The sequence below is a fragment of the Stomoxys calcitrans genome, chromosome 2 (genome assembly GCF_963082655.1).
Source record: "Stomoxys calcitrans chromosome 2, idStoCalc2.1, whole genome shotgun sequence".
In the NCBI taxonomy this organism is placed as follows: domain Eukaryota; kingdom Metazoa; phylum Arthropoda; class Insecta; order Diptera; family Muscidae; genus Stomoxys; species Stomoxys calcitrans.
The window spans coordinates 93,409,384-93,481,472 of NC_081553.1; the positions used below are offsets into that span (position 1 = coordinate 93,409,384).

General features: G+C 38.9%; 3 protein-coding genes across 3 annotated transcripts in view; all 3 read left to right on the top strand.

The window, feature by feature from the left end:
- The window catches only part of LOC106085353 (odorant receptor 13a-like), a 6,479-nt gene extending 4,063 nt beyond the window's left edge, over nt 1-2,416 (top strand). The window contains exons 3-6 of the mRNA XM_059362282.1: nt 1,301-1,400; nt 1,703-1,810; nt 1,878-2,138; nt 2,214-2,416. Of these exons, the coding sequence (XP_059218265.1) occupies nt 1,301-1,400; nt 1,703-1,810; nt 1,878-2,138; nt 2,214-2,276 (532 nt within the window). The 3' untranslated portion in view covers nt 2,277-2,416. The remainder of the gene's footprint in view (nt 1-1,300; nt 1,401-1,702; nt 1,811-1,877; nt 2,139-2,213) is intronic.
- Nucleotides 2,417-13,702: 11,286 nt separating this feature from the next.
- LOC131994708 (odorant receptor 13a-like) lies at nt 13,703-25,003 on the top strand. Its single transcript, XM_059361536.1, has 6 exons — nt 13,703-13,845; nt 13,915-14,397; nt 19,984-20,083; nt 22,567-22,674; nt 22,763-23,023; nt 24,930-25,003. Exons 1-6 carry the CDS (start codon nt 13,703-13,705, stop codon nt 24,984-24,986), a joined length of 1,152 nt encoding a protein of 383 aa, XP_059217519.1. The 3' UTR covers nt 24,987-25,003.
- A 35,192-nt stretch (nt 25,004-60,195) lies between these two features.
- Nucleotides 60,196-60,963, top strand: LOC131994969 (uncharacterized). Its single transcript, XM_059362283.1, has 2 exons — nt 60,196-60,642; nt 60,698-60,963. Exons 1-2 carry the CDS (start codon nt 60,415-60,417, stop codon nt 60,899-60,901), a joined length of 432 nt encoding a protein of 143 aa, XP_059218266.1. The 5' UTR covers nt 60,196-60,414; the 3' UTR covers nt 60,902-60,963.
- The last annotated feature ends 11,126 nt before the right edge of the window (nt 60,964-72,089 follow it).

Consider the following 72,089-nt stretch of genomic DNA (forward strand, 5'->3'; position numbering starts at 1 on the left):
ATGTACCCAGCATTAAGAACTGATAACCACCGCTTTAAATTTTGTCCGATGTTCACACCAGGATTCGAACGCAGGCGTTCAGCGTCGTAGACGGACATAGGCTATAATGGCACGAATTCGATATTCACATTTAGGGCGAAGTGTCCCCACCCTAAAAAGATGTTAGAGAGTTAAAGAAGGCGCAGCGGAGCGGTCCCGGTTCAGCTAGTATCATATAATATTCAACTTTACTCTCATCACTATTTATACCCTCCACCATAGGATGGGGGGTATACTAAATTCGTCATTCCGTTTGTAACACCTCGAAGTATGCATCTTAGACCCCATAAAGTATATGTATTCTTGATAGTCATGACATTTTAAGTCGATCTAGCCATGTCCGTCCGTCCGTCAGTCTGTCGAAAGCACGCTAACTTTCGAAGGAGTAAAGCTAGTCGCTTGAAATTTCGCACAAATACTTCTTATTAGTGTAGGTCGGATGGGATTGTAAAGGGACCATATAGGTCCAAATGGCCTAAATCGGCCCATGTTTTGATATAGCTGCCATATAAACCGACCTTGGGTATTGACTTCAGAGCATCTAGAGAGCAATTCTTATCCGATTTGGCTGAAATTTTGCATGAAGTGTTCTGGTGTGACTCCCAACATCCCATGCCATGTATAGTCTAAATCAGTCCATAATCTAATATAGCCGCCATATAAACCGATTTCCCGATTAGACTTATTGAGCCTCCAGAGGGCGTAATTCCTATCGGATTTGGATGAAATTTTGCATGGTTGCAATAGTTGAAATCAGTTGATAACCTTATAAAGCTGCCATATAAATCGATCTTGGGTTTTGACTTCTTGGGCTTCTAGAGGGCGCAATTCTTATCCGATTTGACCGAAATTTTGCATGGTGCGGTTTATTTTGATTTCCAACAACTGTGTCAACTGTGTGCGGTCTAAATTGGTCCATATTCTGATAGAGCCGCCATATAAACCGATCCTCGATTAGACCTCTTGGACTTCTAGAGGGCGTAATTCTTATGCAATATGGTTGAAATTGCATATGTCGTTTTGGTATGACTTCTAACATCTGTTCCAATTATAGTCTAAACGGTATATAACCTGATATGTCTGCCATATAAACCGACTTCCCAGTGTGAATTTTTGAGCCTCTAGATGGCGCAATTATTACTCGATTTGCCTGAATTTTGGAGATGGTGTTGTTCTATAACTAGTGGGAGGTATATAAGATTCCGCCCGGCCGAACTTAGCACGATTTTACTTGTTCTTTATTTATTCTTTTATTTTACAGATATTGTGTGGATTTGGAAAATCTCTATGCATTTCCGTTGATGGCTAATATGTTGGTATCCTCGTTGATTATCAGTTTTGGTGGTTTTCAGCTGATTATAGTAAGTGCAAAAATTAGTTGTCGATTTTATATATTCATTAAATAGCAATATGAAATATGTTTATAAAACAAGTTTTTGAGAATCAGAGATTATCGGTGTTTGATTCCCTTGTTTGAATAGAGAACTGATGCATTAACACAAAGTTTTGCTGGTGTAAAACCTAGTTCTCTTGTTATTGTACTACATGTTGGAATTCTGTGTCGAAACAGGCTGCATCACATGAAGGCGATGTTTGCCTCGCTTCGATCCTTTGCTATGATTATAATAAAATGATAACTAAATTCTTTTTGCACTTTTTTCAGTCCGGACAAAATTCAATAGTTAACTTTGTACGCTTTCTTCTATATCTCGTATCGGTATCTATACAACTCTATGCAGTTTGTTATTTGGGTACATCGCTTATAAGTCTGGTATTATCTAACATATGTATATAGAGTCAACTTAAAGCATTTATAAGCCTCTTTTTCTCTTCAAAAGTCTACCAAAACAGCCCATTACTTGTCCATGTGCAATTGGGAGGGTGGATTTATATCGAGGAACTCTCCTTTGATTGACGAATCTGATGTGATGGAAGCGCATTGTCTTAACCAAAAACAACCCTTATGGAAACACATAGACTATCCATCATCGGATGTAAATTTTCGTCGCAAGCTTAGTTTTATGATTTTGCGCAGCAATCGTCCTGCAAAATTGACTGCTATGAAATTTGCCGAAATCTCATTGGAGACATTTAATCAGGTAATTTTTCAAATAATAATCTGAAATTTCAATAATTTATTTTACAAAGTGTATTTATCATAATTTTAATGGCAGATCTTATCCACATCGGTTTCATTCTTTGCTGTTTTGAAAACCTTCATGGACAGAATTGCCTAAGCTGTGGTCATAAAGAGCAATAAACTAATGCAAATGAAATGAAATGATATTTACTCAGATATTAACATTTTAAGGCTTATTATCGATGTTTTTTAAATTATTCTCCACATAAATGTGAATAAACTACCAACCAATTATAACTTTGATCTGCAGCATGATCACATTTACTATAGACCAGGTGCTAATGTTGTTAATGGCAGCTTCTATGTCCAGGAATGCGGACAAGGTGAAGTGCGTATGTTCTAAGGATCTCACGATAGTTCTCACCATCCGTGTAAGGCCAAACCAAACCAGCGACTTTAATTGAAGCAATGACAAGGTTATCGGTCCGAGGCCCTTGCGTTGCTCCATTTCAAAGCCTTGGTTATGAAGTCAGATTTTACCTGTCACCAGCTCAAACCTATGAAGTTGATGGATAGGAACATTCTTCGCTGTGAGTATCGCAGCTACAATGAGTGCTGCATTATTCAGATGGGAGGAACATCCGTAAATTCAGCGACAGTCAGGAACTAGTTCTTAAGGGTGATTTTTTATGCGCTATAGGAACGTGTTTCAGAAAAACAAGTAAAAGCGTGCTAAGTTCGGCCGGGCCGAATCTTATATACCATCTACAATGGATCGCATTTGTCGAGTTCTATGCGCGATATCTCTTTTTAGGTAAACAAAAAATATTGAATAAGAACTGTTATGCAATTGGAGCTATATCAAGTTATAGTCCGATTCGGACCTTAATGCTGAACAATATACAAGTCATTGTGTAATGTATTTTAGTCAAATTCAGACGAGAATTGCGCCTTTTAGAGGCTCAAGAAGTCAAGACCCAAGATCGGTTTATGTGGCAGCTACATGATACATGGACTGATTTGAACCATACTAAGCGCAGATGTTGGAAGTGATACAAAAACACCACGTGCAAAATTTTAGTCAAATTGGACGAGAATTGCGCTTTCTAGAGGCTTAAAAAGTCAAGATCGGTTTATATGGCAACTATATCAAAACATAGACTGATTTGACCCATTTACAATCCCAACCGACCTGCTTTAATAAAAAGTATTTATGCAAAATTTCAATTTCATTTACAGACGGACGGACATAGTTTGATCGACGTAAAATGACATGACGATCAAGAATATATATACTTTATGGGTTTCAGACACATATTTCGAAGTGTTACAAACAGAATGACGAAATTAGTATACCCCCTTCCTATGGTGGAGGGCACAAAAACACATAAAATTCAGAAAAATATATGAAATCTTTTTTTCAATCGCTAGTAAGGTCCATATAATTTAATGCTTAAAGATTATTTCATGCGAATAGTGACCGCGACTGCGCCTCCAATGCGTCTTCTCCATCCGCTTAGTTGGCATACTTTTTCAACATTTCGACCGGTATCTCACGAATAAGTGTTTCAATGCGTCAATTAAAGCGGGCTTGCCGGTATAGACATGAGCTTTAGAATTAAAAAAGTCTAAAGACCGATCCCAAACGTGAAATAAAATGTTCACCGAACTAGCCTCACAATAAATCCAATGTTACGCGCGCTGTGTGCCATGTTGCATTTTGGGCAAAACAAGTTGGATATCATCTCACGATAGCGCTCACCATGCACATTCACTATGCTATGCATAAAAGTCATGCAAAAACTTTATCCAAAGAGATGCCTCACTGTTCGGACCTTTTGCTTCGTGAGAAGGTTGTTCCTTTTCCTTAGTAGCATATTCATGTGCAAATTTGCATTTTTTTCCTCAAGATGGATCATCTCCCTCGTTAGCTCATTGAGCCCATACATGGAGCACTTACTACACGCGTTTGTGATTCTATGATAGTCAATCAGCTTAATTATTATAGATTAGCGAATGTTTTACGTACCACTAACTACTTCTAAATTTCCCATGAACATTCCATTAGGGAACAGGGGATACTTCGCTCATAACAACGAGTACATTCCGATTTAAATTTAAGCTCAATGGTAAGGGGCCTCGGAGTCCGAACGGCGTGCAGCATAGCGACAGCATTTGGTAGAGAAGTTTTAAGATGGCAAAATACCTTACAAATTTAGCCAGCATTAGTAATTGGATAACCACCGCTGAAAATTTTGTTGATGTTTACGCCGGGATTTGAACTCACGCTTTCGGTAACATAGGCGGACATGCTAACCATTCTTAGTTTACAAGTGTTGGTTGCCCAAAAAGTAATTGCGGATTTTTTAAAAGAAAGTAAATGCATTTTTAATAAAACTTAGAATGAACATTAATCAAATATATAATTGCCATTTTGTTCGATAACTTTTTGCAATCTTCCTGGCAAATTTAGGATTCCACGCTCATAGAACTTCTGGCCTTTATCTGCAAAAAACTGAACCAAGTGCGATTTTATAGCCTCATCATTGCCGAAAGTTTTACCATTTAAGGAGTTCTGCAAAGATCGAAATAAATGGTAGTCTGATGGTTCAAGGTCAGGGCTATATGGTGGATGCATCAAAAGTTCCCAGCCAAGCTCACTCAGTTTTTGGCGAGTGACCAAAGATGTGTGCGGTCTAGCGTTGTCCTGGTGGAATATGACACCTTTACGATTGACCAATTCTGGTCGCTTCTCCTTGATGGCTGTATTCAATTTGTCCAATTGTTGACATTAAACATCCGAATTAATCGTTTGGTTCCTTGGAAGCAGCTCAAAATATACCACACCCTTCCAATCCCACCAAACAGACAGCATAACCTTCTTTTGGTGGATATCAGTCTTTGAAGTGGTTTGAGCTGGTTCACCATGCTTGGACCATGATCGTTTTCGACTAACGTTGTTGTAAACAATCCATTTTTCATCTTCAGTTATGATTCGTTTTAAAAACGGATCGAATTCATTGCGTTTAAGGTGCATATCACAAGCGTTGATTCGGTTTGTTAAATGAATTTCTTTTAATATATGTGGTACCCAAATATCAAGCTTTTTCACCAGTCCAAGACTTTTTATGTGATAATGAACGGTTGATTTTAGTATATTTAACTTCTCTCCTATCTCACGCTCAGTTACATGACGATCCAATTCGATTAATGCTTTGATTTGGTCATCATGAAACTTCATTTGGCCGACCTGAACGTGGCTCATCTTTAAGTGAAAAATCTCCAGAACGGAATTTGCGAAACCAATTTTGACACCGTCTTCCTTTTAAGGCTTTATCACCATACACATCTCGTAACTTTTTAGCAACCTGTTCCGCGTTTTTTCCTTTACGGAAATAATAAAGTAAAATATGACGAAAATGCTCCTTTGTGGGCTCCATATTAAAATTGACGCCAAACAAACAAATGTAAACAAAATTTCGCGCACTTTTTTTCTAAATCAAGCTAAAAGTAACAGCTGATAACTGACAGAAGAAAGAATGCAATTACAGAGTCACAAGCCGTAGAAAAAATTTGTCAACGCCGACAATATGAAAAATCCGCAATGGTCCGATGCGGACCATAATGGAATGAGTGTTGATGACCATAGTGGAAATCATTGTGTAAAATTTCAGCCAAATCGAATAAGAATTGCACCCTTTGGGACTCAAGAAGTAAAATAGCTAGATATCAGCCAAATCGGATAATAATTGCGCCCCCTAGAGGCTCAAGAAATCAAGATCCCAGATCGGTTTATATGGCAGCTAAATCCAAATCAGGACCGATCGGAGCCAAATTGAACTTAAATCGACAGATCGGTCAATATGGGGACCATATTAAGATATAGTCCGATATAGCATAGCATAAATACCATCTTCGAACTTAATCTGCCTACGGACAAGGAAAGAATATGTGCAAAGTTTCAGCTTAATATCTTTATTTTTTAAGACTGTGGCGTGATTTCAACAGACAGACGGATGGACATGGCCAGATAGGGTTAGATTTTTTATCAAGAATATATATTCTTTATAGGGACGGAAATGGATATTTGGATGTGTTGCGAGATATAAAAAAATAGGCATTGAGTTCATCCGGGCCAAACTTTGGATACCCACCACCTCGGATATACATATAACTCACCTTTCGTCATAATCCGATAAAAAAATGCATTATTAATGCCCCCATAGCATCTACATTGAAATATGATCCGGTTTGGAACAAATTCGGCACGGACATTGAGTGATCTAATAAATATAAGTCGCTGTTCAATTTTGGTTCAATATTGGTCTTTTTGGCAGTTATATTGAAACATAGACCGATCTGACCCATATAGGACACGGATGTCGAAAAGCCTAGCATAAGTCACTGTGCCAAATTTAAGCGAAATCGGATAATAAATTCGCCTTTTATGGGGCCAAGCCCTTAAATCGAGAGATCGGCCTATATGGCAGCCATATCCAAGCCCTGACCGATCTGAGCCATCTTCAAGAAGTATATCGAGGGGCAACTCACTTAATTTCAGAGAAATCTGACAAATAATGGCACCAAGACCTTAAATCGAGAGATCTGACTATATGGTAGCTATATTCAAATCTGGGCCGATATGGGCCAATTTGAAAAAATATGTAGAAGGGCCTAACGTTACTCACTGTCTTAAATTTCTGCAAAATCGGATATTAAATGTGGCTTTTGATTCGGCAGATCGGTCTATATGGGGCTATACCAAGATATAGAGAAGCTGTGCTAGGTTTTAGTTCAATACCTTTATTTTTAAGACTGTAGCATTAGGTCAACAGACAGACGGACGAACACGGCTAGATCATTATAAATTTTTACGACGATCAAGAATATACACAACTTATAGGGTCGGATATGGATATGTCGATGTGTTGCAAACGGAATGGCAAAATGAAAATTCCCACATCCTTCGGTGGTGAGTAAAAAAATAACGATATTAAAGCAAGTTATTTCAATAAAGACTAATCAATGATAATACTTTTTGTGACAAAAAAAAAAAAAAAAACTAAAAACAAGTAAAAGTGTGTTAAGTTTGGCCCGCCGTATCATGGGAACCCACCACCGTGGATTCTGATAAATATTTGAGCTATATCTAGTTATAGACCGAATTGGACCGTGCTTGGCACAGTTGTTGAGAGTCATAACAGAACACTATGTGCAAAATTTCAGAAAAATCGGATAAAAATCGCGGCTTGTAAGGGCTCAAGAAGTCAAATCGGAAGATCGGTTTATACGGGAGCTGTGTCAGGTTATAGACCAATTAAGACCGCACTAAGCACAGTTGTTGGAAGTCATAACTGAACACTACATGGCAAATTTCAACCAAATCGGACAAAAATTGTGGGATCCATGAGCTCAAGAAGCCAAATCGGGAGATCGGTTTATATGGGAGCTATAACCAAATTTGAACCGATATGGCCCCTCGACCTACATCAATATAAAGTATCTGTACAAAATTTCATCGTGATTTCGACAGACGGACGGTCGGTCATGGGTAGTTCGAATTAGTATGTCGAGACGATCAAGAATATATATACTTTATGGGGTCCTAGATTAGTATTTTGAAGTGTTACAAACGGAATGGCTAGAGTAGTATTCCCCCATCTTATGGTGGTGGGTATAAAAAAAAACTTTTTTTTCACATATTTTGATTTTCAAACTGAATAACTTTTAACTGAAGTAGCAGATGTATCAGATTTTATGCGGCAAAGTCGTTGTAAGTTTTGTCACAAATCCAAGTCGTCTTTTTAGTAGGTTATTTTGAGCACTATCCAGTAAAAAAAACTTGGAAATCAGACAACAATCGAATATAAGGCAGCCCCAACAAATTTTTGAAAATACCGAGGTTTTTTTTTTTTTTTTTTTTTTTTTTTTTTTTTTTTTTTTTTTTATTTTCATTACAACTGAGTTACACTCATCTAGTAATTTTAAGATAGCGTATAGATAAATAATACAAACTAGAGAATTTAGCCTAGTTCGAATTCATTTTGTGGAAATAGTTCAGTAACTACATCCTAGTTCTTGGGATTTAGGGCCTCTTAAGGGACTAGATCCATTGGTATAGTTCTTTGAAGTCTTCTGGTGGTTGGATAGTTTCGAACAATATTATTTAAGTCAGAGTTAACGTGACTATGTAGCTTGTTCGCATGTTTCAGGGCGTGAATGGATATTTCCTCTGATATTGTCCTCACTCTCAAGTCTCTGTGCAGATCGGTGTTTCGTATGTACCAAGGTGCATTAGCAATGGTACGAAGGATTAAATTTTGGGTTTTTTGAATCTTTTCTACTTCATTCTTGGCAGCGCAACCCCAAAGTTGTATTCCGTAGGTCCATATTGGTTTAATCATTTGATTATACAAAAGAAGTTTGTTTTGAATCGATATTCTATTGTCCACTAGCATCCAGTACAGCTCTGAGAATTTTATTTTTATTTCCTTATTTTTTTTCTTCACGTGCTCTTTCCATTTAATTTTAGTGTCTAGGGTCATTCCCAAATATTTTGCTGTGTTTGCGAATGGTATTACTTTACCATTTAGATATAATGGTAAATAACGAAGCTCTTTGTTTGTGAAAAGTATGTGGATTGACTTGTTTTCATTTAGATTCATCCTCCATTTGTTTATCCAAAGTAAAATGTCCGACAGAGCTGCTTGAAGTTTATTCGTAGCTTCAATTTCACTATTGGCAGTCGTAAGAATTGCAGTGTCATCGGCAAATGTTGCAATTGTTGCATCAGGCGGGTTTGGTATATCTCTGGTGTAAAGAAGGTATAAAACAGGGCCTAGGACACTCCCCTGAGGTACTCCAGCCTTTATTGGTTTCAGTTTTGAATAATTATTTTCTATTTTTACTCGAAAGTGTCTGTTGGTTAAGTATGATTCCAAGATTTCATAAAATTCCTTTGGGAGATCGTTATGAAGTTTGGTTAAGAGCCCTTGGTGCCAAACTTTGTCAAATGCTTGTCCCACGTCTAAAAACACGGCAGAGCAGACGAGTTTGTTTTCAATGGCTCTTTCGGCTATATCAACTATTCGGTGAACTTGTTGTATAGTTGAATGATTATTTCGGAATCCAAACTGATGGTCAGGTATGAGAAGCCTACTTGTTAATAAGGGACGCAATCTTTTTAATAGCAACTTTTCAAATATCTTTGACATAACCGGTAGTAGCGATATCGGACGGTATGATGTTATTTCATGATCAGGTTTTCCAGGTTTCTTGATTACGATAACTTCTGCAACTTTCCATTCTAATGGAACATGTCGCAGACGAAAACATGCATTTATTATAAATAAAAGCTTTTTAACAGCTATATGTGGAAGCTTTTTAAGTATTTTGGTTGTTATTAAGTCATAACCTGGAGATTTCTTAGCGCTCAGATCTTTGGCGATGAGATTTTCTAGCTCTTTAATTGTAGCTGGTTTAATGACTTGGTTGTCACATTTTTCTAATTTATAAGTTTCTTCATTGTCAGACCTACATTCAAGTGGTTTAAATATGTTGCTAAAATAATTTGCAAACAAATCTACTTTTTCTTCGGCTTTTTTTACCCATGATCCATCTACATTTTTAAGTGGTGGAATGGTTGGGGAAGCTTGATTTAATTGCCGCGTGGCCTTCCATAGATTGTAGTTGGTTTCTTTGGTTGCTGTTAGGTTTCCTAAGTATCTAGACATAGCCTTATTTTTTGACTCCTGTGTGATGCGTTTGAGTTCATTAACAAGCCTGTTCAATGTTCTTTTATTTTCGATTGTTCTTTCTCTTTGCCATTTCTTCCTAGCTTTTCTTTTCTTCGATAAAAGGTCTCTAATTTCCTTCGGATATGTGCCAGTAGTGTTGGTATGACTTGTAGTAGGAGTACTTTCCCATGCAGACGTTTGTATTGCGTTGATGAAGCTTGTCAACTCTTCATCAATTTGATCTTTGGTTCTAAGGGGAATCTTTAGTTCAATTTTCTCAGACAATATATATTTGAAAAATTGCCAGTTAGTACGATTATTCGAGAGAAAACTTGGAGTTTCTTTTTCGATAAAATTATCACTGACGGTCATTATCACTGCAGAATGATCCGATGATGATAATGCAGCTGTGTTCTCAATGTAAATAAAGTTTTTAGGTATATTTTTAGTAACAAAAAAATCAATTAAATCTGGAATACGTTGCTCATTCGATGGCCAATACGTAGGCTCGTTTCCTGAATATATCTCACATTTTAGAGCTCTGCATGCTTTGTGAAGTTGGTGTCCTTTGGGTGTAGTTAATCTAGAACCCCAGAGTTTGTTTTTAGCATTGAAATCTCCTCCTAATATAAAGTGATTTTGAAAACCTTTTAAAACTTCAATGTAGTGTTCGCTTTTAATGTTATGCCTTGGAGGTGAATAGATAGCACATATTTTAAAGGTCTTATTATTTTTTAAGCTCACTGATACACATGCAATTTGAAACATTTCATTCTCTATTTTCTCTTCTTCTTGGTGTTCAATATTATTTTTGATTATTATTGAGGCTCCTCCTCTCGGTCTTTGGGAAGGATGAACTGCATTATAAATCATGTACCCTTTGACACTGACATGTGTATGTCTAGTCAGATGGCTTTCTGAGATTAATAATATATCAATTTTGTGGTCGTTGAGAAAATATTCTATTTCATTGATGCGGCTCACTAAGCCATTACAGTTCCATGTTGTTATTCGCAGAGTAGCCATTATTGTGGGACTATATTTTGCGCGTTTATTATGATAGCGTTTATTTTATCTATTAATTTTTCATTTAATACCGCTTGATCATCCAAACGGCGATTAATTTTTTGCATATTTTTTAGGATTTCGTTTAAGATCAATGAATTATCTGTTGCATTTTGTGCGTTGTTTGGGCTCAAAGCCTCTGCAAAAGTTTTTGGTTGCATGTTTTGCCGGTTCATTCCTTGAAATGGTTGTTGGACACGTGCTTGTTGGAGTCTTTGGAAGGTTTGGTTTTGATATTGAGGTTGTAGCAATTGGTGGTCTCTTGTACGTGTTCCCAGTGGTTCTTCGTTATCCTGAATTTTTCTTGTTCCCTCTTTCATGAGTCTAGTTTTATTTCTCATTTTTTGCAGTTCCTTTGCCACTTCGCAACCTCTATAGCTGGCTGGGTGGTTACCTTTACAGTTAATACATTTTGGAACTATTGTTTTAGGCTTTTCACAGTTTTCTGTGTCGTGTTTACCAGCACATTTAACACATCTCGCCTCCTTTTGGCAATATCGTTTAGTATGATTGAATCCCTGGCACCTTTTGCACTGCGGAATTAATCTCGTTTGTGCACGTACCGCTTCTACTTTAACTCTTAAGTTGAGAATGCTAGTAATTTTAAAGATATTTTCCATGTTATCATCTCTGTGGAAAGTGACTCGAAATATAGGCAGTTTTCTGTATGTATAAGAGTTGCTTTCTTCTTTTCTCTCTTTCTTTAAAATGTTAACTGCATCAAGGGGATTGAAGCCTTTGTTTTGAAGATCTTCTATGATGTCTTCTTTAGTGCATGTATGGTGGAGGCCTCTTATAATTACTTTGTTTGGCCTCTCTGTTTTATTTTCATATGTGTACCATTCGAATTTCATTGAATTTAATGTTGCTGATAAGTTTCTGTACCCTGTTGAGTCAGAAGTGTTAATTTTCCACACATTATTGTTCAAAGAAGTAATAGTAACATTTTGGACATTTGCAGATTTTAGAATGTTTTTTATTCCTTCATAGCTAGTTACTCCTACAACATTAATTGGAGGAGGTTTATCAACCCATCCTTGTTTCACTGCGTTTTGTTTATTTATATTGTTGTTTTCACTATTAGTTTTAGGTGGGTTGTATTGTTTATTACCTTGGTCTTGGTTGACTTTGTTAGCAGTTGATCTGTTCTTTTTTGACCTCTGGACGATCCAATTAGTTTCCCTTTCTAGTTCCTCTTCATCTGTTACATATTGATGAGCATTTACATTCACGTTTTGTTCCTCTTCGGAGTTTTGATCATAGTTTACGATGTTTTCATCAACCATGGAAGCGCTATCACTATATCTTTCATGTTGAAAATCGTTATTGGAATGCAATTGTTCTTTAAGGGCAATGTTTTCGTGCTTCAAATGTTGTAGTTCAGCAAGAATGTTATCAATAGAATGCTGCATTTCATGAATTTGCTGCTTTAACATAGTGTTTTCATTCTGAATAATCTGTATTCTATTACCTCGTAAAGGCGTTCCTCCGCCAGGAGGCGGGTTATTAAAACTCATTTTAAATTTTAAATTCAGTGACCGTTAATAACAGGGTGACTATATGTATATTTTCTTTAAAGTCATGAACACCACCACAGTTGTTTGAACTAAGTCTGGCAACACCATTTGACTGTCAGACTGAGAAACAAGATCAGCTGCTGTTGTTTTATTTCTTATCACAAGGGACAGATATAGTTTGTTTTTTAATCGTAATTTTGAGTTTTTTCACTAGTGGTGAGTTTCTTTTGCATCCAAGTGTGTTTTTCTTTTGCAAAATGTTTTGCCGTTTGTGTGCACACCCGACAATTCCCGAGAAGAGATAATAATCGATGCACTACCCAGGAGTGTAAGGAATTTTTTGCACTACTTTTAATGGTGATGGTATGTTATGTTTATATTGTATTTTGTATACGAACGGAGCGCTTTGATAACACGACCACAACAGGTGATAACTTAAATAAACTCCGAAGGTGACCAACTTTAGGGGCTTGCCAAAAGTCGCCCGGACAACCTAAGGCCTTGAAATGCAGATGATTTCGCTAACATCTCAGCTCTTACCATTCCAAATTTCGAAAAGATATCTCTACATGTTCTCACACGGCATATTTTTGACTATTTTTTTTTAATTTTCCCTCACTATGGGTTTTTTGCGCCCAGTCCCATGGTCTAAAGTATCGCTCGACCAAATTCTGCAAAAAATAGTTTCTGTTTCAGTAGCACTGCTACTTGTGCAAGTTAATGAACATTTCCTTCTCTCTCGAATACTAGAATTTATTTTGAATGCTACATTTCCAATATCACATACTTTAATAGTTAGGTATGAACATTTTTTAAAAATGGTTCTCCTTCATGGGTTCCTTGATTTTGCCCCTTTTATGACATAAATATATGCAGTTGTCTCCAACGTATACTTTAGCCAAGTCATTAATTATTGAGAGCTTAATAAACTTCATGAATAATTAAATGAAAACACAAACTATGAACAATGTTGTAGACATAGTTCTGCATTCAGTTGAATCCATTCTTCGGTTAATTGCTTTACAAATCAAAGTGCGATAATGAAATTTTTTTACAAACCAAAATGCCCATATGATGGACAATATGCAATTCCTTCATATTTTCACATTATTTTAAAAATCAATGGCTATTGGCCAACCGAGAATGATGAAGCCAGTCTCTTATTGCGAGTTATGAATAAATTGTACACCATGTGGAGTTGGTTCGGCATTTGCGGAGTTGTGTATTTACTATTGCCTGGAATGGCATATACCATTCTGAATAATATGGCATTAGTTGATAGAGTGCAGAATGTCTGCGTTTCTCTAACGACTTCGATGATTTTACTTCGGATGTGTCATATGTGTTATTCGTTGCAGCGTATAAGAAAGCTTTTGCTTCTGTTTGGAGAAAAGATTTGGATCAGACAGTAAGACAAAGAGAGAGATATGGTGTTATGATAATTTTTCTAATTTTTTTATTTTTACACTCTTATTAGACAATCATATCCCTTCATATATCAACAATGTATTACACGAATGAAACCTGCTCTGTACATGGGTCTTTGTCTTTTCTCGATGGCTCTGGCGTATTTATTCATACCGATCGGGTTCTTTATTTCTACGGGTCAAACTTTGGAGTCTCCTGATAAGCGTTTTGCCTACCTTGTGTCGTTACCGTATGATGCACAAAAGCCCTTAAATTATATTCTCACAAGTATCGGAATCTTCGTTTTTGCATTAATGGCTGCTACCCAATCCTATGCCAGAGATGCAATGCTATCATTTTTTGTTAGTTTTCTATGTGGACAGTATGAGGTCTTACATGGACGTATTGATCGCCTAATACCAGAATGTCATGCAAAATGGTTAAGAGAACGTGTTGACAGAAATGCAACAATTGGAAGAAATCTAAAACAATTACAGGATTTGTATGAAGAACGTTTACAGCAGCTTATTATTCATCACAATCATCTTATCAGGTAGATATAAACGAGAATAATTAAAACAAGTAAAAGCGTGCTAAATTCGGCTGGGCCGAATTTTATATAACCTCCACCATGGATCAAATTTCTCGAGTTCTTTTCCCGGTATCTCTGTTGTGCTGTTTCAGGTTATAGACCGATTCACACCATATTTGATACGTAGGTTGAAGGTCATGGAAGAAACCATTGTACAACATTTCAGCCAAATCAGATAACAATTGCGCCCTCTAGAGGCTCAAGAAGTCAAGATCCCAGATCGGTATATGACAGCAATGTCAGGTTATGGACCGATTTGAATCATACTTAGTACAGTTGTTGGAACTCATAACAAAACACATCATGCGAAATTTCAGACAAATCGGATAGGTATTGCGCCCTCTAGAGGCTCAAGAAGTAAAATAGGGAGATCGGTTTATATAAGACATGAATCAGGCTATAGACCGCTTCCGACCGCATTCTACACGTACGTTGGAGGTTATGGGAGAAGCCGTTGTTCAAAATTTCAGCCAAATTGGATAAAAAATACGCCTTCTAGAGGCTCCAGAAGTCAAGATCCCAGATCGGTTTATATGATAGCTATATCAGGGGTTATTAACCTATTTAAACCATACTTACCACAGTCGTTGGAAGTCAAAACAAAACACGTCATGCAAAATTTCAACCAAATCGGATAAGAATTGCTCCCTCTAGAAGCTCAAGGAGTCAAGAGCCAAGATCAGTTTATATGGCAGACATATCAAAACATAGACCGATATGGTCCCTTTACAATCCCATCCGACCTACACTAATAAGAAGTTTTTGTGCCAAATTTCAAGAGGCTAGCTTTACTTTTCGAAAGTTAGCGTGCTTTTGACAGACAGACGGACGGACGAACGGATGGACGGACAGACGAACGGACGGACATGGCTAGATCGACTTAAAGTGTCGTGTCGATCAAGAATATATATACATTATGGGGTCTTAGAAGAATATTTCGAGGAGTTACAATCAGAATGACCAAATTTCTATAACCTCATTCTATGGTGGAGGGTATAATAAGAGCAAGAAAATGCGTGTTTATCTTGGCTAGGCCTTATCATATAAACCCTCCATATTGTATTGCGTCTGTCAAGTTTTTGGGTTTGATTCTTTTTATATGCAGAAACTAAAAGAGGATATTGGGAGGTCATTAAAAGAAATCCTCTCGGTTTCGTGTTATTGATCCAAATGTCAAATCATTGAGCAAACTTTCAGCGCCCTCTAGATGTTCAAGCAGTATAATAATGAGATCATATTTTATAGGAGCTACAACAGGTTTAAGAACGGTTCGGACCATACTTTGGGTATCTGTTATATATCATAGAAACATGGACCGATTTGGCCCATTTCCAACCGACCTAACTAATAAAAAGTATTTGCGCAAAATTTAAAGCGGCTAGCTTTACTCCTTCAAAAGTTAGCGTGATTTCGACAGACAGACGGACGGACATGACTAGATCGACTTAAAATGACATGACGATCAAGAATATATAAACTTTATGGGGTCTCAGATGCATATTTCGAGGAGTTACAAACAGAATGACGAAATTAGTATACCCCCATCCTATGGTAGAGAGTATAGCAAGTAAAAGCGTGATAAGTTCGGCCGGCCGAATTTTGGAAACCTACCACCATGGATTCTGCTAAAATATAGGAGCTATATCCAGTTATAGACCGAATTGGACCGTACTTATCGCAGTTGTTGAGAGTCATAACAGAACACTATATGCAACATTTTAGCAAAATCGGATAAAAATCGCGGCTTGTAAGGGATCAAGAAGTCAAATCGAGAGATCGGTTTATATGGGAGCTATATCATGTTTTTGGCCGATTTGAACCGTACTTGGCAAAATTGTTGGGAGTCACAACAGAACATCATGTACGAAATTGAAGCCAAATCAAATGAAAATTGTGACCTCCATGGGCTCAAGAAGTCAAACCGGGAGATCGGTTTATTTGGGAGCTATATTCAAATCTGAACCGATATGGCCCATTTGCAATCCCCAATGACCTACATCAATACAGTACCTATGCAAATTTAGCTTTACCCTTTCGAGCGCTACCGTGATTTTGGCAGACATGGCTTGTTCGCATCACAATTTCGAGACGATCAAGAATATATACACTTTATGGAGTCCTAGATCAATATTTCGAGGTGTTACAAATGGAATGACTAGATTAGTATACCCCCAAATCAGATAAGAATTGCGGCCTCAGATGCTCAAGAAGTATAATCAGGAAATCGGTTAATATGGGAGCAATATGGGGTTTTTAGAGCGTACTTTGGACTAGAGGCATACACTTACAGAATGTTAGTGCTATGCTGAGGTGGGTCGGTCCCAGACTCTGTCCTAATTGTGCATGCCTCCCAAAGACCTTTCATTCGATACCCATGTTGTTACGTTGGACATTTATGCCCGTTGTGGGGGTTTTTGGGGAGGCCCAGTAGACACCTTGGATCAAATTTTTATAAAAGATGTTTACTCAGCTTCCAAATATCTTTCGTTTCATATCCATATTGTCGCAATCGGAAAACATATCCTTTTGGCGGGTTTTAGGGGAGGCACCTCAGACAACTAGGAATAAATTTTTATATCAGCAATGGACTCTATCTTTTAGTAACTTTCATTTGATATTCATATTTTCCAAATCGGTAAATTTGTTCTGCTGGCGGGTTTTGGGGTGGGAGGGCTCTCAGATACCAAAAAAAATTTTTGTGTCAGATTTGTATTCTACTTTTAAATAACTTTCATTTGATATTCATATTGCTCAAAGCGGTTAAAGTGTCCTGTTGGGTGGCGTTTTTGGGGGTGGGGGCCCCGGACGCTAAGAGTAACATTTTAAAGCCAAGTTCGCATTCTACTCTTAAATACCTTTCATTTGATACCCATATTGCCCAAAGCGATGAAAGTGTCCTCTTGGATCTTGTTTTGAGGTTTGGGGACTTTCCGAAACTTAAGATTGAAATTTGTATACCAAATTCTTACTCTACTCTTAAATACCTTTCACTTGATATGCATATTGTCCCAATCGGTACACATGTCCGCTCGGGTGGGTTTTGGGATGGGGCGTCCCCCCAGGTTATTTGACCCCAACATTTTGTTACCAATTTCGTGTTTTTGTCGTGTGGCATACAAAATTTCGCTTAAATCGGTGCAAGCATCTCCGAGATCTGGCGTTTTTGAAAATTGAGGTATGGGGGAGGGTCCGCCACCCCTTCGGATATCAAAAAATTTAGTACCCTATTTTCACTTGGGGCCCAAACTCTACCATCTGTGAAAATTGCATGGAAATAGGTTCAGCCTTTTTAGAGTCTATACGGAACAGACACACAAACTAACAAACAAACAAAGCGCAACAATTTCATTTTTATATTATAGAAGAATATTGGAGGCCACAGTAGAGCAGAGGTTAACATATCCGCCTATGGCGCTGAACGCCTGTGTTAGAATCCTGACGAAAACATCAGGAAAATTTTTCAGCGGTGGCTACCCCTCCTAATTCTGGCGGCATTTGTGAGGTCCTTTGCCTGTAAAAACTTCTCACTTAAGAGGGGTCGCAATGTGGCACCCCGTTCGAACTCGGCTATAAAAAGAAGGTCCCTTATCCTTGAGCTTAAATTTAAATTAGACTCATTGATACGTGAGAAGTTTGGCCCTGTGCCTAAATGGAATGTTCATGGGGAAATTTGCATTTATACTTTACAGGGCCGCATATCATTATTTTGACGTGTTACAAATGGGATGACGAAGTTATTATGGTGGAGGGTATATTTACCCACCGAAAATATTTAAATTTAATTGATTCTTTTGTTTGTGAATAAAATAACTAAAAAAATTTATCTACAGCGGTCAAAAAAAGTATTCATCATTCAATGTTTTTTTTTTAATAAGTCTACAAAAGACAATTGGAATAAAAACATATTAAACTAATGATGCAGTAGTGCTTGTGTGATATATATGTACACAATTTCATTGTTTTTAAAGAAAAAAATAGTATTTATTGGAACAAAAAGGGCCATTTTACAGCTGAACACAAAAAATTAAACAAAAAAAGTATTCATCATTGCAAAAAAACAAAAAAATAAATAACATAATTTAAAAAAATTAATACTTTGTTATTCGACCACCGCGTCTTATAACTTCTTTTAAACGGTTTGACATCGATTGGACTAATTTAGCGGTTATATTTTGGTCTATATTAGTCCATTCCTCCATTATCACCTGTTGCATTTGACTCTTGCTCGAAAAATTGCGCGTTCTCAATTTGCGTTCGAGATGTTCCCAAAGATGTTCAATTGGGTTCAAGTCGGGACTTTGAGGAGGAGTTTTAATGACTTTGGGGCAGTTATACAGCATCCACATCTTGGTATTTAAAGCAGAATGTTTGGGGTCATTATCTTGATAATATTGAAAGTTATTACCAAGCCCAAGTTTTACAGCACTATCTTTTAAATTCCTCTTTAAAATGTCAATGTAATACTTATGATCCATTACTCCATTAATAATTTCAAGATTTCCCGCTCCTGAAGCCGCCATACACCCCCAAACCATTAAACCACCTCCACCATGTTTTACAGTAGCAACTGTGTTTCGTTCTTCAAGCTCTGTATTTGGTTTTCTGTACACTATGACCTTTCCATCGCATCCAAAATGATTCGGGCTGTTTTACATACATTTTTGCGAAGTTTAGCCTTTTCACTCGGTTTATTTTATTTATAAAGGGCTTCTTACGTGCAGTTCTTCCTCTGTAACTATGCCTTTTGAGTGTATTTCGAATTGTTTGTGTAGTAACTTCCTTCCCTAAATATTCCATAGTGTTTTTACGAAGAATGGTCGCATTTGTCTTCGGAGTTTTCTGAACTTGCCGCAGTAGCCAACGCACATCTCCAACTGAAAGTGCTTTTGGTCGACCAAGCTTGGTTTATTGTCAACAGTTTTCGTTTCTGTCCACTTTCTGATGATGGATTGTATAGTAGATCGTGGTCTATTTAATATTTCACTGATAGTTTTTTGAGTTAAACCATTCCTGTGGTGTTTTATTATCAAAACTTTTACCTCATCAGAAACCTCGTTTTGCTTGCGACCCATTTTGACAAAAACTATATTTTCAATGAAATTAAATATTTGCTGTCAAGGCCAAAGCCTCCTTTACTAAATAAAACAGAAAAGGGGGATTCCCAAATAATATTTGAATTTGACTTTGATGATAGCACATCAATGATGAATACTTTTTTTGTTCTGTTTTTGGTGTTATTATATAAAATTGCATTTTTTGCGCTAATTAAATTTATTTTTTGAATTTATTTTAAAACATATTACGAAAAATAAACTATTGCATAAAACTGCATTATTTGTTTACTTTAAATTTTCTTCAATTACCCAAAATAAGTGAATTTATTATCAATTTTGCTAATGATGAATACTTTTTTTGACCGCTGTACATGATAATTCTGTTAAAATTATTTGTTTAAAGAGTTCAGTTTTTGGACTATTTTTTTATCCACTTCTTAAGCCGTTCGAAGCAACTATAACTAATTTGAATTAATTTTACCATTTTTTTTAGGTTTGGCGAAGAATTGAATTCGTTCTTTTCTTTCCCTTTATTCGTCAATTTGTCAACAGCCACATTGCAAATTGGATTTGGAGTATTTCAATTTTTAATAGTGAGTAGATATAGAATTTATTATCCCTTCTCTGACAATGATTCCAATGTTGAACATTCCAAATAAAATTATACAAAAATAAGACAAAACAGAATCAGGATACATTTCCATAATTCCTTTGAATTTCAAAATACGGCTTATATTTTTATACCCACCACCAAAGGATGGGCGTATATTTATTTTGTCATTCCGCTTGCAACACATCGAAATATCCATTTCCGACCTTACAAATATATATTCTTGATCGTCGTAAAAATCTAAGACGATCTAGCAAATGTCCGTCCGTCCGTCTGTCTGTTGAAATCACGCTACAGTCTTAAAAAATTGAAATATTGAGCTGAAACTTGCACAGATACTTTTTTTTGTCCATATGCAGGTTGAGATCGAAGATGGGCTGTATCGGACTATATCTTGATATAGCCCCCACATAGACGGATCCGCCGATTTAGAGTCTTAGGCCCATAAAAGCCACATTTATTATCTCGTTTTGCTGAAATTTTGGGACTGTGAGTTGTGTTGGGCCCTTCGACATCCTTCTTCAATTTGGCCCAGAACGGTCCAGATTTGGATATACAATATTTGCCATATAGACCGATCTCTCGATTTAAGGTCTTGGGCCCATAAAAGGCGCATATATTGCCCGTTTTCGCCGAAATTGGGATCAGTGAGTTGTGTTAGAGCTTTCGACATCCAATTTGGCTCAGATCAGTCTTGATTTGGAAATGGCTGCCATATAGACCGATCTCTCGATTTAAGGTCTTGGGCCCATAAAAGGCGCATTTATTGTCCGATTTTGCCAAAATTTGGGACATCGAGTTTTGTTAGACCCTTCGACATTCTTTTTCAATTTGGCCCAGATCGGTTCAGATTTGGGTATATCTCCCATATAGACCGATCTCTCGATTTAAGGTTTTGGTCCAATAAAAAGCGCATCTGTTGTCCGATTTCGCCGTAATTTGTGACGGTGAGTTGTGTCAGGCCCCTCGACATCTTTCTGCAATATGGACCAGATCGGTCCAGATTTGGATATAGCTGCCATATAGACTGATATCTTGATTTAAGGTCTTTGGCTTATAAACTTCGGATAGTGAGTTGTGTTAGGCTTCTCGACATCGGTCCAGATTTGAATATAGCTGCCATATAGACCGTTCTCTCGATTTAGGGTTTTGGGCCCATAAAAAGGGCATTTATTTTTCGATTTCGCCAAAATTTGGGACGGTGAGTTGTGTTAGGCCCCTCGAAATCTTTTCCCAATTTGGCCTAGATCGGTCCAGATTTGAATATAGCTGCCATATAGACCGATCTCTCGATTTAAGGTTTCGGACCCATAAAAGGTGCATTTATTGTCCGATTACTCCGAAATTTGGGACGGTGAATTGTGTAACGCTTCCGAGATCTTTCTGCAATATGGCCCAGATCGGTCCAGATTTGAATATAGCTGCCATATAGACCGATCTCTCAATTTAAGTTTTTGGGCCCATAAAAGTCGTATTTATTGTCCGATTTCGCCGAAATTTTGTGACAGTGAGTTAAGTTAAGCCCCTCGACATATTTCTACAATTTGACTTAGATCGATCGAGATTTGCATATAACTGGCATATAGATCGATCTCTTGATTTAAGGTTTTGGGCCCATAAAAGGTGCATTTATTGTCCGATTACGCCGAAGTTTGGAACAGTGAGTTGTGTTAGGCCCATCGACATTCCTGTCCATTTTGGATCGGTTCAAATTTGGATACAGCTGCCATATACACCGATCTCTCGATTTAAAGTCTTGGCCCCATAAAAACCACATTTATAATCCGATTTCGCTGAAATTTGGCACAGTGACCTATGTTAAACTTTTCGACATCCGTGTCATATATGGTTCAGATCGGTATATATGTGGATGTGGCTACCAAAAAGACCAATATTTTATTCTACAAAATTGAACAATGACTTTTACTTATTAGACCACTGGTGTCCGTGTCGAATTTGGTCCAAATCGGACCATATTTCGATATAGCTGCTATGGGGGCATACATAATTAATTTTTCACCAGATTATTACGAAAGGTGGTTTACATATATTCCCAAGGTGGTGGGTATCCAAAGTTCGGGCTGGCTGAACTTAACGCCTTTTTACTTGTTAAGTACAATAATGATGGATTTGAAAATATTCCCAATAACTATGGGATAGTGAGAAGAGTGTGAGTCTATGTTTTAACCACCACTAAGGAAAGAGCTTGCTTAGTAAATTCACATAGAATGGATTCAGATACATACCACAAAATATTGCATATGTAATATGTTATTATGCATGGTATTTAAAGCGAAATCTTCATTCCCGCTTGGTGTTGAATGGAATGGATGAAAAAAATCTTAGAAAAACGTTTTGTATGTAATACATGGGAAAATATTTCTTCTCCACCCAAGTGACATTTTATTATTTCCTAATACTTTATTTCAATAATTCTCTTTTGCCGCTACTTTCATCCTCGCATAGAGTGGGAAAGACTCATATGGCGATTTTGCACGGTTCCTTTTGTATGTGCTAGCAGTTACAGGACAACTATTTGTTATCTGCAACCTTGGCAATACTTTAATATTTCGGGTAAGTGAAACATGGAATTAAAATTTCGAATTTATAAAAAAAACTAATCTGTAATATGTCCTATATGGACTTTAATTTATTTTTTCAGTCTCAAGAAACTGCTGAACATTTGTTTAATTGCAATTGGGAAGGTGGGCGTATATCTAGATATGCAATGATTTTCAAGCAATCCGATAACGAAGAATTTAATGCCCTTAACGAAGCATTTCCCATGTGGCCGTATATTCGATATAATCCATCCGGAAAAAGGTTTCAGCAAAAACTAAATTTTATGATAATGCGTTGCCAACGCCCAGTGCGTTTGTCGGCAATGAATTATGCAACGTTATCATTGGAAACTTTTGGCAGAGTAAGTGGAATGACAAGATCATATTTTTAGAAATATTCTATACCCAGAAAAACAAGAACTGAAATAGACGGCACAACAATATAAAATTATTTTAATACTCGACTGACATACATAGAATATTTTGTACATATAGAGAAACATGTTACACATTGCAAAAAACGTTGTCAGGACAAAAATATCTGTACTTAAAAAAAACTCACCGTTCGTTGGTATTATTATTAGTCATAATTGGGTATGCTTTGAGATGTCACTTGAAATCTGAAAATATTTGTACACATTTTAAAATAGGTTTTTCTATCAAGAGAGGAAAAAACTTTTTTTTCTAAAAATATTTTATAAATAACAAGTAAGAGTGTGCTAAGTTCGGCCGGGCCGAATCTTATATACCCTCCACCATGGATCGCATTTGTCGAGTTCTATGCGCGATATCTCTTTTTAGGCAAACAAAGAATATTGAACAAGAACTGTAACCATAAATGAATGCTGAACTTTGTAGAATTCATTGTGTAATATTTCAGTTCATTCGGATAAGAATTGCGCTTTGTAGGGGCTCAAGAAGCAAAATCGGGTGATCGGTTTATATGGGAGCTGTATCAAGCTATTGATCGATTCAGACCATATTAGTCACGAATGTTGAAGGCCATGAGAGAAGCCGTTATACAAAATTTCTGCCAAATCGGATGAGAATTGCGCCCTCCAGAGGCTGAAGAAGTCAAGATCCCAGATCGGTTTATATGGCAGCTATATCAGGCTATGTACAGATTTGCACCATAGTTACCACAGTTATTTGAAGTCATAACAAAACACCTCATGCAAAATTTCAATCAAATCGGATTAGAATTGCGCCCTCTAGAGGCTCAAGAAGTCAAGACCCAAGATCGGTTTATATGGCAGCTACATCAGGTTATGTACCGATTTGCACCATACTTTGCACACTTGTTGGAAGTCATAACAGAACACCTCATGCAAAATTTCAGACAAATGGGATGTGAATTGCGCGATCTATGGGCTCAAGAAGTCATGATCCAAGATCGGTTGATATGACACCTATACCAGATTATGAACCGATTTAAATCATACTTAAGACAGTTGTTGGAAGAGATACCAAAACAACTCATGCAAAATTTCAGTTAAATCGGATGAGAATTGCGCCCTCTAAAGGCTCAAGAAGTCAAGACCCAAGATCGGTTTATATGGCAGCTGTCTCAAAAATAGACCGAGTTGAGCCATACTTAGCAAAGTTGTTGGAAGTCATAATAAAACATCTCATGCAAAATTTCAGTCAAATCGGACGAGAATTGCGCCCTCTAGAGGCTCAAGAAGTCAAGACCCAAGATCGGTTTATATGACAGCTATATCAAAACATGGACCGATTTGGCAAATTTACAATCCCAACTGACCTGCACTAATAAAAAGTATTTGTGCAAAATTTCAAGCGGCTAGCTTTACTCCTTCGAAAGTTAGCGTGCTATCGACAGACAGACGGACGGACAGACGGACGGAGGGACAGACGGACGGAGGGATAGACGGACGGACATGGCTAGATCAACTTAAAATGACATGACGATGAAGAATCAAGAATATATATAGTATACCCCCATGCTATGGTGGAGGGTATAAAAATAAGCAATTTAGTACGTTTCCGTTTTTAAGTTTCTGTAAACACTTCTGACGAACTTTTTTCTGGGTATATATTTGTAAACAGAATAATAGCCAATTCCATTAATTCTTTGTCACTCATGCGGGCAGTTTTTGTTTGCTTGGCATCCAAAGATCAAATGACTTAATAATGGTAAAATAGATGTTTGAATTTAACTAGGCTATCAAGTGACACATACTTCATGGAGTTGGCTTTGAAACATATGGATGTTTGTTTGGATTAATATTATTTAACATTTTATTTCAGATCTTATCATCATCGTTATCGTATTTTGCTTTGCTTAAATCTTTCCTGGATAAATAAAATTAATTTGATCTAAATCATTGGCGTTTTTATGATTGTTCTCCAAAAATATATGCAAATAAAATTTGAAAGAGTCGCCTTTCAATGGAAGAATAATCGGTATTACTCTTTTAGAATTTTAAGAATTATTTGGGAGCTATTACAGACTTCATCAGTTTATGTCGAACATACAAGCACTCTACAAGTTTGGGATACTACCAGTATACTAATATGAAACTCAAGAATTGAAATTTGCTGAAGCGGATTCGGTTCTATGGTGTGAAAGATGCCTACTAGTTCCTACCCATAAACCATCTAGATTGCTATCAAAAGCCCAACATCTTGCGAATGTTCACTTTTGCTAATTCAGACAAGTCCTGAAAGAAACGAGAGCCTTAAGTGTAACTCTTTTGCTTGCCAGAAGTTCTTCAGTCTTCTTTTATTCGTCGCCTCACAGCTTCTGCAGTATTCGTTACTGGATAATTTCAGTCTACAGCAAGTTTTTTTTTACAGTGACATGTTATGACGAACATATTGACTGACCCCTTGTATTAACGCAACATGTAATAAAGGGTTTTCAAATAGGGACTTGACAAATTGTGAACTAACACTATTAAACTAATCATCGAACTGTCACTGTCAATTTAAACTCAAACATTTTTTATCATAGCATTTTTCATTTTTCATCATAACGTATGGAAATCATAAAAATTTACTATCTAAATTCGAAATCGATGAATGCTACTTTTTTCGCTTAATGGGTTCGTCAATAAGCAAAATATACGTTTTTAATCAGATGAAAATCCATTTGTGCTTCACGAATCAACACTTAATCCACAAAACATAACTGTTTGGTGCGGTATGCATGTTGGTGGCGTCACTGGGCCATATCCATAGTCGACGATGCTACCGCACAATGCATACTGATTATTTTTTCCCTGAATTGGAACATATGGACATGGACGACATGTGATTTCAACAGACCGTCGCTACAAGCCATAATGCGTACGTTATAATCGATACAAAAAAAGTAAAAGTGTGCTAAGATCCATCCTTCACCACGGATCGCATATTTCAAGTTCTTTGCCCGATATATCTTTATCAGAAAACAAACGATAATGGATAAGAATTGCCATCTTATTGGAGCTATTCCGATAGGGGCCATACTTGGATTGGCTGTTGGAGACCAAAGTAGAAGTCATTGTGCAAAATTCCAGCCAAATCGGATAATAGTGCCATCTCTATAGGCTCAAGAAATATCATTGGAAAATCGGTTTTTATGGGAGCTATATCAGGTTATGAACCAATTTAGACCTTACTTAGCACAGTTGGTGGAAGTCATAACAAAACACTTTATTCAAAATTTCAGCCAGATCGGGTACCAATTGCGTCCTCTTACGGCTTAAGAAGCCATGCTCCCAGATCGGTTTATATGAGAGCTATATCAGGAAATGAACTGAATTGAACCATACATGGAGCAGTCCTAGGAAGTTAAAACAAAACGCTTCATGCAAAATTTCAAACAATTCGGATAATCATTGCGCCCTCTAGCGGCTCAAGAAGTCAAGATCCGAGATCGGTTTATAGGGAAGCCTCATCAGGTAATAAGCCGATTAAGACCATAAATGGAACAGCTGTTGGGAATTAAAACAAAACACTTCATGCAAAATTTCAACCAAATCGGATAATTATTGCGCCCTCTAGCGGCTCAAGAAATCAAGATCGGAGATCGGTTTATAAAGGAGCTATATCAAAACATGAAACAATTTGGCACAGCTACTGGAAGCTATACCAAAACACTGCATGCAAAAATTCAGCCAAATCGGATAATAATTACGCCCTCTAGTGGCTAGAGAAGTCAAGATTCGAGATCGGTTTACATGGGAGCTTTATCAGATTTTGAACCGATTAAGCTAGAATTTGGCACAGTTTTTGGAAGTCAAACGAAACACTTCACGCAAAATTTCAGCCAAATCCAATAATAATTCCGACCTCTTGAAACTCAAGATCCAGGATCAAGTTATGAACCGATTGCAGTCATACTTGGTTTGGCCGTTGCAAACCAAAATGGAAGTCATTGTGTAAAATTTCAGCCAAATCGGAAAATAATTGCTCTAGCGGCTAAAGAAGTATAAACGGTAGATCGGTTTATTAAGGAGCCGATTTAGATCATAAATGGAACAGCTGTTGGTTGAAACAAAACATTTCATGCAAAATTTCAGCCATTGCGCCCTCTATCGGCTCAAGAAGTCAAGAACCGAGTTCGGTTTTTATGGGAGCTATATCAAAACATAAAAGGATTTAAACCATGCTTGACACAGTTATTGCAAGTTATACCAAAACTCTGCATGCAAAATTTCAGCCTAATTGGATAATACTTGCGCCCTCTTATTGCTCATGAAGTCAAGATCCGAGATCGGTCTATATGGGAGCTATATCAGATTTTTAAGCAATTAAGCAAATACTTGGCACAGTTGTTGGATGTCAAAACGAAACACCTCACGCAAAATGTTAGCCAAATCGGATAAAATAACCAAAAATAGGCATTAAATCTCATGATCTTGGCCGCCAATTGACCGGTCCCGAACGTGAAAAAAAATGTTCACCGATCTCGCCCCTCAGTAAGTCCATTGCTATACGTGCTGTGTGGCATGTGGCACCGTCTTTTTGAAACCGCATGTCATGCAAGCCAAGCTCTTGAAATTTGGGCAAAAAAAGTTGGATATTATCTCAAGGTAGCGCTCACCATTCACAGTTTCGTTACGATTCGCAACATCTTTGAAGAAGTACGATCCAATGATGCCACCAGCCCATAACCCGCACCCAACTGTGACTTTTTCTGAATGCATTGGTAGCTCTTGCAATGCTAAATGCTCTTGCTCACTGCAAAATCGATAATTCCGCTTATTTACCCATTGGGCCAAAAATTGTTACCCCATTTCGCTGAAATTTGAAACAATGAGTAGCTTTAAACCTCCCGACATCCGACCCAAATATAGTTCAGATCGGACTTTGTTTAGACATAGCTGTCATATAGGCCGATAAAAGGTCTGAAGCCCATAAAAGATTTACTTATTACCCGATTGCGCTGAAATTTGAATCAGTGAGTTGTTTTAAGCCGCTTGACATCCGACCCAAACATGAATCCCATTAAAAGGGGATTTATTGCCAGATATCGGTGAAACTATATGATAGATATAACGATGGATATAGTAGTAAATTTATAATAAAATAGGATGACTATTATATATATTTACTATAGTTCTTAAAAAATCACCCTATGTGACCCGAAAGTAAGGTTAGTTCGTAATCACTTCCAAAAATCTAAATTTTGGATAAAAACCGGAAGAGAGTGGTGAGTTGCAATTCCAAAACTTGGATGAAAATCGGATAAAAATTGAGATTTTCAGTTGCAAAACTTAAATTGGCGACGTCTTCTAAACTAAACGCCCTAGAGCAAAAGTAAGCTTAATTCGTGACCACTTCCAAAAATCGAATTTTAAATGAAAATCGGCCGAAAATGGCGATTTTCCGTTCCAAAAATTTAGTTAGCGATATCTCCTTAAATGAGCGTCCTAGAGCAAAAGTATGGTAAGTTCGTGATCACTCCCAAGAAATCGAAATTTGGATGAAAATCGGCAGAAAATTGCATTTTCAGTTCCAAAACTTTAATTGGCCATATAAGCATAGCGTCCAACAGCAAAAGTAAGGTTAATATGTGACCACTTCCAAAAAATCAAAATTTGAGTTTCAAAACTTAGATTGGCCATATCTCATAAAATAAGCCATTTACCGGAGAAAGACATGTAATCGAGAGATAAGCCTTTAAAGAGACCATATTCAAATAAAGTCATATCTGAGCCATAATCGGTATGAATGTTTATGGCCTTAACACAACTAATTGTGCAAGTTTTAGAGAAATCTTAATAAATTTGTCTTATATGGGCCCAAGGCCTTAAATCGTGAGATCGGTATATATGAAATATTTATCAAAATACAGTCCTATCTTGAGCATTGGTTTATTTGGGGGCAAGATCAAGAAATAGCCCGTTAGAGCACATCTTCGAACTTTGGCCTATGAGAAAAACAAGAATCTGTGCAAAGTTTCTACTCGTTGTCTCCATTTTCAAAGACCGTAGTTTGATTACAAATAAAGGGCTCACAGACACATACATCGCTCAATCATCTACAAATTTTACGAATTTCAATAATCTATGTACTTTGTAAGATCGGAAATCGATATTTCGTCATTTTACCAATATGATCATACAAAGATTATTTTCCCATCTTATGGTAGAGTGAGTTTTCACTTGTCCTAAATTTATTCTATCATGTTGAAAATTGTACACTTTTCTCCTTTTTTGGTACTCCTTTTATTCTTTGAACTATTTTTATAAATGAGTATTTCTAGGTCAAATCTCAAATGATGATGTAATTGAATAACACTTTACCAACTCCGGCTGATCTTTTTTTTTTTAATTTTTCCAAACCAATTCATGTGGTTTCACTTTTTTTCAAATTTGCTTTCTATGCCTCCATGCACTTTTCATTTTCTGCTATCTCTTTTAGCATAGCATTTCAATGAACATTTGTCGTAGTTCCGTAGTTAAGTCTCGACACAAGAGAATGCAAAAAAGAACAATATCTCGTTTTGCATAAATCGAATGTTGATGTCATCTCAACCATTTAAATTGCCAATTTGGTTTTATGTCAACTTGGCCTAGTTTGTTTCAACAACATTTAAAAACACAACAATGATTGTTGGGAGGAAAGTGGAGTAAAGTCGACCTTTAAATACCTTACGCAGCATGGGTATGAGAGCCAATTGATTTACAGGATATATGGTATAGATGGTATAGAATATTTACCTCCTAGTCGTAATGAGGTCCAAGTAGCAGTGACCCGACTAAAGAACAACAAGGCAGCAGGAGCCGACGGGTTAACCGCTGAACTATTTAAGACAAGAATCGAGACGCTGATAAGACGTATGCATCAACTTTTCCGCGCGATCTGGCTAGAAGAACGCATACCCAGTGTTTAAAACCTCAACATATTATGCCCCGTACACAAGAAAGGAGACAAAATGTGCTAACTACAGAGTAATAAGTCTCCTCCCTATCGCAAACAAGTTTTTAAAGAAATCTGAACCTAAATTGGAACTCTTTCTGACTGGTAGTGCGAGACACATCCTGATCCTGAAGACTAAGCTTACATGTTGTTAGAGGCATACCCACCGATTCCACTTCCCCTGAAATGTGGAAGGTATTTTCTAGACTCGCAAGGTTTTTGAATTCAGAAATATGTTCCCCAGAGATTTAATGGCTGCCTAGCTGTCTGAGAACATATTAATCCCAGTCGTGGTATGACTTAGCCACTCACCCACTTCTATAATTGTAAGGATTTTCGCTTGATACACACCACAGTTGTTGGGTAATCTTCTGGATTACCCGGTATCTGTAGTGCTGTGGGAAAGATTAAAACCTAAAGTCAATAAGATAATTGGATCCTATCAATGCGGCTTTAGACCTGGTAAATCCTTTCTAGACCAGATATTCACACTGCGTCAAATCCTGGGAATGACCCGAGAAGGACAAATCAACACCTACCATCTCTTTGGTGACTACAAAGTCGCTTTTGATAGGCCTATACGTTCTAAGGTATTTCAAGTTATGTCTGAGTTTGGTATCCCTCCAACAATAATAAGACTCCTAAGGATGACACTTGCTGACACTTGCAGTAAAAATGGGAAAGAATCTCTCCGAATCTTTAACATTCTGCTGGAGAAGATTATACGAGATCCAGATATCAATAGCTATGGCACACTACTCACAAGCCAACACATCCTATTTAACTAGGCCGAAGACATCGATATCATGGGTCAGTCAAAGTTTAGTTCAGTTTAGAAACAAGGCCACCTCTCGACAGACGAAGATTACACCATACAAGACCCAGAAACTACCTTTGTTGTTATATGGTTCTGAGGCATGGGTACTTGTGAAAGCAGACGAAGCAGTTCTTGGAGTGTTGGAGGGAAAGATTCCTCGTAAATTATATGGAACAGTGTGCGTTAATCGAGAATATAGGTCTCGCATAGACCACGATCTGTATGACGACGACAGTCTTGTTACACGCATCAAAATACAACGGCTGCGTTGGCTAGGTCATGTTGTCAGAATGGATGAAGAAGCTGCAGCCAAGAAGTCTTTTGAAGGCTAACACGGTGGTACCCGGAAACCAGGACGATCAAAAGCCCGATGGAAAGATCAAGTAGTGAAAGACACCTCGAAACTTGGTGTTAGAGATTATAAAATAAGCGCAGTAGATCAAGGAGCTTGGAACGCTGTCCTACGTTCCGCTAGTTGAAAAAATGTTCTGTCAAAGCCAATTAAACGAACGAAACTACACCAAAATCAAATTTGTTATTGTAAAGGACGATTATCTCTTAGGCAACAATGGTCCAAATAGCTCACGCACGTTTCGTGTTTTGTTTCACTGTCAAACATCTTTAGTTTGGTCTATAATTTAACCATGATCATCTTACAAAGGAACAACGCTTGCAAATTATTAAATTTTATTATTTATACTCTGTTAAGAAAGTCCATCGCGTGCTTTTTCCCTTCTACGACGAAGCTCATTTTGGGCTCAATGGTTATGTAAATAAGCAGAATAGTCGATTTTGTAGTGAAAGTCAGCCAGAAGCATTGCAAGAGCTACCAATTCATCCAGAACAAGTAAAAGCGTGCTGAGTTCGGCCGGGCCGAATCTTATACACTCTTCACCATAGATGGCATTTGTCGAGTTCTTTCCCCGATTTCTCTTTTTAGGCAAACAAAGGATAAGAGAAAAGAATTGGTATAATATTGGAGCTACATATATTAAGTTATGGTCCGATTCGAATCATAATTGAATGAAGTTGTTGTAGCAGTGTCTTATACACCAAGCGCAGCCCTTGCCGATGAAGAACTCCATCGGGTCAATCCGGTACGAACAACCGGCTGCCATGGGATTGAATTGAATGATGGAGACTATAGTTGAAGTCATTGTGTAAAATTTCATCCAATTCGGGTAAGAATTGCGCCCTGTAGGAGTTGAAGAAGTAAAATAGAGAGGGTGGTTGATATAGGAGCAGTATCGAGCTATAGACAGATTCGGACCCTATTTGGCAAGCATGTTAAAGGTCATGGGAGAGCCGTTGTACAAAATTTCAGCCTAATCGGATAATAGTTACTCCCTCTGCAGGCTCAAGAAGTCAAAATACCAGATCGGTTTAAATGGCAGCTATATCAGGTTATAGATCGATTTGAACCATATTTAGCACAGTTGTTGAAAGTAATAACTCAACACGTCGTGCAAAATTTCAGCGTCCTCTAGCCGCTCAAGAAGTCAAGATCCAGAAAGGTTTATTTGACAGCAATAGCAGGTTATGGACCGATTTCAATCATACTCAGCACAGTTGTTGGAAGTCATAATAAAACACCTCATGCAAAATTTCAGCTAAATCGGATAATAATCTACTGGCTCAAGAAGTCTACATTCAAGTTCGGTTTTTATGGCAGCTGTATCAAAATATGGACCGATATATCCCAACAATCCCAAATGAGCTACACTAAAAAGTAGTTGTGCAGAATTTCAAGCGCCTAGCTTTACTTCATCGAAAGATTACGTGCTTTCGACAGACAGACGGACGGACATGTATAGATCGACTTAAAATGTCATGACGTTCAAGAATATATGTACTTTATGGGGTCTTAGACGAATATTTCGAGGAGAATGACGAAATTAGTGTACCCCCACCCTATGGTGGAGTGCATAAAAAATCACAGTTTGGTGGGGTTTATGGGCTGGTGGTATCATTGGACCGTACTTCTTCAAAGATGATGCGAATCGTTACGTAACTGTGAATGGTGAGCGTTACCGTGAGATGAGATCCAACTTTTTTTGCCCAAAATGCAAGAGTTTGTCTTGAATGACATATGGTTTCAACAAGACGATGCCACATGGCGTGCTTTCGACAGACAGACGGACGAACATGTCTAGATTGACTAAAAATGTCATGACGGTCAAGAATACTTTATGAGGTCTTAGACGAATATTTCAAGGAGTTACAAACAGAATGACGTAATTAGTATACCCCCATCCTATGGTGAAGGGTATAAAAAGTCATAGTTTGGTGGGGTTTATGGGCTGGTGGTATCATTGGACCGTACTTCTTCAAAGATGATGCGAATCGTTACGTAACTGTGAATGGTGAGATCCAACTTTTTCTTTAGCCCCAAAATGCAAGAGTTTGTCTTGCATGACATATGGTTCCAACAAGACGGTGCCACATGCCACACAGCACGCGTAACAAGGGACTAATTGAGGGACGAATTCGGTGAACATTTTATTTCACACGTTCGGGACCGGGACCATTGAAGCATTTATTCGTGAGATACCGGCCGAAATTTTGGAGAGAGAATATGCCAAAATTGGACTAAGCGGATGGACCATTTGAAGCGCAGTCACGGCATGAAATAATCTTCAAATATAAAATAATATGGACCGTTCTATCGATCCAAATAAAGAGTTCATGCATTTTCTTTTTTAATTTTATCTATTTTCTTAACTTTCTTAATCTTAATCTTCAAATATAAAATAATATGGACCGTTCTATCGATTCAAATAAAGAGTTCATGCATTTTCTTTTTTAATTTTATCTATTTTCTTAACTTTCCTATAGCTCTAAAAAAATCACACTATATGTGCGACATATTCTACCTAAATTTAGTTTTGTAAAAATAAATTTTTTGAACTTTATGTTTCGCGAAAATAAACGTAAAGAATTGTATATATTGGGTTGCCCAAAAAGTAATTGCGGATTTTTCATATAGTCGGCGTTGACAAATTTTTTCACAGCTTGTGACTATGTAATTGCATTCTTTCTTCTGTCAGTTATCAGCTGTTACTTTTGCTTGCTTTTGAAAAAAAAGTGTAAAAAAGTATATTTGATTAAAGTTTATTCTAAGTTTTATTAAAAATGCATTTACTTTCTTTTAAAAAATCCGCAATTACTTTTTGGGCAACCCAATACTTTGTCAATAAAACTAGAATAACGGTGCATATACCCAAAGAGCATAAGAATGCGTTTGACTTGCCATCAACGCTACCATAAAGGGCTAGACATGGTCAACACCTAAACAATGTACATCCTTTTATGACCAAGTAATGAGAAAACAAGTAAGAGCGTGCTAAGTTCGGCCGGGCCGAATCTTATATACCCTCCACCATGGATTGCATTTGTCGAGTTCGATGCGCGATATCTCTTTTTAGGCAAACAAAGAATATTGAATAAGAACTGTTATGCTATTGGAGCTATATCAAGTTTTAGTCCGATTGAGACCATAAATTTATGCTGAACGTTGTAGAAGTCATTGTGTAATATTTCAGTTCATTCGGATAAGAATTGCACCTTGTAGGGGCTCAAGAAGCAAAATCGGGAGATAGGTAGGTATATGGGAGCTGTATCAAGCTATTGATCGACTCAGACCATATTAGTCACGTATGTTGAAGGCCATGAGAGAAGCCATTGTACAAAATTTCTGCCAAATCGGATGAGAAATGCGCCCTCTAGAGGCGGAAGTTTGGAGTTTTCTAATATTCTTATCTACTTAATCTTCTGTAGGCTTTTGCCAAGTGTTGATGTTCTTTATTTCCTATTACTGTCCTTACACCTGAGCACCTTAACATTCATACATTGAAGTGACAACCAAATATAGTTCCTTTCTATATTCCAAATAAGTGTAGACCATATTCCCCATTGACAGATTCCCTTATAGGCGCCGCATATAAAATCCAAGAAATATCATTCAAGTTGTTTCAAACATTATAACTATTTTACTACAGCCTATCATCCCATAGCGTTGGATATCAAATTCCAACACATCCTTTGTTATTCTATCTCCTGTTGGTTGTCCTCTTCACTCTTTCTCTGTGTTTGTTTTGTGATTTTGTAAAAATATCTGGGGGGCATAGAAAAACCAAAAAATTACACAGCTATTTGGACAAGTGATTTAACAAATCAATACATTGTTGTTTGTTATTCAAAGGTCAATTTACTACGTAAGCCTGAGGTTACACTTTTGATTTGATTTCTGCATTTCGATATATTCGCACATATACACTTGGGAGGGAATAATTGTGCAGACAGTGATACACACTCACACTCTTCACACACACACACACATTTTTACACATCATCCACTTATGACCGGAAAACAAACAACAGCTTTTTTCGTTATTATCCTTTTTTCTTTGTTTTTCTGGCTTTATTGTGTTTATGTTCAATTTCTTTCTATTTTGTGGTATGGTATTTCCTTTGAGAAATGGACAAAAAGATAAAAGACATACAAGTTGAACAACATTTTACTTTGAGAAAGCTTGTGAAATTTGAGAAACCTTCGAATAGAAATTTAAATTCTTTTGGTGTTATGTTTTCCAAATCGAATGAAATAAGTGGATCTAATCCCTAATCGTTTTTTTCTAATAATTTAATCTCATGTAAGCCTCTTACCTATTTCAGAAAGTAGAATCTAGTTAATATTTAAATTGTGATTTAGTATCCCAAGATTATTTTCTACATGGTTTGGTGAAAAATCTAAACCGAATCCAGATACACTGGCAAACTTCTCACATAGCAATGAGTGCAGTCCGATTCAAGTTTAAGCCCAATGATAAGGGGCCTCCTTTTTATAGTCAAGTCCGAACGGCGTGCCGCAGTGCGACACCTCTTTGGAGAGAAGTTTTACATGGCATAGTACCTCACTAATGTTGCCAGCAATGTCTGATGGTCTCCCCAGGATTCAAACCCAGGTGTTCAGCGTCATAGGCGGACATGCTAACCTCTGAGCTAAGATGGCCTCCTCAAATTTGTATGTAAATAAATTCGTCAATACATACCATTTTGATGTTGATAATGAATTTGGATTGAAGCTACGAGCTGACAGCCTTGTTATTTTTTAAAACCACTTCAAAATGGCTTTCAGACCGAAAAATACCCAGCAACGTAAAACCGTGTGTAGGAAACCTATGCAACGACTGGAACAATTGTGTTAAGCCGAAAGGAGGACACAGCTATATAGACCTAAAGCAAATGCAAACCGGGAGGAGGTTGAAATTGCCACACACACAAAAAAGGGAGTTTTTCTGCTTGCGGGCCATGTCCGTCCGTCTGTCGAAATCACGATAGCGGTTGAACGCGTAGAGCTAGCCGCTTGAAATTTTGCACAGATACTTTATACTAATGTAGGTCGTTGAGGATTGTAAATGGACTATATCGGTTCAGATTTGGATATAGCTCCCGTAAAAACCGATCTTCCGATTTGACTTCTTGAGCCCATGGAAGTAAAAATTTTGGTCCGATTTGTCTGAAATTATGCATATAGTGTTCTGTTATGACTCCCAACAATTGTGGCAAGTAAGGTCCAAATCGGTCTATAACCTGATATAGCTCCCATATAAACCGATCTTCCGATTTGACTTATTAAGCCCATGGATGCCAAAATTTATGTCCAATTAAGCTGAAATTTTGCACAAAGTATTCTGTTTTAACTCCCAACAACGGAGCCAAGTACGGTCCAAATCGGTCTATAACCTGATATAGCTCCCATATAAACCAATCTCCCGATTTGACTTCCTGAGCCCATGGAAGCCGCACATTGTTTTCTATTGACTCTATTCTATTCTATTGACTTCCAACTAATTTTCCAAGTACGGTCTAAATCGGTCAAGAACCTGATATAGCTCCCATATAAACCGATCTCCAGATTAGAATTCTTGAACCAACGGAAGCTGCAATTTTTGTTCGACTTCCAACAACTGATATAGCCCACATATAAACCGATCTCCCGATTTGACTTCCTGAGCCCATGGAAGCCACAATTTTTGTCCGATTTGGCTGAAATTTCCAATATGATTTCCAACAACTGTGCTTAGTACGGTCCAAATCGATCAAGAACCTGATATAGCTCCCATATAAACGGATCACCCGATTTGACTTCTAGAGCCCCCGGATGCCTCAATTTCATCCGATTTGGCTGACATTTTGCACAAAGTATTCTGTTATGTCTCCCAACAACGAAGCCAAGTACGGTCCAAATCGCTCTATAAGCTGATATAGTTCCCATATAAACCGATCTCCCGATTTGACTTCCTGAGCCCATGGAGGCCACAATTTTTGTCCGATTTGGCTGAAATTTTGCATATAGTTTTCTATTTTGACCAACAACTGTGCACAAGTAGGGTTTAAATCTGCGTATAACCTGATATAGATCCCATATAAACCGATCTCCCGATTTGAACTCTTGAGGACTTGAAAGCCACCATTTTTTCTCAATTTGGCTGAAATTTGCACAAAGTGTTCTGTTAGGAATACAACAAGATTATTAGAGCGGCAAATCGTGCCTCATGGAAGCTGTTCTGCGAACAGGTCGATAGCGCTAATGACGCCTCCAAGATAAAGATCAGTCATCAGGCCATGTCCAAACTGAAACTTTTGTAGACGATATAGGAGTGATAGAAGAGACAACGGAGAAAATGAAATGTAAACCTATTCTCCTCAGGATACGGGTGGTCTCACGGAGAAACCGGAATTTTGGAATAATGAGATTGATCAAGGCCTTATTATTACAGAATTTATGGTAAAGAGAGTCTTGAATAGCTTCAACCATTCATGTTACCCGGAATTGATGAAATATTTCCGGCGTCTGACATAAATTTTCAAAGCGTGCTCAGGACTTTTATATACTCAGAAAGCGTTGCAGGAGAAAAGGGTGGTATTTATACTCAAACCCCGTAAAGCAAGTTATGCGGTACCTAAGACCTACAGACGTATAAGCTGTACGCCCTTTCTACACAAACCATGGAACGTATTGTGGACACCATGATAAAGAGTAGGACATCCAGCGAACTGCTCAAATACAAACAGCGTGCCTACGTCAAGAAAAAGTAGTGGAGACTGCCCTGCATAAAATAGAAGAATCCTTCGATGCCAAAACGTACACCCTGGAGGTATGCATTAACATCGACGGGGCTTTTAACAATGTGTGGACCGACATACTGATCTAACACTTAGACTAGTACCGGGTGGACCCGGTCCTTAGAGACTGGATAAACCTTATGCTAAGTAACATTTGGATAAATTGCGGGTCGCATGAGGCAAATTTAAGGGAGAAAGTGGCACAGGGCAGGCCACAGGGGGCATTTTATCGCCCTTCCTATATGTGACCACCACAAATAACCTATTATGGATGCTGACTGCAGTTTAGAAACAAGGCCACCTCTCGACAGACGAAGATTACAATATACAAGACACAAATACTACCAGTGCTGATATATGGTTCTGAAGCATGGGTAATTGTGAAAGCAGATGAGGCAGTGCTTGGAGTATGTGAGAGAAAGATTCTTCGTAAAATATATGGACCAGTTTGCGTTAACGGAGAGTGTAGGCGACGTATGAACCACGAGCTGTATGAGCTGTATGACGACGATAGCATAGTTACACGCATCAAAATACAACGGCTGCGTTGCCTAGGTCATGTTGTCAGAATGGATGAAGAAGCTCCAGCAAAGAAGACTTTTGAAGGCAAACACGGTGGTACACGCAAACACGTTGTGGGAGACACCTCGAAACTTGGTGTCAAAGGTTTTAGAATGAGCGCAGAAGATCAAGGCGCTTGGAACTTATTCTACGTTCGGCTAGTGGAACAAATTATCTTTCGTAGCCAATTTGTGTAAAAGTAAGTAAGTAAGTAAGGATGCTGACTGATGATTTGAACTATTCTACTACGCCAAGATGTCATAGTACTTCTAAGGGGTAAGGATCCGAACAAGCTATGCAGTAGAGCCGAAAGGGTTTTGGAGATGGCATACGACTGGGTCTGAATGTTAACCCATGAGATACTGAAATCTGACAAGGTCAAATACTTAGAAGTGATCTTGGACACGAAACTGAATTGGATGTTTCATTTTTGGGAACGTAACGAGTAGGCTCACATTGGACCTGAATCCGAGAATAGTCCACAGGGCCAACAGAAGCGTGATTACACCAATACTTATTACGCATCAGTAGTTTGGTGGGCTGCAATGGGAACAATACAACAGGTTCAGAGAACATGTTGTCAATCTCTTAAGAGACTTCAGTATAGAGGATGAGAGACTAATAGAACGAAAATCGTTCGCCTTCGTCTGGTAAGGTTTTCCTGCTTTCGGAATGAAAATGACCTTTGTGGCCCTTCATCCCACAGGTATTTATATATGACATGCAGAGTAAATCTCCCTAAGTCAGGGAACCAGTCTATCAGACACAGCTTGTAATTCAACCGATGATACATAATCAGGGCCCGTTGACTTAAAGGAGTCGAAACTTTTTATCGCCCAAAGGATTATCGGCACAGAAACTTCCCCAATAACCTCCGACGAATGCATACTAGTGGCAACCTCTTTTGGCACCACGTTGTCCGTTGAGAATTCCCAGGGAAGTGTGTATCAATGAGTAGTTGTAGTGTTTCCTCACTAGACATTGTCCATACATTCTCGAGAATAGGATCAGAAGTACCCTCAGGCCTTAGATATATCCTCCACGGAGCTACAGAATTCTACCCAGGATTTGTTCTGAGCCTTTCTCAGCTCGCCCTAATATTATCTTAGCTTAGCCTTATAGATGTCCCAATCGTGTGGTCCTTCGTGATCCGCTTGACCACTTTGTCTATATCCTTCACAGTTTCCTCTTCCTTTTCTGGACTAGAAGAGATAGTGGTGCAGAATTTGTGCCGATATGTATCCCAATTTGCCTTTCTTCTGTTTAGCCGAGGGACCACTTCTGCAGTATTTTCTCCAAGGCTGAAACTAATATAAAGATGATCCGAAAAGCTGTGGTCATCCAACATTTCCCAGTCGCATATTCTTGCGCCTATATCCTACGATACCAAGGTAATATCTAGTACCTCCTACCTTTTCCTGGCAATAAACGTCGGTTTATCCCCTTAATTAAAAATTTTCAGATTACAACATATAATATATTTGATAAGCAGCTCACCCCTTTCGTGGACATTCGAACTTCCCCATATCTGGTGATGTGCATTAGCATCATTTCCTACAATGAGTCGTTTTTGGCCTGCATCAGCGGCTTCAACCAGCAACTTAAGGCTTGAGAGCAGCATCTCTCAATCTTGTGCCATATATAGGGAAGCCAGCCAGTAATTAGACTTATTTATTTCAATATGACCAGTTCTAGACTGAATCCTCATTGGCTACAGACTGAATCCTCATTGCTTAGCGACGGAAGAAAAAAAAAACATTTAGACTACTCTTTACAAGAATACAGGCCCTGTGTCTCTCATTTCCCGTACCCCTGAGTAGGTTAAATCCCGGAATTCTTAGTCCACGAACCATTTCACCACACATCCATGGTTCTTGGATAAGAACCATGTCAAACCCCCGCCATCAGCAGGACATTTAGTGCCGCCGAAGCGGTTTTATAATTATGGAGATTTATCTGCAGAAACCGGACCATAGTCAGGATTCAGAACTTCCAGCACTGTTGTGTTAGCTTAGTCTTTTGTTTACGCCAGGAGTTCATCCTTACAAGATTCGTTTGACTTTGTCATGATGAGCTTCCGTACGCATCCCGTGGCAGGTGAGAAAGCAGTGGAACCACTCTTCCTCAGGACATTGGACACTTGCGGTGTGGACCATTCCTCCTTAGATGATTCACTAGCTGTTGTTGTCGAAATACTTTTTGAGTTACGTCCTTCCTAGCTGACTTCCATTTGGTTGAAAAACGTATTAAAAACTAAAATAAGGCGCAGGGGAGCGTGTAAGGGTTAGGGTTCCGCTATGGTTTCATCAAAATTGATTTGCAAACTATATTTCTTTCTGTGAAATGTTTATTTTCATACCCTCCACCATAGGATGGGGGTATGCTAATTTCATCATTCTGTTTGTAACACCTCGAAATATGCGTATGAGACCCCATATGGTATATATGGGTTGCCCAAAAAGTAATTGCGGATTTTTTAAAAGAAAGTAAATGCATTTTTAATAAAACTTAGAATGAACTTTAATTAAATATACTTTTTTACACTTTTTTTCTAAAGCAAGCTAAAAGTTACAGCTGATAACTGACAGAAAAAAGAATGCAATTACAGAGTCACAAGCTGTGAAAAAATTTGTCAACGCCGACTATATGAAAAATCCGCAATTACTTTTTGGGCAACCCAATATATTCTTGATCGTCATGACATTTTAAGTCGATCTAGCCATGTCCGTCTGTCTGTCGAAAGCACGCTAACTTTCAAAGGACAAAGATAGCCGCTTGAAATTTTGCACAAATACCTTTTATTAGTGTAGGGATTGTAAGTCAACCAAATCGGTCCATGTTTTGATATAGCTGTCATATAAACCGATCTTGGGACTTGACTTCTTGAGCCTCTAGGGGGCGCAAATCTCGTCCTATTTGACTGAAATTTTGCACGTGGTGTTTTAGTATCACTTCCAACAACTGTGCTAAGTATGGTTGAAATCGGTCCATGTTTTGATATAGCTGCCAAATAAATCGATCTTCGGTATTGACTTCTTGAGCCTATAGAGGGCGCAATTCTCATCCGATTTGACTGAACTTTTCCACGTATTGTTTTGGCCAATACAGCGCGCAATTCTCATTCGATTTGGCTGAAATTTTGCACGAAATGTTTTGTTATGACTTCCAATTCCAAACTGTGCTAAGTATGGCGCAGATCGGTACATAATCTGACATAGCTGTCATATAAACCGATCTGGGATCTTGACTTCTTGAGCCTCTAGAGGGCGCAATTGTCATCCGATTTGGGAGAAATTTTGTACAACGGCTTCTCCCATGACCTTAAACATACGTGTCTATTATGGTCTGGATCGATCAATAGGTTGATACAGCTTTTATATAAACCTATCTCCCGATTTTGCTTCTTGAGCCCCTACAAGGCGCAATTCTTATCCGAATGAACTAAAATAACACACAACGACTTCTACAAAGTTCAGCATTCATTTATGGTCCGAATCGGACTATTACTTGATATAGCTTCAATAGCATAACAGTTCTTATTCAATATTCTTTGTTTGCCTAAAAAGAGATACCGTGCATAGAACTCTACAAATGCGTTCCATGGTGGAGGGCATATAAGATTCGGCTTGGCCCAACTTAGCATGCTCTTACTTGTTTACGATATTTTTGAAAGATTTTTTTTCAAAGCTTGTTTTCATTGTAGTCAATAATATGGTCTTATTGTTTAATTTTAGTTTTGGAATAATGTAGTCTTAGGGAAGATTCGATTATTGTTCCGGGAAATACTCATATTAAATTCCTTCCACAGCATATTATTCTTTTATTTATTCTAGGATAATAATAAATAAAAATTCATCCTTTTGAGTGTTTCAAGCACAAATGTCTGGTTAAACTCTAAGGAAGCCTACAAAGAGTATGTTACTATTTCTGTTCAATTAGCATTCATGTGGAAATAATTGTCACCAGACCAGAAACCGCCTTCTAAGTAATTTTATGCCTGGCTTAAGTTGTTGTAACTGCAGCACAATAACCCAGCATAAAATATTTAATTTCATTAAAAAAAATCCATTAACAATAAACTCTAGCCAGGTTTCCGCATTCAAGAGGGAGTCAGTGAGAACGAGATAGAAGGGGCAACAACTGCTGCTATCGTATTTGCAGCTGCTATTGTTGTTAATGAACAACACAAAGATACTTCATCTGAACAGTCCACACTATTCCAGGACAAAATCTAAGCAAAACTAAAACCAGCAATGCTCTCCATCACCCCATGGCAATGGAATTAAGAAATTCGTTTGGAGAATGACATTGTAACCAAAAACCAAAAGGGGATTTTCTTGTACCTTGTTGATACAGAAAATAAATTGAATAAATTGAAAAACACAAAATGAGTTAAGAGAGTCATTAAAAAGTAAAGGATATTGTTAGTTTGGTTGTTGTGATTTCAATTTCCGCCAGGAATTCAATATGAAATGATCAAAAGGTTAAGTGAAATTAACATATTTTTAATTACAAATAGAAGAATCTATTTCTGAAGATTATGACTTATTTAATATTTTGCACAATTTTGATTGTCATTTATAATTTCCCCAATGTGATATTCATAGAAAATTTCTTAATAATTTAATTTGGAATTTCAGTCAGGATATTCGTCCAGCTATAGACCGTTAGGTTAAACGCTTCTATTTAAAGAATAGCTTAGTAAACAACGTTTAAGGAGTTAGGCAAATGTATAATGTTGAATTATTTGACAAGTGACTCGTATCCCGATTTCTGATCTGCCAAGATCTTCATCAACGAGATTTAAATATCCACAACAAGTGCATGCGGTGTAAAGAAAGAATTAAATAAAATTTGTATAAAAAATATTCTTAATTTAAGTTTTAGGGAAAAATTCGTCCATATTCTTTGAAGATTTTATTTTTGCAGAATAATTAATTAATTTTTGTATTTTGGAAAGCACTCTCTTAAAATTTAGTCTCTTTATTGAATTTTGTGAAAATTAAACAATTATTGAATTCTTTAGATTTATTATATTTATTAAGTCAACATGTGTACTCATTGCAAGGGTTTTCTTCTCAATAAAAATGGAACATTTCTGAATTTTACCCAATCTACAAAAGCCAAGCAAGAGGCACGGGTTGTATTTATAAACAAGTCCGACAAGACAAGTAAGGTGATACCAAAGGCCTACAGACCTATAAGCCTGACGTCCTTTCTACACTGCAAAAATGTTGTTCCTGGTGTAAGTCTAGTCTAAAGATTCGCAAACTTAATTTATGGATGAACAATTTCCAACATTTTAAGAAAACATTGCCTTTGGTGCAAAATATTTTCCTTACTATTAAGGCTTTTTATACCCACGACCGAAGGATGGGGGTATATTCATTTGGTCATTTCGTTCGCAACACATCGAAATAACCATTTCCGACACTAAATAGTATATATATTCATGATCAGCGTAAAAATCTAAGACGATCTAGCCATGTCCGTCCGTCTGTCTGTTGAAATCGAGATATTGAGCTGAAACTATGCACAGATTCTTTTTTTTGTCCATAAGTAGGTTAAGTTCGAAGATGTGCTATATCGGACTATATCTTTATATAGCCCCCATATAGACCGATCTGCCGATTTAAGATCTTAGATCCATAAAAGCCACATTTATTATCCGATTTTGCTGAAATTTGGGACAGTGAGTTGTGTTAGACCCTTCGACATCCTTCTTCAATTTGGTCTAAATCGGTCCAGATTTAAATACAGCTGCCATATAGACCGATCTCTCGATTTAAGGTCTTGGGCCCATAAAAGGCGCATTTATTGCCCGAATCAGTTATGATTCGTTTTTAAAACGAATCATAACTGGAGATGAAAAATGGATTGTTTACAACAACGTTAGTCGAAAACGATTATGGTCCAAGCATGGTGAACCAGCTCAAACCACTTCAAAGGCTGATATCCACCAAAAGAAGGTTATGCTGTCTGTTTGGTGGGATTGGAAGGGTGTGGTATATTTTGAGTTGCTTCCAAGGAACCAAACGATTAATTCGGATGTTTACTGTCAACAATTGGACAAATTGAATACAGCCATCAAGGAGAAGCGACAAGAATTGGTCAATCGTAAAGGTGTCATATTCCACCAGGACAACGCTAGACCGCACACATCTTTGGTCACTCGACAAAAACTGAGTGAGCTTGGCTGGGAACTTTTGATGCATCCACCATATAGCCCTGACCTTGCACCATCAGACTACCATTTATTTCGATCTTTGCAGAACTTCTTAAATGGTAAAACTTTCGGCAATGATGAGGCTATAAAATCGCACTTGGTTCAGTTTTTTGCAAATAAAGGCCAGAAGTTCTATGAGCGTGGAATACTAAATTTGCCAGGAAGATGGCAAAAGGTTATCGAACAAAACGGCAATTATATATTTGATTAAAGTTCATTCTAAGTATTATTAAAAATGCATTTACTTTCTTTTAAAAAATCCGCAATTACTTTTTGGGCTACCAATAAAATAGAGAGATCGATTTATATGGGAGCTGTATCGGGCTATAGACCGATTCAGACCATAATAAACACGTATGTTGATGGTCAAGAGAGGATCCGTCGTTCTCAGGCAAATCGGATAATAATTGCGACCTCTAGAGGCTCAAGAAGTCAATATCCCAGATCGGTTTATATGGCAGCTATATCAGGTTATGAACCGATTTGAACCTTATTTGACACAGTTGTTGAAAGAAAAAATAAAAAACGTCATGCAAAATTTCAGCCAAAGCAGATAGGAATTGCGCCCTCTAGAAGCTCAAGAAGTCAAGATCCAAGATCGGTATATATATGGCAGCTATATCAGGTTATGAACCGATTTGAACCATACTTGGCACAGTTGTTGGATATCAAAACACGTCGTGCAAAATTTCATGCCAACCGGATAAGAATTGCGCATTTTAGAGGCTCAAGAACTCAAGACCCAAGATCGGTTTATATGGCAGCTATATCAAAACATGGACCGATATGGCCCATTTACAATACCAACCGACCTACACTATAAGAAGTATTTGTGCAAAATTTCAAGCGGCTAGCTTTACTCCTTCGGAAGTTAGCGTGCTTTCGACTGACGGACGAACGGACAGACGGACGGACATGGCTAGATCGACATAAAACGTCACGACGATCAGGAATATATATATTTAATGGGGTCTCAGACGAATATTTCGAGTAGTTACAAACAGAATGACGAAATTAGTATACCCCCCATCCAATGGTGGAGGGTATAAAAAGTACTACATACAATAGGTGGTGTAGGGTATTATATAGTCGGCACCGCCCGATTTTTGCCTTTCCTTACTGGTTTTTACTAGTTTTTTCCATTTACTCCCGCGATGCGTTGGAGCATTTCCTAGGTCATTGCACGGCTTTCGCCGCTAGCAGACACCGGTACTTAGGTGGGGACACAATACCAAACATTGACCAACTTAGGGAAGTGGTATGGAAAACAAATAGGGAATTTGCGAATAGCACTTAATTCCTGACAATCTACCAAAATGTGTATACATTTTATAAAATTAACAAAACAAAAAACTATTACGGCAACTCTGTTCACATCCCCAAGTAGTATTGCAGTTCAGTACGCTTAGTAGCTTAAATGTTAATATGCCATTATTAACATCTCATTTCCCTCTATGAATAGTTTTAATTTCCTTGTTGAGGAAAAGATGAGACAAGTTTAAATCGCTTTGACAATATTTTATAAATAAAATTGGCATTTACCCTCGAGTCAATTGGAGGCAAATTAACAAAGCCATATATTTTGGAGAATTATCATCACCATCAACATCATCATCCGAAGAAGACAAGACACAGAATAGCATAACATAGCACAGCTTTCACCGACACATATAATAGTAATAGAAAATATTTTATTTCCGCCACAATTGAGAGACAGTGTGTTTACGCCTTATTTCGTTCATTTTGTCATTTGTTCTTATCCAGATTGTGGGCTTGTTGATCCTGGAGGCTTCATATACGAAGCAGCCATAAAACGCAAGGATAGAGATATTTGTGTTTATTTACTCACTTTTCGTCGATGTCGCAACGAGAGACAACCTACTGTGTGAAAGAAGAAACAAGCACATAGAAATACACTGAGAAAAATGCCTTTGCTGTTCTAACTACGATTGCACCTTGAAATGTTGGTTGAACTCGGATGGGGATATGCTAACTTCGTCATTCCGTTTGTCGAAATGTTGGTCTAATTTGGTTATGGGGCCCATAATGTATATATATTCTTGACAGCCATGACATTTTACTTCGATGTAGCAGTGTTCGTTCGCCCGTTTGTCTTTCGAAGACTTACTTTCGGAGGCGTAAAGCTTTGAGATTGAAAACCACAGCGAAAACCACAAGAGCAATACGCGATTGGGACATCTATAAGGCTTAGCTAAGAAGATGAAAGGGTGAGCTGAGAAAGGCTCAGAACAAATCCTGGGTGGATAAGGTTGGGTATATTCAGGAAAACCTTGAAATTGAAGACTTTTTCAATAACGTAAAACTGACGTCAATCATGAAGGAGTTGGAGTTTCTTGGCATCAACTCTACCGTAAGAAAGTTTATTAATAATTTACTTACTAAAGAAAGCATTAAGGCAGACTTGGGATTTGTGGATCTAAAAAGATGGGTCAGCAGAGGAACACCTCAAGGTGGTTTACTATCTCCTCTACTTTGGAATATAGCCATTAATAATATAATATTGTCTCTGGAGGAAAAATTTGTAAAAGTAGCCGCGTATGCTGATGACGTGCCTATTGCGGTTAGGGGAAAGTTTCCGAGCACTCTAAGAGATATACTTGAGGAAACTCTTCGCGCAACAGCGAAGTGGGCTACCAAAAGTGGTCTAGACGAAAATCCGTGCAAGACGGAAGTAGTTCTTTTCAGCTGGAGATGCAAGTTGCCTACAGTGGCACCCGTCTTCATGAGAGGAGAGAATGTTCTATTTACAGAAACCGTAAAATATCTGGGTGTTTTGCTGGACAGGAAATTGAACTCCAAATCCAACATTTTGAATGGGGAAGAGGGCATCTCTTGCCCTATAACCCTGCAAGAGAATCATTGCCAAAAGTTTGTGGCTTAGACCGCGCGTCATGCATTCGTTATATACTGCAGTTGTCAGACCTATAATGCTATATGGTGTTGTGGTCTGGTGGACGGGCCTTCAAAAGTCCTCCCACTGTTTAATAGTCAACCGGGTCCAATGGATGGGTTGTTTGTTCATCACAGCCTCATTGAGGACGATACATCTGATGCACCAAATTTAATGCTACATCTAATTCCTCTGGACATTGTGGCTAGAAAAATTGCTGCGACCACTGCCGTGAGGCTAATTGACCTTTTACTTTGGTCATATGGCGGCTACGGAAACTGCGTTATCTTTGAAATAATATCCGATGTTCCAGGCAGTGTGGATTACACCCTACCTAGGCCGCCTATCTATTGAAAGTACTGTACCACCATTCCTGATTGAACCGATTGTAACTACGATATCCCTAGTGATAGAAGTTACTTAGACTTATATATGGATGGTTCCAAACTAGACGACCAGGTGAGCTTTGGGGTGCAGTCTAAAGATCTACAACTGGTCATATCCAAAATCTTATCCAACCACTGCAGTGTGTATCAAGCATAGATCCTTGCAATTAAGGAAGTGGGGGAATGGCTTAGATTTAAGGTCATAACGACGATTGGCATAAATATCTTCTCAGACAGCCAGGCTGTCATTAAATCCCTGGACACAAAAAGCACACTCGACTGTCGCATATCCCTCAACGAAATGGTTGAACAGTTCAAAATTTACCTGTTTTGGGTGCCGGGCCACAGAGATATCCCAGGGAATCGTAAAGCAGACGAGCTTGCAAGACTAGGAACTACCGAACACATTCCAGGCAAACTGCCTCTAGCGACATGTAAGCTAAGTTTTCAGGACCACACCCGAAGGACAACGAATGATAGATGGTCACAAAGAGGGGTTTGTGAGCATTCCAAAACTAGGTGGCCTAATCTTGACTTGGTGAGGTCGACCACTTTGCTGTCACTGGCTAGAACAGACGTCTCAGTCATTGTGTCCGTCATGTCAGGCCACTGCCTAATAGGAAAACATATGGACAGATTGAAGCTTGTCTGTAGCGACTTTTCCAGAAGCTATGAGGACATCGAAGGGGAAGAGACTATAGAACACCTTCTGTGTGTGTGTCTCGCAGTAGCAGTCAGAAAGAGTTCCACTTTAGGTTTTAATTTCTTTGAGAACCAGCGATTTGGCGGATGTGAACATTCGCAAGTTTTTGGACTTTTTAAAGCCATCTGGATGGTTCAACGGTAGGAACTAAAAGGCTTCTTCCTTCTTCTGTTCCTGTTGTGTCACAATGAACGAAAACGTCTAAGTGAGTCTGATGGTAGACTACCACTTAAACCATTCGTAGGGTCAAATTTTGCCCCACTACTGTTGAGGTAACGTTTCTTCCGCTCTCGTTTTTGAAGAAAAATGGAACGGTGATGCCACTGGCCAATAAACGACATCAAACTATCGTTTCTTATACCCACCAACGAAGGATAGGAGTATATTCATTTTATCATTCCGTTTGCAACGCATCGAAATATTCATTTCTGACCCTATAAAGTATTTATAAATTTTTGAAAATCGTAAAAATCTACAACGATCTAGCCATGTCCGTCCTTTCGTCTTTCGAAGCCACGCTACAGGCTTTAAAAATGAAAATAATCAGCTGCTACTTTGCAAAGAATCTTTTTTTTTGTCCATGAGCACGTTATTCGAGGATGGATTATATCGGACTATATCTTGATATAGCACCTGGCTATTTAAGGTCCTAGGCCCATTAAAACCATAATTATTATCCAATTTCGCGAACATTTGGGACAGTGAGTTTTGTTAGGCCTGTCGACATACTCGTTCAATACGTCCCAGATCATACCAGATTTAGATATAGCTGCCAAATAAGCCCATCTCTCGATTTATGGTCTAAGGCCCACACAAAGCGTATTTAATGTCCGATTTTGCCGAAATTTGTTACCCCAGGCCCCCAGACATTTGTACTGAGTGTGACTAAGATCGTTCTTTACTTCGATACAACTGCCAAATAGACCGATCTCTCAATTTAAGGTTATTGGGCCATATCAGGGATTTTTATACCCTACACCACTACTGTGGTACAGGGTATTATAACTAATTCACTAAGTTTGTAACACCCATAAGGAAGAGAGATAGACCCATTGATAAGCAAACCGATCGACTCAGAATCACTTTCTGATTCGATTTAGCTATGTCCGTCTGTCTGTCTGTTTGTCTGTTTGTCTGTCTGTCAGTCTGTCTGTCAGTCAGCCATCCGTCTGTCTGTCAGTCTGTCTGTATGTCTGTCTGTCTGTCCGTATGTCCATGTTAATTTGTGTGCAAACTACAGGTCGCAATTTTCATCCGATCGTCTTCAAATTTGGTATGGGCGTGTTTTTCGGCCAAGAGATGAAGCCTATTGAAATTGGAAAAAATCGGTTCGGATTTGGATACAGCTTCCATATATATGTTCGTCCGATTTGCAGTAATGCCGCAATAAAATGGTAATTTATTAACCGATTTTTTCGAAATTTGGCAGGAAGGATTTTCTTACAACTCTCGACATTACAGGTAAATTTCATAGAAATCGGTTCAGATTTGGATATAGCTCACATATATATATATATGTATATATGTTCGACCGATCTGCAGTAATAATGCAATAAAATTGTCATTTGTTGCCCAATTCTCTCCAAATTTAGCAAGAAGGATTTTCTAATGGCTTTCGACTGGTGAATTCCATGGAAATCGATCCAGTATTAGTTATAGCTCCCATATATATGTTCGTCAGATTTTAGTTAATTTGCAATAATGTTGTCATTTGTCAACCGTATTTATTGTTTGAACGTATTTTTGCTCGCCGAGGTCCATCAAAAATGGTTCAGAATTGGACATAGCTCCCACATTGTACTTATAGGGTAGGTGTAGGGTATTATACAGTCGGCACCGCCCTACTTTGGCCCTTCCTTACTGGTTTTGTCTGATTTTGCTAAAATTTCTTATAGCGAGATCGGTTCAGATTTGGATGTAGCTGTCATATAAATCTAACTCTCGATTTAAAGTCATGGGCTCATAATTCGCAGAAGTTTGGGACTGAGAACTGTGTTAGGCCTCTCTATATCCATGTTTAATATGGCTCAAATCGGTCTAGATTTGAATATAGTTGCCATATATACCGATCACTCAATTTAAGGACTTGGGCACATAACAGGCGTATTTTTTGTCCGATTTCGCTGAAATTTGGTATGGCGATTTCCGTTAGGCTCCTCAACATTCCTGTCAAACGCGGGCGAGATCGGTCCACTCGAAGTCACTCTCTGCTAAAATTAAAAAAAAAAAAAATTTGGTAATCGGATTTGAAATGAAGATTTGGCAGTTCGAAGAATTATTCGAAAGGCCGCGGTGACCAATTGTAGGGCCCTGCCAATACGCGTCTGGACCACCTAATGTCCCAATCTTTTGCGCATAATTTTAATAACACCTCAGCTCCAACCATTTAAAATTTTAAAGCGTTATCTCTAGCCATTCTCAAATGGCATATTTTTTATTCGTTTTTTCGATTCTATCCCACTGTGCGTAGCTTACCAGAAGAGGGGTAGCTGGGCTGCTCTCATCCAAATTGGATGGGGACACTTGGTTTGATTTCCTTGGAATCTGGGAATCTTATTGGTGTTTTGGTGTAGAGTATTTACGAAGGAGGTCTTCGCTATCCTGAAGCCCATGGAGACGATGTCGACGCTGGAACAGTGGCCAAATAAGTCAGGTTCTGCTGGATATCGGATCATCAAGGTGCGTCGGGGAGCGTAGCAGCTATACAGCAATGGATCGCTGATTGCCCCAGTTCTTACTACGGAATCAACGAGCCCTTCACCACACGGGCTTCTTTGTAGGGTGGATGACTTCTACGAGGCCTTGTGGCTGTTTGTGTTGCGAAACAGGACGCCGCTTATACAGGAGCTCGCTGTGTCCAGCACGATGTCAATAACCGGGGCATCAGGAGAATCCTTCAGTTTGTGCGATGACGAAGAGAAGTTGGAGAAGGTAGAGCACTTTTCGCGTCTCCGCTCCGCAGTTGCGAGGAGTAACAAATAAATGCAAATTTTGACCATGAACATTCCACTTAGAAACAGGTGCAAACTTCTCACTTACAAATGAGTGCAGTCCGATTCAAGTTTAATGATAAGGGGTATCTGTTTAATAGCCGAGCCCGAACACTGTGCCGCAGCGCGACACCTCTTTGGAGAGAAGTTTTTACATGGCATAGTATCTCACAAATGTTGCTAGCATTGGGAGGGGAAATCCACCGCTAATAATTGTTTTCCAATGGTCTTGCCAGGATTCAAACCCAGGCGTTCAGCGTCATAGGCGGACATGCTAACCTCTGCGCTACGGTGGCCTCCAATTCATAATCTATTATTCTCTATTCTCTTCAATGGACCTAAGGTAACGCCTCGATTGTTTGGTGTGGGGCGACAGAAAAGAAATGCAAAGTAAGGAAACCGCAAGAGGTTCCGAGAGCATGTCGCAATGGCATCGAAGGGGCAAGACTACAAGGGCACTGGAGACAGACGGATGAAAGGACGGAAAATCTTATGGGAATCAAATCGCGAGAAGAAGCGGCGATTACTGAGAGGACGTGATAAGGAGGTTAGTATAGCTTTCGGTATTATTAATGATACCTTTGACATCTCTATCGAGTGCCTTTATGAACAATACCTAACGGCAGTAGAGCATGTGTTGAAGATGATAAGATATTGAAGTATTTTCTACAGCAATGCTCGGCTTTCGTGGCTAACAGACTTCGACACATAGATACGGATACGATACTTGACTTCAACCAACCTTTTGGCATAGAATGGATTAGCAGCACGGAATTCCTAACACAGATTTTTACTTTGTGGGGGGCTATTTGGATCGCACAACCTCCTAGGTGGCATATGTCGGGCGGATTATAAACTGCACTCTTTTTTTCAGACTATCATGACCTAGCCTATGCAAACAATCATTATCTGTTCCCAGTTTTAATTCTTTGCCTGAACTTTAACCATCGGTTTGGTGTTTCATTCTTTGGTAGAATCTCTGACTTCTGGCTCCTGAATATCTCCAATCGTTCTCACTCACGTCTTTCCACTTCTCCCTTCTTCATGCGCAATATACGATTTTCTGTTTATTTTTACCCAATTGAGATATTTGGATTCGGTAGCGTTTCCATACTCCTGATCGTATTGTGGATTACTTTGGAGGAACTTAAGACGATGTTGAAGTCCGATACTGCAGTTAACAAGTTTTTTACCACGACGATGCCTATTGGCCTTAATACCATTATCCGATTAGCGGAAACTACATTTTATCACCATTTTGACCAAGTATATTTCTCTTTCCCATATATGAGCTTTAAAATCTTCTATGCCATGTTTAATGTCATGTCCGAGGTAGGTTTTTCATGGAAAATATATTCTTAGCGTGTTCGCCATTGCCTTCTGTCAGGGTACGTGTAAATGTAGGATGTAGAGGAGTTTGGCTCTAATGTGGATTTTGGTTGATCTCTCATTTACCTGAGTAAATCTGGAGTCAAATTGCTGTAGTCTCCGGCTAATGATAAATCCTCAGCTAAACTCACATCTCGTGTCATTTCAACTATAGTATAACCTGTCACCTTTCATTGAAGTTGTGACATCTCTTTCCATTCATCGCACTTTCTGTATGGCGGGAATGTTAACCTTGAACATTTTCCCGAGAACAACTTATTAAAATACAAGGCCAGTCTCTTCTCATATAAGGGGTAAAGCTGAAAAGTTCACAGATGTCGACATCATTAGTTAAAATTTTCTATTTTTTTTTTTTTTTTGTTAGGATTCAAACCATAGATGGTGTTCTTGAATGCCTGAGTTCGAAACCTGGCGAGAAAATCAGAAATGCTGGCGTCATTTGTGTATCATCCATGTAAAACTTCTCTACAAAGATGTGTTGGTCAGCGGCATATCATTGAGCTAAAAGCTTCAATCTTTCAAAACTTATTGATAATAGAAATGCCTTTCCGGATTTTTTAGTATTTGTGGCCAACATTTGCAAATTTTACCTAAATCAGGTTCTCCTCCATTTTAAACATTTTTAACTTATTTTAGAGTTAAAATTCTTTTGAGTGTAATCAACAATAAACAGCCATCACAATAAAAATGTCATTAAGTCAAATAAACTCGTTGTCTCGTTGCTTATCTGTGGAGCTTGTGACACCATCTACAACAACAAGAAGACGAAGTGCCTTAGGCCAAAACAATCTTCCACGCCTGTAGCTTTGGTGCTTCATGTGGCGGCTGAATGTGGTAATGATTATATGAGTCGCTGATGGCAAAGCAGCCGTTTTGTTTATTTTTTTGTTTTTTGTATTAACCATTACTTGAACTTTGGCCATTATTGTCATTTATCTAGAGTGTAAGAGAGAGAGAGTCTAATATTTATTTACCATTAGCGAATTATGCTATGACTTTGTGGTCTTGCCACAATTTCAATAAATTCCAATTTTATAGAGTACGATAATATTTTCCAACCAAATATTTTGAACATACTCAGGCTGGATGTGGCAGATGTAAAAGGGAGAAAAAAATCGAATCTTAAAATTGAATCTGGGATAAAAAGTGGTTCAAAGAACAGAAAATTAAATTTTAACAAAAATTTACATTGCTCTCAGCTTTACAATTGAAATGTTGATAGATATACAAATGCAAATGCAAATTTGCCCATGGACATTTCATTAAAGAACTGGGGCAAAATTCTCACAAATCAGTGAGTGCTGTCCGATTCAATTTTAAGCTCAATGATAAGGGACCTCCTTTTTATATCCGAGTTCTAACGGCGTGCGGCAGAGCGACACCTCTTTGGGGAGAAGTTTTTACATGGCGAAGTACCTCACAAATGTCGCTAGCATTAGGAGGGGATAGCCACCACTGAAAAAAATTCTGAAGTTCCTGTCAGGATTCGAACCCAGGCGTTCAGCTTCATAGGCGGACATGCTAACCTCTGCGCTAGGGTGGCCTCCAATTCACAATCTATTGTTCTCTATTTTGTAAAAATTAAAAGTTCATGACATTGACACATAAGCTTGCACTTTAACTAAAAAATTTTCTGTCTTGTAGATATTACTTAATTAATTAAAAAAAAAAAAAAAACAATTAAAAAGGAAACCTCTTCCCTTCCTTCCAGGTTTCCTATCGTTGCCTCGATTAAACCGTGATGGTATGAGTTGCTGACGTCCTGAATCCATTCTCCCATCGCCGCAGCCACAGACTTAATGTTAATGGGTCGGATATCTAGAATAGTCTCCAGTGCTCTAGTGGGCGTGGTCCTAATCGCTCCGACTATGCCAAGACAACATATTCCCTGAACCTGTTGCATGGTCCTTATGTTGCACTTTTTCTCCATAGCAGTCTACCAAACTACTGAGGCGTCAGTAAGTATTGGTCTAATCACGCTCCTGTAGAGCCAGTAGACCATCCTAGGATTCAGGCCGCATTTCAAGCCTACGGCACGTCTACATAGTGTCCAATATCTGTGAGCCTTCTCAGTACGCTGCTGAATTCAGTTTACTATCCAAGATCACACCTTAGTATTTGACCTTGTCAGATTTCGAAATTGTTGTATTGAGGAAACGTGGCGCGTCAAATTGGCCCATCTTTGTCTTTCTCATGAACAGGCATATTTCTGTCTTCTCTGGGATAACACTGAGACCCCTCGGTCTAGCCCAGCCATATGCCATATGCAAGACCCTTTCGGGCCTTCTGCATAGCTGTTTCAGATCCTTACCTCTAAGAAGTATTAAGAAATTATATCGTCTGCTTGGCAGACGGGTTCAAATCGCTTCTCAATCAGCATCCGTAGTAGTTAATTATGGACGCCACCCAAAGAAAAGGAGATAAAACGCCCGCCTGTGGCGTGCCCTGTGCCACTTTCTTCCTTATATTTATGACATAGGACACACAATTTATCCACCTGTTCCTTAACATATGATTCATCCAGTCTCTAAAGACCAGGTCCACCCGGTACTGGTCTAAGGATTGGATCAGTGTGTCGGTCCGCACATAGTTAAAAGCCCCCTCGATGTCAATGCAAACCGCCAATGTGTACGTCTTGGCATCGAAGGATTCTTTTATTTTATGCACAACCTCATGCAGGGCAGTCTCCACCGACCTTCCTTTAGCATAGGCATGCTGCTTGTATTTAAGCAGTTCGCTGGATGTCATACTCTTTATCATGGTGTCCACAATACGTTCCAAGGTTTTGAGTAGAAAGGAAGTAATGCTCATAGGTCTGTAGGCATTTGGTGTCGCATAACTTGCCTTGTCGGCCTTGGGTATAAATACTACCCTTGCCTCCTGCCAGACTTTCAGTGTATATGCCAGTCCCATACACGCTGTGAAAATATAGGCCAGGTGGGGCGCCAGATAGTCAGCCTTATAATGTAGTACGGCCGGAAATATTCCATCAGGTCCGGGTGACCTAAATCGTCCTCAAGGATTCCTTCGCCATAAATTCCCTAATTATAAACCTTCGATCAACGTCATTATTCCAAGATTCCGGTGTCTCCGTGAGTCCCTTCGTATTCTATGGAAAATGGGTTCTCATCAAAATCCTCAACATGTCCTCCATTTCCTCTGCTCGCACTCCCATGTCGTCTACTAAAATTTCAGTTTGGATATGGGTTTTTGAGAGAAATTTTTCATCTTGGCGGCGTTATTAACGCTATCGATCTGTTCTCAGAAAAGCTTCCAGGAGGCACGTTTTGCCGCTCTGTTAATCTTATTGTAGTCCTTGAGCCGTGTGTAATACATATCAGAATGAACTTCCGCTTTTTTACGACGTGCTCTGTTAAAAAGTCTGCGGATCTCTTTCCCAATATTGCAAATCTCCCAGGTCATCCAAGGTTCTTCCTGGGCTGATTACCCTTCCCGAAGAGGACAACTATCTTCGAAGGATCCCACCAGTGCAGTCGTAATCCTGTTGACATTTAAATCAATGTATTCTATGCCTGAACAATTTAAATTATCTTGCCCAAGTCTTCTTCTGAGTAGTCTTCCGAATTTTGTCCAGTTGGTTTTCAATTTATTCCGGAAGATTATCGGACTCGTCGCTGGCCGTGCTATTCTAAACCTTATGTAGCGATGGTCAGAGATAGTGTTCCATGGAGACCCTCCAATCCTGAACCTCATCGATTAGATTTTCCGAACATATCGTCACATCTAATACCTCTTCCCTGATCCTATTAACAAAGGCAGCGGTGTTACCAATATTAAGTGTTATTAGGTCATTTGTGTTCAAGAACTCTTCCAGGTCTTGGCCCCGCTTATTAGCGTTGGTGCTACCCCATGAAATGTGGTGAGATTTCGCATCGCACCCTATAAGTACCGCGTTTCCTGTCTGGTTTGCTTTCCTCACCAGCCGTTACAGCTCCGAAGTGGGTGGCGATGTCGGAGAGTCGAAAGGCAGATAAAGTGATGCCAGGTATGATCCACCGTAACCCTGTCTCATCACTGTTGCATCCGACATTGACAACCCTGGGGAAAATATATAATACCGTAGCGCAGAGGTTAGCATGTCCGCCTATGACGCTGAACGCCTGGGTTCGAATCCTGGCGAGACCATCAGAAAAAATTGTTAGCGGTGGCTTTCCCCTCCTCTCCCCTTCCTTTCCCCTTCCCCACCATGTAAAACTTCTCTCCAAAGAGGTGTCGCACTGCGGCACGCCGTTCGAACTCGGCTATAAAAAGGAGGCCCCTTATCATTGAGCTTAAACTTGAATTGGACTGAACTCATTGATATGTGAGAAGTTAGCCCCTGTTCCTTAGTGGAATGTTCATGGGCAAAATTTGCAAATTTGCAAAATTTTTATGAGAAATAACGCAGGTCCTCGACCGAGTACCAGCGTTAGCATAGCATAATTGGTAGTTGATATGGTTCAGTTCAGAAAATTTGTTCCGGGTCGACCATGGCTCCTGAATTAAGGCAATATGAATTTTGCCCTTGCTGATTTTCTCCATCAGAGCGTGTGTAGCAGTCTCGCTCCGGTAGAGGTTTATCTGGATTACCTCAATCATTGGTCCTCCAGTAAATGGGCATCTTGGGAATAGGTGATGATCTCATCGTCTGCTCCCTGTTCTTTAGACTGCATTGACTTTCCTGTCACTGCACTGCCTGATGTCATCGTTTAAGGTTCTTTGCCTAGTCCAGTCTTCCGACTCTTTATAAAGTCGGTAATCTTCCATCGTCGGGTCCCTGTTCGCTAAACTGTGTTGGATTTCTATTCCCTATACTGCCTGATGTTTCAATACTAGGATCTTTGCCTATCTTAGCCTTCCAATCTTAAGTAAATGGACTTCTTGGGAGTAGGTGATGGTACCATCATCGGCTCCCTGTTCGTTGGGTTACATTGAGACTCCTGTCGCTGCGCTGCCTAATGTTGCAATATTAGGATCTTTATCTATCCCAGTATTCCAAATCATTAAGTCAGTGATGGGTTCGTTGTCGGGATCCTGTTTGTTCTTCTAGTAGTCTTCCTATTTCTTTTCAGTTGGTTTTCAACTTATTCCGGATTCATATCAGATTCGGCGCTGGCCGTTCTATACTAAAACTAATGTAGTGATGGTCGTATTAATCACTGCAATTTCCTTATTGAAATCAATAGTGATTTTTTTGTTTATTACAAAATATATGTATCAATAAATTGTATACAATATGCTCAATTACTAAATTGCTTCAATTATTTCATCGATTTAACTCCCTATATAAAAAGACATATCAAATATAGAAGCGAGGCAGGGAGATATTGAGCATACAAACAATGGCCCAATTATATGGATTTATACAATGGAAATCACTGTGGGTCAGGGCTGAAGCTGTTAACGATTGAATTCAGTTGCATTAAATCGAATTAAATCTATCAAAATATTACAATTTGATTGAAATATAACTGCTTACGAACAATAATGAAAAATATGAAAATAGGAGACAACATTCACTGGCTCTTCTCAATCCTGTGATATCAAAAACAAACAATTATAGCTGAAACAAACCATAATATAGTTTGGTAATAAGTTGACACATTCATAGAAAAAAAGATTTATTTACCAAAAGACATAAAAAGTTAAAAAAGTTTCTTGATTTTCCTTTATGCCTAGGCATTTTTGTAAATATTGCAAAAGTTTAAAAAGTTTCCACATTATAATTATGGAAGGACTAACCGAAAACACCTCAAACAGTTAAAAGATTGTAAATTATTATTTATCTTTGCCATCATTTCGCGAACAAAAACCAAATATATACATGCCAAATAACTCGCTTTAAATAATATGCGGTTTAAGTTCCTTTTTTTATTTTTGTAAAGTGTGCTCATTAGTGTGCTTCAGTGATGTGGTGCACTTGTAAACAACAATAATTTCCATTAACCTTGTCCCATTAAACGGACGTCTTTACTAGTGAATGTGTGCCACGTAATTATGCACTGTCAAGGGAAAATTACAAAAACAACCTAAGGACACTATGGCATCATCAAAAATAACAAAAACTTGCCATTTCGTGGCAAGAACGCTAATGCCTCAATAACCAGATAAAAATACAAACAAACATTCTACTTGTGGAAAGATGTAATGAAGTGCTGCTGATGAGATCATTAACATACTTGTATATATTATTTGGAATAAATTTTAATGAAATAAATTAAATAGTTTAAAGAGTTCAAGTTTATGTCGGTTACATTCAGTTCAGATAGCTTCAAATGGAAGTCTACATAGAAAGTACATCCTTTAAATAGAATCATGAAAAAGAAGACTTAAATCAGATAAAAACAAGTAAAAGCGTGCTAAGTTCGGCCGGGCCGAATCTTATATACCCTCCACCATGGATCGCATTTGTCAAGTTCTTTTCCCGGCATCTCTTCTAGGCAAAAAAGGATATAAGAAAAGAGTTACTCTGCTATTAAATCGATATCAAGATATGGTCCGGTTCGGACCAAAATTAAATTATATGTTGCGTTAAGAATTGCGCCCATTGGGGCTCCCGAAGTAAAATAGAGAGAACGATTTATATGGGATCTGTATCGGGCTATAGACCGATTCAGACCATAATAAACACGTTTGTTGATGGTCATGAGAGGATCCAACGTACAAAATTTCAGGCATATCGGATAATAATTGCGACCTCTAGGGGTCAAGAAGTCAAGATCCCAGATCGGTTTATATGGCAGCTATATCAGGTTATGAACCGATTTGAACCTTATTTGATCCAGTTGTTGAAAGTAAAAATAAAATACGTCATGCAAAATTTCAGCCAAATCGGATAGAAATTGCGCCCTCTAGAAGCTCAAGAAATCAAATCCCCAGATCTGTTTATATGACAGCTATATCAGTTTATGAACCGATTTGAACCATACTTGGCACAGTTGTTGGATATCATAACGAAATACTTCGTGCAAAAATTCATTCAAATCGGATAAGAATTGTGCCCTCTAGAGGGTCAAGAAGTCAAGACCCAAGATCGGTTTATATGGTAGCTATATCAGTACCGGAATTCTGTAAAGTGTTTTAACGAACATCGTTTCGTTAAAAAGCGATAGCAGAAAAATTAACGAATATGGTATTCAGTACCCACTTTTAGCGATAATCGACATCGTTAAAATCAGCTGTTTTCTTTAACGAAAAGAAAATCGAGAACTAAACGACGGAAAATTATTTGGTGTTTATTTTAACAAAGCAAATAAAGATAATTATTTACAATGGCTTTAGAGTATTTGGCTCTTGATTTATCGCAAACAATTTTCGATACGAGTGTTCAACCAATAAACAGGCGTGCTTTTCGTAATATGGAAAACCCATTTGAATTAAGCGAGAAAGATTTTAAAAAGCTCTACCGACTTACTCCGGAATCGACCCAAGAACTAATCCACCAACTTGATGGAGACTTAAGAGGCTCAAGAATAACTGCTTTGTCCACAGAGAAACAGGTAAGGTATATGCATAAAAAGGCAACATAAAAAAAGTATATTTTTTTATATTTAGGTTCTCGCAGCTCTTCGGTTTTTTGCAACTGGATGCTACCAACGACCTGTAGGGGAGCAATGGGGCATATCCATGAGTCAGCCTTCAATAAGTCGATGCATACATCGTGTGACAAATGCCATCAACAAAAACTTATATTTTCCTAATGTTAAATTTCCAATTGTTTTTGTCTATTCCTCTTTGTGCTTTTCTTTTTATGGGTAGAGTTACCAAATAAAAAAAAACGATATCGGTTTCTGTTAACTAGGAATTAGAGAATAACATAATCGTTAGTGCAAACAATTTTTTTTTCGATAAATTTAACTAAACGATTTTCGTTAATAGTTACAGAATTCCACTACAGGTTATGGACCGATTAGAACCATACTTGGCACAGTTGTTGGGTATCATAACAAAACACGTCGTGCGAAATTCCATTCCAATCGGATAAGAATTGCGCACTCTAGAGGCTCAAGAAGTCAAGACCCAAGATCGGTTTATATGGTAGCTATATCAGGTTATGGACCGATTTGAACCATACTTAGCACTGTTGTTGGATATAATAAGAAAACACGTCGTGCAAAATTTCATTTCAATCGGATAAGAATTGCGCACTCTAGAGGCTCAAGAAGTCAAGACCCAAGATCGGTTTATATGGCAGCTATATCAGGTTATGGACCGATTTGAACCATACTTAGCACAGTTGTTGGATATCATAGCAAAACACGTCATGCAAAATTTCGTTCCAATCGGATAAGAATTGCGCACTCTACAGGCTCAAGAAGTCAAGACCCAAGATCGGTTTATATGGCAGCTATATCAAAACATGGACCGATATGGCCCATTTACAATACCAACCGACCTACACTAATAAGAAGTATTTGTGCAAAATTTCAAGCGGCTAGCTTTACTCCTTCGGAAGTTAGCGTGCTTTCGACAGACAGACGGACGGACGGACGGACGGACGGACGGACGGACGGACGGACGGACGGACAGACGGACGGACATGGCTAGATCGACATAAAATGTCACGACGATCAAGAATATATATACTTTATGGGGTCTCAGACGAATATTTCGAGTAGTTACAAACAGAATGACGAAATTAGTATACCCCCCATCTTATGGTGGAGGGTATAAAAAGTAAACTTTCAATAAAATTTTGAATTAAAAAGTATTTTTTTTTAATATTTCCATTAGAGAAATTGTTACTAAAATTTTGATTATTGAGTAAATTTTATTGAATTTTTGGATTTACATCCAGCATCAAACATTGGGTTGTTTCTGTTTCGGATAGAAAAACAAAACAACAAAAATCCTTTTAAAAGTCAAATCAAGGTGACAGGCGAAATGCATTGTGCAGGCTACAGTGATCGCGATTTCGGCCTTACCAGGGGCCTCATCAAACGGTTTTGCCACTAAAAGATTACATGCTTCCACCTACCCACTTATTAGTGGTGAGTGCAATGGCAGAAGCGTTGGGTCTCATTGGTTAAGTTTTTCTTATAGCGCTGTCAAAATCATTAACATCCAACAGCCAAAATGTCCTTAAAAAGACGTCTAGCATCAGCAACACACATAGCATTCGTTTGTTTTAGCGTTTCATTTATGCGGCTGCAAAACTATTTCATTCTGCTTTTGGATTGTTCACTAATTAGTGAGTAGGTGAAAGCGTGTCATCTTTTGGTGGCAAAACAGTCTGATGAGTTCCTTGGTAAGGCCGAAAGTGATATCACTATCTTAAAAAATATTTTATTGAATTTTTTTGTTTACAAAAAAAAAGTCATTCAAAGCATCGACACTTTATGTAGGGCAACAAGAAAACACCAGTGGTGTTTTGTCAACGGGAATGTAGGCAACAACACCAAACAATAGTGGGTTTCTGCAGTGTTCAACGAAGACAGCAACTATACACAGGCCTAGTAATAGAGTGAATTATTGTGGTAAACAAGTTACTGTTATCCCGAATGGTATATAAAGGACAAGGCCAGCTTGAAAAGGGAAAGTCAAGTGTGAAGTGGAACAGTATCAGTATCCAGATAAGTGAAGTAAAGAACTTTAGTATGCTGAGCCTTAGTGTTAGAGCCTTTAGATTTACATAGTCACCAGCGTTTTGCCCGTTGTCTACTTGACATAGGAGCAGCTGAGCCAGTCAACACGCAATTCACCACCCTCTGATCCAGAGCCGACCCAAGCCGTGAGTGAACCGGCGTTGACAACTTCGCCTTTGTCCTTCCGACGTAAGAACCGCTGAGCCCGCTAATACTCTCTCGTACTTTCTGTCCGCGACCACTACTCCGTGATTTAGTGCCGTATCCGTGCCGTAAGTGAACCACGTCTCCGAAATCTTCCGACGTAAGAGCCGCTTAGCCCGCTAATACTCTCACGTACTTTCTGTCCGCGACCACCACTCCGTGATTTAGTGCTACATAGCCCGCACTTCGCCTTTGTCCTTCCGACATATGAGCGAGCCACTGAGCCTGCAAATACATTCAACGTGCCATCTGTCCACGACCATCAACCCGTGATTTAGTGCCGTATACACGCCATGAGTGTACCACGTCTCCGAGACCTACATAGCCAGCACTTCGTCTTTGTCCTTCCGACATATGAGCCACTGAACCAGCGAAAACACCCAAAGTGCAATCTATCCACGACCATCACCCCGTAATTTAGTGACGTATCCCCGCCATGAATGAAACACGTCTCCGAATCAAACACCGCCAGCACCTTGCCTATGTGCTTCCGACATAAGAACCGCTGAGCCTGCGAACACGAAGAGTCCACGACTCCACGATCACCACCCAGTGAATTCGTGTCGTACCCACGTCGTTTTTAAGTCACGTCTCCGAAATAACCGTAGTCAGCACCTCGCCTTTTTCGTTCAGATATAAGAGCCGCTGAGCCCTCGAACACACACTCATGCCATCGGCCTGCGACTACCATAACGTGACTTGGTGTCATATACACTCCGTGGATGAATCACATCTCCGGGATTAACATAGCCAGGACGCAGAACTCCGTCTGGAACTTAAGCCGTAATCGATAACACCTAGATTATGTACTATGTACCAAATAAAACCCATTGAAATAAATAAATAAAAAATTTCGGTGACTAACCCTGTCCCCAGTTAGCTGTACCCTAGCAACCAGAGGTAAACTCGTCGTTACAATGTATACGTATATCTTATCTGTCTATATACAGACATACCCAGATAAAGTCCAATCTAGTCATTATCGGGTCAAGAGGGACAAGGGGTCTAAAACAACTCACTTCCATCTGTACCAATTTCATGAAGGCCATCGGGGAATCGAATATATCTCACTGTACCAAATTTTAACGAAAGCGGGTAATAAATGCACCTATTGTGGATCTAAGACCATTAAACGGAGAATCAGTCTATATGAAGCTATGTACAAATATGGTTCCATATAGACCATATTTAAGAGGCATGTCGAGTGTGGTATTACACAAATCACTGCTCTCAATTTCCGGTTAAGAATGCCCCTATTTTGGGCCCAATACCCACAATTTAAAGATCGGTCTATATTGCAGGTTTAACCAAAGCAAGGGTTTTTCAACAGAGACGCTACAAAAGTAGACCGATAGAGACAGCAAACATTTCTCTTCAATAAGGTTTGCCATTTCAAATATATAAGAACCAACAACGGTTCGAAGTTATTAAAATTTACTATCGATATATCGGAGTCAGTGGCCTCAACGTTAATTTCAGGTCGTCATAATTGACCAAGAATCAAGATCAACAATTGGGCTTCTAGTGGAAAAATTTGAACCCACTAGCACAGTACAAAATTGTCCCGTCCAATGAAAAAGAAGTGCCCGTAATGTCGAGAATCCTTACAAGATCAAATTGACGAAAGAACTGAAGCCATGTTCGTGAATTGGGCTGATTAAAAACATGAAAATGATTCAGATTTTCATCGAAAAATCATGTTTAGCGAAGAGGATAATAGAAAATTTTTGGTCCCAATTGGAAAATATGGACTTGGAGAACATATGGTTCCAACAGGACGGCGCCAAAAGTCCCACAGCGAATGCCACAATCAATCGTACGTATTTTAGGTTTGTGAACAAGAAATCTTCGCTATAATAAAATAAACATACATACATTTGGAAAAGTGACCCCAGGCAGTATGGAAAAGTGTCAGAATAGGTTAGTGTGTTGTATGGATTTCATAGAGGTTCTTTCGCAATTTCTTCGACATAAATACAACCTACCACCACACCTAAAGATTTCTGATGTTGACCCCATACTCACCAAGGGGTCAAAACGCGTCAAATCATGGTTAGTGTGGTGTATCTTCTGTGCCTCTCATTTTTCCATTGTATAAAATGTTCTGTCATTAAGCTTATCTCGAAAGACTTCTCTTTACAGTACATCATTAGAAAAATAATCTTCTCCCTAACGGGCAAATAAAATTAAAAAAAAAAAGAATTTCTATTTACTCAAAATTTTAAACTTTAAAATGAAAAACATTTAAATTTGAATGTAACGTATCATGATCGTCCACAACAATAAACCCATATTTCTATATATTCACTGTTATGAGTTCATCCGAAAAGTTTGTTTACCCATTGAATCTCATTTGTTAGCAATTCTCTTCCACTTTGTCACCACTAGAGCGTATTAAGGACTTCATATTACAAAGATTAATGTTTTTTGGCAGCTTAAATTTCTCCATTCGCTTTTGTTTAGTGTGCGTGTAAAAATTACCATATTCAGTGATTAGAGAGAATTTCCAATTTGGAATTTGTGGGTCACACCCATACCGCAAAACGAATGACTAATTTGGGTCTTCCGACCGTTTACATCCTTAACATCCCTCCCCCCAATGCAAAAACATCGACTAAGTAGCAGCCATGCCACTGCCTGAAGCGTCTCATTGTATTAAACATCAGATTTCGCGTGTTTTTGTGAAATGTTCGCCATTGCAATATGTGGGTTGGTTGTTGCTGTTTTTTTCCGTGTTTCGGTTTCCTGACTACCTTTAAGATTCCTAATGAGAACGTTGAATACCTGCCATAGCAAACTTCCGATAACAGGTGTTTTTAATTAGCAACAACACAACTATGAGTTTTATGGAAGTTCTCTTTTTTTGCGTTTGGCTTGTTACAGTTTTGATATTACCCACTACCATCTGAAGAGAGGATTATTAAATTTGTTATGTGGTTTGGAACACAATGCAATGTTGTTTTGCGATACAACACAGTTTTATACCAAAGAGAAAATCTATGATTTCATGGAGGAATGAAGTAAATTTCTGCATTTGATCTTCTTTTTGCATTGCAAAATAGTTTCGAAGTGTCTTTATCCTCTTGAACTTTCAAAATCTATGCAAGAGGGGCAAATCTGTTATGATTTCCCCCATATATTGACCGAATTGGTCATTCTACTGATATAGGTGAGGTTAGGTTGGGTTTAAGTGGCAGTATGCCATCAGACTCACTCATTTAGACGTTTTCGCCCATTGTGATACCACAGGAATAGAAGAAGGAAGATGCCTTCTAGTTAATACCGTTGAACCATCCAGATCGCTTTAAAAAGCCCAATAACTTGCAAATGTTCACATCCGCTAAATCAGACAGGTTCTCAATGAAATGAGAACCTATAGTATTGGGTTGCCCAAAAAGGAATTGCGAATTTTTCATATAGTCGGCGTTGAAAAATTTTTTCACAGCTTGTGACTCTGTAATTACATTCTTTCAGCTGTTACTGTAAAAAAAGTATATTTGATTAAAGTTCATTCTAAGTTTTATTAAAAATGCATTTACTTTCTTTTAAAAATTCCGCAATTACTTTTTGGGCAACCCAATAAAACTCCTTCTAACTACTAGTGCCGTACACCCACACAGAACGTGTTCTATAGTCTCTTCTTCTTCAATGTCCTCACAGCTTCTGCAAAAGTCGTTGCTGGCAACCTTCAGCCTGTCAGCATGTTATCAGATTAGACAGTGACCTGTCATGACGGACGCAATGACTGAGACGTATGTTGAGCCAATGACAGCAAATCAGTAGACCTCTTCAAGTCTAGATTAGGCCACATAGTTTTGGAATGCTCACAGCCCCCTGTTGGTAACCATCTACCCATTCGTTGTCCATGTTGGTAGAGACATACCCACAGATTCCAGTATCCCTGGAATGTGTTGGGTAGTTCCTAGTCTCGCAAGCATGTCCGCTTTACAGTCCCCTGGGATATCTCTGTGGCCTGGCACCCAGAACAGGTGAATTTTGAACTGTTCAGCCATCTCGCTGAGAGATCTGCGACAGTCGAGGTCGGTTTTTGTTTTCAGAAATACGTTCCCCAAGGATTTAATGGCTGCCTGGCTGTCTGAGAAGATATTAATGCCAATATTCGTAATGGCATTATATCTTAGCCATTCCACCTCTTCCTTGGTTGCAAGGATCTCTGCTTGGTGCACTCTGCAGTGGTCGGGTAACCTTTTCAATATGACCAGTTCTAGATCTTTAGAGTACACTCCAAAGCCCACCTGGTTGTTTAGTTTGGAACCATCCATATAGAAGTCTATGCAATTTCTATTACCAGGGATATCGTTGTTCCAATCGGTTCTATCAGGAATAGTGGTAATTTTTATCAAAAAGAGGCTCAGGTAGGGTGTATTCCACATTGCCTGAAACATCGGATATTGTATCAAGGATAACACAGTGTCCGTAGCCGCCACATGAACAATGAGAAAGCTCCCTTAACCTCACGGCAGTGGTCGCAGCAGTTTGTCTTGCCATGTCCAGAGGCATAAAATCGGTGCATCAGATGGTGTCGTCCTCGGTGCGGCTGTGATGCACAAACAAACCATCCTTTGAATCTGGTTAAGTATTGAGCAGTAGGTGGACTTTTGAAGCGCCGTCCACCACACCACAACACCATATAGCATTATAGGTCTGACAACTGCAGTATATACCCAATGCATGACACGCGGTCCAAATCCCCAACTGGCTCTTCTGTAGGTATATAGGGCAAGAGTGGCCTTTCTTGCCATATCCAATATGTTGGATTTGAAGTTCAGTTTTCTGTCCAGCAAAACACCCAGGTATTTTGCGCTTTCTGTAAATGAAACATTCTCTCCTCCCAAGGAGAAAGGTGACACTGTAAGCAACTTGTATCTTCTGCTGAAAAGAATTCGTCAGTCTTGCACGGATTTACGTCTAGACCACTTTCGGAAGCCCACTTCGCTGTTGCACGAAGAGCTTCCTAAAGTATTGGGTTGCCAAAAAATTAATTGCGGATTTTTCATATAGTCGGCGTTGACAAATTTTTTCACAGCTTGTGACTCTGTAATTGCATTCTTTCTTCTGTCAGTTATCAGCTGTTACTTTTAGCTTGCTTTAGAAAAAAAGTGCAAAAAAAAGTATATTTGATTAAAGTTCATTCTAAGTTTTATTAAAAATGCATTTACTTTCTTTTAAAAAATCCGCAATTATTTTTTGGGCAACCCAATATATCTCTTAGAGTGCTGGGAAACTTTCCTCTAACCGCAATTGCCACGTCATATGCATACGCGACCACTATTTTTTTAATGGCTATATTCTAAAGAAGAGGAGACAGTACACCTCCTTGAGGAGTTCCTCTGCTGACCCATCTTTTTAGATCCATAGATCCCAAGCCTGTCGTTATGCATCTTTTAGTAAGTTAGGTATCAATAAATTTTAGGTATCAATAAATTTGTTTTAGTGGATTTATAACTCCCTTATAAATCGATTTCTAGTTCGTTTAGTTTGGGAGTTCCTTCTTATAGTATACATAGAAGTCATTCAACGTCATGGTGCTTATGTATAAGATTTAGCCCGACACAAAATTAACGCACGTTAACTTGTCGTTGATGGGTAACCATTGTTCGGTCTGGCCTAACATAAAATTATTTTTCTTTTTTCTCTTTATCTGTCTGTGAAAGTTCGCTGGAAACAAAGTTTGTTTGGTTTTTTGTTTGTTTTCTCCTTTCAACACACATTTTGCTGTCCCGGTCCGGTCCGGTCTTAAGCAAAATAAGCTACTAAGTGAAAGAAATCAAGCAGAAAGTGGAAACGAGACACCATAACCACCATCCTTAAAAGAAAGAAAAAAAACTTTGGATAAAGGATAAGAAAATTTGATTTAACCTCAATAACCAGAAGTAGATCATTATGTCAAAAATGTTACGACAATACAGTAGAAGAGAGACTTTAACCCCATGACAGCTTAAGAAAAATGAACGAAAACTAAGAATATATGTGGCGAGAGGAAGCGAACATAACAGCATGTTATAGTAGACGTCAGTTTAACCAATTTGTCAGATAAGACTGGCATGCAACAAAAAATAAACATAACATGGGTTAACAAATTTTATCATCATCATCATTAAACTAAAAACTTGTTGAGATAAAAATCAATAGGAACTCAATGTCATGAAAGCCATGTCATTTAAATTGTTATGAAAATGTTTTTAAGGACATACTAAATGTCCAAATATGGGATTTTAATAAAGAAAGTTGATATCACCAACAAAACACACAACATCAAGTTTGTATTCAAAGGCACAAAAAAACAAGAATAGCTTCTTATATCCCTGGTTGGTGGCTTGAAGTTCTTATTTGAAATTAGTTTTTAACTTGTCTATACAGTTATAACCACAATCCCATAGCAGCCGGTTGTACGTACCGGATTGACCCGATGGAATCCTTCATCGGCAAAATCTGTCGCCTAAGTGTACGTGTTCTTCCTTTTTTCGTCATGGGAGAGGCGCAAGCCGGAGAGCCTTCTCCGCACGTTTCTGGTCCGGATGGGATTAAAAAGAACCCCGGATCCTGGTTCAGGTCGATTTGCCAGAACCGCCTCCATCATATGTCGGTGTCGGTGAAGTGTATCTGGTACATGGAATGGGAACAATTCCGATCTTGCTCTGGCCTTACATCACTACGGGAGTATTGTCACACTGAATATGTGGCAAAGTGCTGTGCGATCATAGACAGCAGTGGATCACAAGCGTCATCGTCGTCGCCTTCTGCGTCCTCGTCTACGGACTATGTGACTGCCCCGAAATCTCCCGTACGCAACAGCAGCATCCCAGCCACAATATTGCCAGGCCAGTGCCGGGAAGTGTATCAGTTTTGGAATTGAATTGCAACGGTTTCCATGGCAAAATCGACGAGAGAGGCACATAACGGAACGACTTCTCCGCAAGCTTCTGGGCCGTGCCGGGATTGAAAAGAACCCCGGACCCTGGTTCTATTCGGTTTCCCATCATCGGTTGGTGTCGGTCGCCTCCATCATCGGTTGGTGTCGGTGAGGTGTAACCGGTGCATTGGGTGGGTACATCTCCGATCTTGCTCTGGCCTTACATCACTGCGGGGGTATAGTCACACTGAATATGTTGCAAGAAGCTGTGCGAACATAGACAGCAGTTGGTCACAAGTGTCGTCGTTGTCGCCGTGACAAGATCGACGAGATTGTCGATTTTATGAGTCGGAAGAACAAATTGGTCGCAGCGATCCAGGAGACAAAGCTAATCAACACCTGAAGCTTGCACAGTTATCAAGGATACAATGTGCTGCTACGTAGGGATCCGTCAAGGAATGGAGGTGGGGGATTGACCTTCGTGATATACCTTTCCGTGCAGTATAGACCCATCTCGCCTGCGCCTGGCGCTAGTGGCCTCTAGTGCATGGGGATAGTAGACAAGTCCGGTACTGCCGAGATAGAGCTATACAACGTGTACATACCGCTGACTGTTTCCCAATTAACGTCTAGGCTTACAAGCCCGACATAAGTGGGCTACTATCTGGCCATAATCGTCTGGTTCTAGGGGACTTTAATGCGCATCACGTTTCATGGCATTCTTCCCTAGGTAACGACCAGCGGAGCATAGCTTTGGCAGAGCAGACTTAATGCTTCACGTTTTGCACTATGAAACAGGATGCCTCCACTAGGATTACGAGAAGGTGCAGCAGATCTCCAGAAATTTTCATTGCATCCCCTGATCTCCTGAGTGACATAACATAGCAAGCCGCCATTTCTTTACGATCAGAACACCTTTCCATAATTCTCACCATTGACTTCATAACCTCTGAGCGACGGACGTTTATCAATCAGAATAAGGCCGATTGGGCCGGCTTTAGAGAGTACACCAATCGCCGCTTCAGTGAACTGACACCCCCCTCGAATGTGCGAGTTGCCAAGAGGAGATTTCGAGACATCATTAACGCAGCAGACGATCGTTTTATACCAGCCAGTCGAATAACCCAAGTGCGGCTCAATTTCCCGGCGCAGGCAGTCAGCAGAATCAGCTTGCTGAATCTGGAAATGAACAGGGTAGTCAACGAATATAAGCGGAATTGGTGGCTGGAACACTTTGAGCAATGTAGCTTAGGTACCGTTTTAGGCAAGTTGTGGTCTACTGCCAAGCCACTATCGAACCCCAGTATACGGAACAGCAGGACCCCAGTCACTTTTGGCGACATAACCGTGACTTGCCCGAAGAGGTTCACCAGGTTGTTCAACCGTTATCTCCTGAGTGACATATCCTGGCAAGCGGTCATTACGGTGGGATCAGACCACCTTCCCATAATTCTCACCATCGACCGACTATCCGACTTCATAACTTCTGAGCGCCGAACCTTTATCAATCAAAATAAGGCCGATTGGTTGGCTTCAGAGAGAATACCAATCGCCGCTTTAGTGAACTGACACCCCCCTCGGATGTGCTTGTTGCCGAGAGGAAATTCCGACACATCATTAACCTAGCAGCCGCTCGTTTAATATCAGCTGTTTTAAAAACCCAAGAGCGTCCCGATTTCCCGGCGCAGGTAGTGGTACTTGCATACGAGCGTGAAGGGATTCATTGCACGGACCCCACTAACCCCAGAATCAGCGAGCTAAATCTGCAAAGCAACATAATCGGAATTTGTGGCTGAAACTCTTGGAGCAATGTAACTTAGGTGTCGGTTTAGGCAAGTTGTGGCTACTGTCAAGTCACTCTCGATCCCCGGTAGAATGGTCGACAGGACCGCAGTAACTTTTGGCGACGTAACCGTTACTGATCCGAAGAGGTGCCCCAGGTTGTTCAACCGTCAATTTATTGTTGTTGTTGTAGCCACATAGGAGAGCAAGCTCGTTCCTGTCTATACGACCGATCGCCGCGGGAAAGCCATTGATTATTTAAAGGCGCCAATAACTCATCATAGGCACTCAGTATTTACGCAAGAGCCGTTCCCACTCGGCCTCTCACTGAGACTCTCCGTTCGATACTGCTGATTGCCCGCGATCGCCGTTGCACCTACTCGGTGTGGAACGTTACATTATCCGCAACCTGTGGACGCGCCCGGTAGCTCAGAGCTAAACTTCTCGTGATAGCGATAAACATCGCACAGATCGGACTTCAAAATTCCAGCCTGTGTGGTGC

Coding starts and splice junctions, on each gene's coding strand:
- LOC131994969 (XM_059362283.1), top strand. CDS start 60,415: ATGGCTTTAGAGTATTTGGCTCTTGATTTATCGCAAACAATTTTCGAT. Junction 60,643..60,697: donor CTTTGTCCACAGAGAAACAG/GTAAGGTATATG, acceptor TTTTATATTTAG/GTTCTCGCAGCTCTTCGGTT.
- LOC131994708 (XM_059361536.1), top strand. CDS start 13,703: ATGGCATTAGTTGATAGAGTGCAGAATGTCTGCGTTTCTCTAACGACT. Junction 14,398..19,983: donor CATCACAATCATCTTATCAG/GTAGATATAAAC, acceptor CATTTTTTTTAG/GTTTGGCGAAGAATTGAATT. Junction 22,675..22,762: donor GCAATACTTTAATATTTCGG/GTAAGTGAAACA, acceptor TTATTTTTTCAG/TCTCAAGAAACTGCTGAACA.